The 70,871-nt window shown below is 45.9% G+C and overlaps 2 protein-coding genes across 3 annotated transcripts; one reads left to right on the top strand and one right to left on the bottom strand.

Annotated features, from left to right (window-relative positions):
* Positions 1 to 14,418: 14,418 nt before the first annotated feature.
* DDX3X (DEAD-box helicase 3 X-linked) lies at positions 14,419 to 31,602 on the bottom strand. Of its 2 annotated transcripts, XM_058825021.1 has the most exons (17): positions 31,436 to 31,602; positions 29,304 to 29,361; positions 28,280 to 28,330; positions 23,648 to 23,771; positions 22,320 to 22,463; positions 22,137 to 22,236; positions 21,465 to 21,600; positions 21,024 to 21,109; positions 20,291 to 20,389; positions 20,055 to 20,215; positions 19,736 to 19,880; positions 19,472 to 19,616; positions 18,973 to 19,154; positions 18,764 to 18,881; positions 18,192 to 18,348; positions 17,240 to 17,367; positions 14,419 to 16,940 (listed from the first exon to the last, which is right to left on the bottom strand). In XM_058825021.1, exons 1-17 carry the CDS (start codon positions 31,478 to 31,480, stop codon positions 16,858 to 16,860), a joined length of 1,962 nt encoding a protein of 653 aa, XP_058681004.1. In that variant the 5' UTR covers positions 31,481 to 31,602; the 3' UTR covers positions 14,419 to 16,857. The 2 variants fall into 2 exon arrangements, with proteins under 2 accessions (XP_058681004.1, XP_058681005.1); XM_058825022.1 differs by lacking the exons at positions 23,648 to 23,771; positions 28,280 to 28,330; positions 29,304 to 29,361; positions 31,436 to 31,602 and adding an exon at positions 23,370 to 23,539.
* A 27,048-nt stretch (positions 31,603 to 58,650) lies between these two features.
* RPL8 (ribosomal protein L8) lies at positions 58,651 to 62,215 on the top strand. The gene is made up of 6 exons (XM_058825507.1): positions 58,651 to 58,724; positions 58,879 to 59,022; positions 60,362 to 60,503; positions 60,726 to 60,944; positions 61,642 to 61,757; positions 62,016 to 62,215. Exons 2-6 carry the CDS (start codon positions 58,885 to 58,887, stop codon positions 62,172 to 62,174), a joined length of 774 nt encoding a protein of 257 aa, XP_058681490.1. The 5' UTR covers positions 58,651 to 58,724; positions 58,879 to 58,884; the 3' UTR covers positions 62,175 to 62,215.
* The last annotated feature ends 8,656 nt before the right edge of the window (positions 62,216 to 70,871 follow it).

Raw genomic sequence — 70,871 nt, 5'->3', positions numbered from 1 at the left:
TCCCAGGCTGCCTGTAGTTTTATTTTGATATATTTTTCACCCAGAGTTCATTTACAGCCCATTAGAGCCAGGCTTGGGTATTTTATGAATGTAATACAGCAGCACACAAAGAGCACTTAATGCCTTAAGTCTTTAGAAGGGTTTTTAATTTTGTAACACAACTGAATTGTTTCACCACCGGACTTCTCATGCTCCAAAGTGGGTAAGGCCTTGTGCAAACAGCTTTGCAGCATGTAAATAAAGCTTACAGTCTTGGTCTATGTGTGGTATAAAGCACCATCACTCTGCTTTTGTCATTTTGCATCAGCAGCTGCTGAGTTTTCCCCTTTGAAACCTTAGGGACGTTTTATTAATAGTGTGGGAGGAGTCCTATGCAATAAACAGGATGTGATGTATTAGCAGCACATGCAAGCATATTGCTTTATTTATTTTCCTTCTCCCTGGCTTAACAGCACCTGAGCTGAGCTGTGCTGGAAATGCAGGGTGCAATGTTCACCTGGCAATGCACCACAGCTTGCTCTGGCTGCCCACAGCAGGGAGAAGCTCTTGTGCCCTTTCTGGCTGCTGACTGCTCCTTCAGGGCCCGTTTGGAAGGCAGTGGCACAGCCCTGGCTCTGCATTCTGCAAAGCTTTTGTTTGGAAGGCAGTGGCACAGCCCTGGCTCTGCATTCTGCAAAGCAAAGCCTTTCTGAGCAGGTGGGAATGCAGCAGTGCATGCACAGAGCTGCTGCCCCATGACTGACACTGGTGATACACTGATCCCTGGTGAGATATGCACACACTCCTGGGCACTGGAACCATTAACACAGCAAAGCCGGGGCATGCTCAGAGTGTGGGGCTCCTAAATCAGGGGGAACAAACTGTGCTGTGACCTGCCAGAGCCTCCCTGCTGCAGCTGCAGCCAGCCAAGCCATGCTGGCACATGTCAGCTTTCTGCTCAGCGATCCCTCCTTCTCTCCCCTGCTCCCAAGTGTCTTCCAAGTTACCACTAGTAACTGAATATATTTACTGAATATAACCAAGGTCTCCAAGAACCTCATGCACATTTGACATTCTTGTGCTGAACAGTAACATTTATGTAATTGAGGCATGTTTTTCTACTGCTGTGTTTCAAACACAGTGAATTCAGTCAGGTTTTAATGCTGTTTTTTCCCTGAAAGGTCTACCAGGTCTTTAACAGAAGCTTTATCACCAGCATGTCACTTGAGGAAAAGCAAAAGTAGTGATTTATTCAGCCCCTATAAAACTCCTGTGTCATTAAATCTGATGTAGCTCAAATGTCTGAGAAGCGTTAAGAGGAAAATATGTCTCTATTAAGGCTCCAAGACTCTTGTCTTCCTGAATAAGTAAAAATAATTTAATACTTCTGAGACCTCCCACGCCATATCCTTCTGAGAGGAAAGGCAGGAAACAGTTCCCTATTTGGGGAGAAATAGAAATACTTCAGAGTTCCTTTATCTATCATAAGCTAGCTAAGAAGAAATTATTGGGGTTTTTTTTACTTTCTTGCTAGCTTTAATCCACTGATAAGCCTGGAAAAACTCTGTGCTCTACCTGGGGCTGACATGAAAGGCCAAGTGAGAGTTGCAGATAATGATCCCTGAATGAGAGAAGTGGCATCATTGGTGCCCAGCCATCCAGGCACAGTGCCTGGGGCTGTGTGAGACAGGGGGACACAGCAGTGGCTCCACTTGGACAAATGACACATGAAATTCAGCACTGGCTATTGTAACCTCACAAAGCAGCTTACAGAAATTTCCTCCAAACACTGTTATTTATCTGCCTGACTTGTGCTGTCACAAATACACTACAGAGGAGTTGTTGTAAGGGATGGCCTTTCTTTCCCATCAAAGGGAAAGTCGTATATTGATATTTAATGAGATTTAATCAAATGGCCTGCACAGCAAATTGGCAGCAAGCCTTTTGGCCCAAACATTTGATTCCATACCTGTGAATAGACACCATGGTCCAGTGTGAGGTTTACAGTCCAGGACGGTCACTGGAGGACTCTGCCCCTGTTAAGCTGGGCACAGACATGTCCTGTTTTAGCCTTGCCCATGGAAGGCTGCAATGCAAACACTGCAAGGCATTTCCAGGCTGCTGATGGATTTTACTTCCTTTTGTCTTTTATCTCCCAGAAGAAGCTGCAGCTCCATCTCTCAGCTGTGACAGGTCAGGGGTGATGAGGGTTCATGGATGGCCTGGGTGGAGCTGTGAGCCCCCACACCAGCAGTGCTGTGGCTCTGCAGAGGTTCCTGTGGTCACCCATCACACCATGGGCCTGTGCAGGTTCACAGCTGGCTCCATGAATATTTTAAACAACTGGAGTTTTGCCAAGTCAGAACACACTCACAAACCTAAGAGATCATCTCAGGACAAAGCCAGCCCAGGAAAAAGCCTGTTTCTAATTTGGCACAGCAGCTTGGAGCAAGAGGGTTCAGATCCCAGGGCTGCCACAGCTGGAGTCTGTTTATGGGGGAGGTTTAAAACACAGTCTCAGCTAATCCCTGAATTTCCTACAGCAAAGTGTAAAGCACTGCTTGGTTATTCCCCAGACAGGGATTTCTGCTCAGGTCTGTGACTTCTGGTTACAGTTTGTCAGCCACACTCTCAGAGCTCACAGGTGAGACCAGGAGAGAAGAAGACCTAAGAGACCACTGTGAAATGCCCTCTCTAAACTCTCATTAGCATCACTCTGAATTACACAGCTAAACCTCCCTGCTCCCATGGCTAATCCTATGGATTTGCAAGGCAATTCAGATAAGATGCTACTTCCCTAGATGCTGTACAAACATGGAGCATCACAGATGTCCTGGGACTGGGTTCCTGCTTTCCTATGAGTTTCCCCAGGTTTCCTGTTGTCCCACAAGTCCTGGCATGCACACTGTTACCCTCCAGAGGGAGGATCCCAGAGAGGTTTGCTCAGAGAGGTGCATTTCCTGCTCCTGGAAGTGTTCAAGGCCAGGCTGGATGGGGCTCTGAGCAATTTGGTCTGGTGGAAAATTCCCAGCCCATGGCAGCAAGGTTGGAACTGAGTGATCTTTAGGGTCCCACCCAACCCCAACCCTTTTATGTTCCCATTTGGGCAAAGGAGGTAAATAATGGAAAGGAGACAAAGTGGGATGAGGTAGAAAAAGATGGTCCAAGAAGGAGTTTGTGCAGGAGTTCTGTGGTGTTAAAACCAAAGCACCTGGCAACAAGGTAAGTGAGAGACAATGGAAGAGATGGAAGAAGTTTGGAGCCTGGGACCTGGGCAGTTCTCTGCCTTACACCCCTGTGTGCTCTGGGGCCTCAGATTTCCCCTGAAATTGCTTCAGTCCATCAGAACATGAACAGTTGTAACATACTGACACATGACTGCACACCAAAACAGGAAAGCTGCAAGGGAAGAGTGAAAAGTTGTATTTGAACATGCAAAATCCTTGTCCAGCTCCAACTGAATTATCCTCAGTTAAAAAGGAAGGGCTCTTGCACTGTTTAAGAGCCCAGCTCCAGAACTAATAGAATATCCAGTTTCCAATCCCCAAGCTATGAGTTATGAACAGACTGAGCAGTCTGAGCAGACAGGTCTGTCTCTGCTCCCCTGGGTAACCATCTGCTCTGTGTGACTGCAGAGTGTGAGGGGCTCCAGCCCTTGACGAGCAGCATCTTTAATCAAAAGCTCAGCTCTCAGCTAGATGAAGAGGCACTGGGCTAAATTAAAGATTAATGTTAGAAATTGAAGCATAAATTAAGCTCACTATTGGCTATATGGTGTTGAATTTGAAATTGAATTAATTTCTCATCACACAAAAGGGTCTTGAGCACTATCCCTGGGATTTTTAGGGTCTCCCACTAAAGGACAGTAGTTTTATGTTATTTAAGTCAGCCTGGCTCCTCTCTAGCCTGGTTTACTGGCACTCCACAGTACAAATATGCATCCTGCACCAGCTGGGCCCTGGAAACTTGAGCAGACAGGAGAAGGAATGTTCTGACACTGCTGCCCTCCATTCCTGCCCATCAGCAACCACCCAGCCAAGCCTGACACCTTTCTCTGCTGTACTGAAATCACCATTTCCTCACTCCCTAGCTGCTTCTTTTCCAGTTTGATCTGCAAGAACCTGAACATGTTTCTTTCCTGCCTGCTCCTTTAGTAACACTGTCATGTTATCCTGCAGGTGAGCTTCCCAGCATGCCTGAAAATGTGCTCTGAAAGTCACTGGTGACACAATGTACAAGAGCAACAGAAATCAAACCCACCAACACACTCATTTGAGCTGCTCCTTGCTCACTCTGCCATGCCCAGCACTATCCCAGGCCAGAACTCCAAGGACCCCTGAGTGATTCCAGCAGAACCAGAGTGGGAATTTCTGCTGGGAGAGAAGGAGAAGTACAGCCCACTCCAGGCTAAATCTGAGGGCAGCACCACAGCTTAAATCAGGCTGGGTCAGAGGTGTCACTTCAGAGAAACAAGGTTTTCCTCACCTCTGAGTGCAAGGAAACACAAACTTGAACTTCAAGGGGGATAATGGGAATAAAAGGCAACACCAGCCACTCCTAAGTTAAATGGCTAAATAACTCCCACTATGAGAAGGAAACAGATAATTTCTGTATGGAGAGGATCAGTTTAGTGATTTTAAAAAGAAAAATGTGGTGTGTACCTTGTGAGCAGGGGGCCTGTGAAATGCTCTGCATGGAAAACCAGGGAAGGACTCACTTCCACCACTTCAGCCCTCAGTATTTTTCTCACTTCATCTCCTGCCAGCACGAACTGATCCAGGACATTTTCCCTGCCCACAAAGCTGATCAAGCACATCCTCCTGCCAGCCTGCAAGCGTCAGCAGCAGCCAGCTTGCACCAGTGCCAGCACACACAGCTGCCATCCTCCTCCTCCCCCTGAGCGTCTCTGCTGCTTCCAGCCAGCCCCCACGGCGCACAGACCAGGACACAGACTGGGATCTGTCCCGTGACTAAAAGCAGGAACATCCAAAGCTTTGATCTCATTCCCACTCTCTGCTTTTGACGTTGGAGGGCAAAGCCTACGCTGCAATTTCCTCAGCAAGGCTGAGCTGCCTCCCCCTGGGTGTCAGACCCACTGCAGACCTCTCTGAGGGCAGCCAGAGCCAACCCCATGACTGAGCACCTGCTGCCATCAAGGCTTGAGAATGTCCCCTCCTTCAGAGAGGCCCCTTGGCACAGCAGAGGATGTCCCCTCCTTCAGAGAGGCCCCTTGGCACAGCAGGGAATGTCCCCTCCTTCAGAGAGGCCCCTTGGCACAGCAGAGGATGTCCCCTCCTTCAGAGGAGCGCTTGGCACAGCAGAGGAGGGATCACCCTCAGCTGCCCACCAGGAGCTCCCCATCAGCAGTGCTGAGAGCTGATGAAATTTCTTCCCACTAGGCATGAGCAGGAAACTTTCCTTTCAAGAAAATAGCAAAAGCAAGGGTGAATCCAGGAGTCAGGGCTTGCCCCAACCCAGAACTTGGCACTTGGCCTTGTTGAAGCTCATGAGGTTCCCATGGTCCCACTTGTCACCTTGTCACCTTCACCCTTGGGAGGCACAGCAGTAGCAGCACCCCAGGAACCTCAGTAATTCCCCTCTGTGATCCATGGCACACCATGCAATGGTCTGGAATTCCAGTTTCCAGCAAGGAAAAGATGTTCCTGCCCTCTAAGGCAAAGCTCTGAAAGGGCCAAAACCCAAGTGGAGCAAGATCTTACAATGACATTTCACTGCCTGCCTTCATGGCTTAACCCAGGGCTGCTTTAGCACATGGACTGGGGAAAAAAATCAGGGGAGGGTTTTTGGCTGGAGCTGCCTTGGGTAAAGACAGACACCAGGAAAGAAACAGAGCAGGTAAAGGAAGGCAGAAGAGAAAGGAGGACACAAAGAGCACTAAGCTGAGAAGGTGCCACTCTGAAAACCAAAGTGGAATTTACTGAAAAGGAAGGGGACAGAAATCAAGAATTCTGAAATTTTTATTTACTACCTAAATACAATTTCCTGCCTTGATAACGAACTTCCTCCTGAAAAGCAGAGTCATCCAGCATGGTTTCCAAAAAGTGCTTGGTTTGAGTGGATGCTGCAGGCTACAGACACAAGGAAACATGGAATGGTGTTTTTCCTCCTCCTGGTTACTTTGACATCCAGGACAGGAGATATGGGAAAAGGGCAACCTTTTAATAGAACAGGGTGGGGCAAAAAGGTCTAATCTCTGTAGCTGCTCCCACAGAGATGTGAAGGCTGATGCCAGACCCCCAAGGGTCCCTTTAAGAGGTGTCTTCCTGCAGTTGTTGGGTATTGAAGGGCAGCACTGCAATTTTATTCACTGGGCTTTGCAATTCTGCCACAAGCCAGCTGAGGCCTTGACCTCCTGGACACAAAGATTCTGTGATCTTTCATTTTTGGGGGGAAAAGCCAGGCCCATTGGTAGCCAAAGCCCAGTGCCCACAGGTGACACTAGCAGGGATCTTTACTGTGCCCAGTGCCCACAGATGACACTAGCAGGGTTCTTTATTGCATGAAAAGATGTGAGGGGTTGTTCACTTAACTCTGAAGTTGTTATTTAGTGTGCAAAAAGCATCACCCAGTAACACTGAGGGAAGGGGAAACCTTTTGTTGTATGAAAACCAACAAAAACCCTGAATTTGACACTGGTGTGTTTGGCAGGCCACTGAACACCTCTCCTGGCCCAGTCTCCCTAAGGAAAGTCCCTTTTTTTGCCTGGCCTTGGTGCTCTTCTCTTCCCTTTTTGCCTGGCCTTGGTGCCCTTCTGATCTCTTTTTTGCCTGGCCTTGGTGCTCTTCTCCTCCCGTGCTGGGCTGTGGGCAGGTGTCAGCAGAGTTGTGCTGCTGAGGTTTCTTCCCACTCAGCACCTGCAGGGAACTCCTTTCAAGAAAACAGTAGTGAAGGCATAGCAAGAGGCAGGATGCTTTGGAAATACTGCATCAAATGTCTCTTCTGAGCCTGGAAAAGTGCTTTGCAAGAGCATTAATAGAGATGCTGTAACACTGGTGTTGGCCTCAGCAGAATCAGCCTTGCACAGTGCACAGGAGGAGACAAATTAACCCAGAGCTTAAAGGACCACTTTTGCTCTTGAAAATCCAATAGACAGTTTCTCTACATTTCTGACACCAGGATGGGGCTATAAATCAGATCTATTTTGCAATCCACATACTGAACACATAGACTGCTGAGGCTGTACATTTGTAAATTGGTGCTAACCTTGTAAAATGAAAATATAGAACAGTACAGTGAATAGCAAAGCAAAACAGGAACCCTGCTGCTCACTGGAGCTAAAATAAGGTTTTTCTGCCAGGTGTCACCCACACACAGCCCTGAATGTGGCATTTACATACTTTTTGAACAGAGAGACATAATTCTCTCTCCCAGGATTTTTCTTGGGGAAGGTAGTGAGAAAGCTCAGAGAGAGAAGAAAACAATTCTTATCTCTACTTGTTGTTCTTGTTGTTTGGCACATGTGGAATGTGTTATAGAGATTTTTTACCAAAAGGGATTTGTTAATTAGACTCTGCTGAAAGTTGTTTGGACTGATTGACCAATTGGGTCAAAGCTGTGTCATGACTGTCTGTAAGGGGTCACAGGTTTTTCTTTAGTATAGTATAGAATTAGTATAATGTAATATAGTACAGCTTAATATTGTATTTGTTCAGCCTTCTGAATCATGGAGTCAAGACTCTTCATTCCCCACACTGGGGTCACCCTGCATCAATACCTGAACCCACAGCACCCAAGGCTGCACTGGTGACAGGCACAGCAGATGTTGAGTCACACTGTGACAAAGAAAATGGTGTCACACACTGACATGAAGTGACCACAGAGCTGGACAGCAGCTGTTCAACAAAATTGTTCTGTGGCTCTTAGAAAGTGCTGATACTTGGAAAAACATTTATAAGGTGGGGGCATTGTGAAAACTGGTTCAGAATTGTCAAAATATTACCCTTCTTTAAAAGGGTGTGTTTTGAGAATTGGATTTAGAAACTAAAACCATTTTACTGCAATTTTTAATAAAGGAAGCAGTAGAACAAAGCCCAAAGCCATCAAACAACCCAGACTTTATGTTACATCAAAGACATGCTATTTTGATCTGTATTGGCAAGGAGAAAAATTTTTAATTTTAAAGTTGAAAGATTCCATGGAAAAGGAAAAACATTTCATCCAGGTCTAATTTTAATAACACAGCATGCTCTAGTAAACAAAATTAAATATAAAATGTAAATAAAAACCAGCAGCCTCTTCCTCATTTTGGAGGTTTATCAGCCATTGCATTCTTGTAATTGTTATGCTACTAGTAAAATAATAGTAAAAAACCCTAAGCAGATGTATCTTCTCCTGAACTGATGAGAATTCAAATACCAAGTAGTTCATAAAGCAGTTTTTGAGGACTACATGCAAATTTGACAGCCATATCCATTTACAGTTCTGCCAGCTACTGCTCTGGGCTGAAATAATTCAGTGACCCAGCAGAGCAGTGTTTAAATAACCTACAGTAACAAATCTGCTGAGAAAAGCCTTGCACAGCCATATTCCTGCAGCTATTACTGATCAGATGCTGCCTGAGCAGCCCTGCAAACTGTTCCTCTAGAAGCAGGGCTGTGGGAGCAGGAACATCCAGGGAAACAACAGCATGGGAAATTTCTGACTTTGGGAAGGCAGGTGGATCTCTGAAATTACCCCAACCAAGCAGAGGTTGCAGATGGTGGGCAGAGTTTGGGGAAAAAGGAAGGGTTACCTGGTGCAGAAGGATGAGGGCAGGTGTTTGGGACTCAGAGGAAAGTGTGAGTTCCTGGGCTTAGTAGAAAGAGTCAGGGAGGACAGAAGGAAAACAAAATGGTTTCAAGCCAGGGGGACAAATGGCACAAACACACAGCAGTAAATGAGTGGGGGTCTCCAGCTCCATGGCTGGCAATTTAACACCCTACCTACACCCTGATGGATATAAAACCCAGCACAGCACAGCACAATCATAGAGAATCTGGTGACTGCAAATAGAAAACCACTCCAACAGCCAAGGTTGAGTGCATCACAAAAAAGAATTTGGGTTTTCAATTGAACCATCTGTGTGAAAACAAATTCATTGTCCTTAAACCTAATTTATAATTAATTTACATAATTCTTGATATGTTTTCTTGATAACCTAAACTGCTTTCAGATGTTTCCATTGCTGCAAGATCCATCTCCAATCCAATGTCTTCAGCACAAGAACTGAAACTGAGGTAGGGATGAACCTGTACGTGGTGTCTGCAGACTGTCCACGTGGGCTTCAGTTAAGAAAGATGATCAGACTCCTAAACCAAAACCTGTGCCAATAATATTAAAATATTCTGACTACTGGTCAGAGTACTATGATCCTTTCCTGACATGGGAGGGAGACTCCAGTTTCCAAACTAAAGGGCATGGTTTGACCTCTGGTGCATCCCAGAGTCTCCACTGAGTTCACAAGACCCTGGAGAAGTGACTGCTGTTACCAGACAGACATTCTATTGGCATACATCAACAACCAGATGTCAACAACATCAACAACAATGTGCTGGTGCTTCCAGCTTGTTAAGACATTCATAATCCTAGAGCACAGCCCAGGCCAGAAAATTCTGCAGGCACTGAGAGTTCAGCTCCATTTGCTGTGAGTTCTGGGGATGCTGTCATGGACTGCAGCTTTGAAAGCTACGACCAGTCTGTGATGGGATCCTGTCAAGGGCATTTCAAAATCACCATTAACTCCTTTAAAAACTTCAGAGTTAACAACTCAGAGTTTTATAGCAAGTGAAGCACAAGTAAATAACTCTGGTGCTAAACCAAAGAGCAGCAGCAGAAAACCCCCTAAAAGCCTGGTGACCACCACAAGGCTCATCCTGCAAGGAGAACTCTCATTCCAAGGGAGTTATTCCCAAAGGGTTATGAGTCCCAAGGCAAGGGCAGTGGCTGTGGGCTGAGTGCAGTTCCCATGCTATGAGCAGGAGCCTGGGCTGCCCCCAGAGCCCCAGGTCATGGTGAGAGGAAGCTGATGTTTGTGTGTCAGAGCCACATGGGTCACTCACTCAGAGCAGAGCTGGGCTTCCACACTAACTCGGCCACTGGCCTCTTGCTTGGCTGCTCTGTCTCCCCATTTCCTGGCAAGGCTGACCTCCTCCAAACCTGGCTGAGATTTACTCCTGAGAAGTTCTGCAGAAGCACCAGTGGTTGCAATGGGCCCATTATTTTAATTTACCATATGAAACAGGCAAGTACTTGGGTCCCTGTGGGAATTCTCATAAAGCACACTGTGATTTAACAGTAGCCTAATTACCAGATTCCTCAGCTGCTTAAGGAGCTGTGAGAAGAGGCTGCATCCTTCCTCAGACCAGCTGATACAGTCACAAAATTCAGGCAAGCTTTCAAGTACATGATCCTGCTATGTTTGTAGACTCACACAATTCAACATAATTAAGTACAGTCTTCTCACCCAGAGACTCCTGGGCATATCTTCTTCATGCATAAATGGAGAGCTGGAAAAGATCAGCAATGTGGTTCTCTGTTTCCATAAGCCAGTTCTCAGCTCTCCAATGTTTTTCTATTTCTTCAGAGAACACTTCCCTTAACCTGGATCTAATCTCTGACTAAGCTCAGCACACAAGTGGTATTTAACAAACTGCTTCCATTAAGAGTCCCAGTCCACTTAATTCCTGGCTGTTCCTTCTTTGTAAATAACCCTGAGAGATTGTTTCCCTTGCTGCACAAGAAATGTTTTCAATCACATGAGCCTCTGAGATCTCAAGTGCCATCAGAAGCAATGTTTGTTTTGACTGCAAGAAGAAACAAGTACGTAGAAACAAAAAGTAAGCAACGGAAGTTGGGCTGGAAAGAACTAGGGCAAATATTTGAGAAATGCTATCAGAAATCTCTTTTCCTCTCTTGTTAAGAGTAGAATAATCAAGGAATATGCCAGGGTGTCCTATGCTCTCATTGGGCTGTCATTTTTTAAGCTGAATGTACCTGCAAATTACTGGTTTCTAGTAGAATCTAGAAGTTCCAGGTGAGATGGCAGATGAGACTGGACATTGGTGCTGCAATTGCTGGTGGAAAAAGCTGATGTCTTTGCACTGACAGGATGAACAAGAGACAAAGAGAACAGTTGCAGCATGACGATGTGATTGACCCCAGGTAACCCAGAGCAGCAGCACAGCTGGGAGCAGATGTTTTGTGTCTTTGCCAAACCTTTTATTCTGCTTCCTTTTCAAATTTATCACTACTCCTTCTTTCCCAGTGAGTCATCAACTGAAGGAGATTATACAAACCCTTCAGCCTCTGAAAAAAGCCCTGGTAATCAGGTCCCACCTTGAAGCAACAGTTTCATTCTCTGCACTGAGTATCTAAGCACGTAAAGCCAACACTTGCTCCAAGCTGTACTTCAGCCTTTCCTGCAAAGCCTGTAGTCCCTCTGACAAACTCCAGTTTGCATGAAAGCCCAGTGGGAGCAAAGCTTTCATCACACCAAATTTGATGGCATCACTTACTGAAACTTGCACATTAATCAGGCCCAGTGCAATCTATGCTCTGAACACACTGAATGTTTATTTGAACCATGCAATTCCTTTAGCAGCAACATTTTTTGCTGACAAATCAGATGATGGTGAATTTCCCCTGAAGTGGCAGGACAAAGAACAAACCCTACCCTTGCTAGAATGCAGTTTAGAGCAGAATTTCAATTGTTTACAAAAACTCTCCGAGGAGATGCAGTGCCCTTAATAATTAAATACACAGCAGAATTTGCTTATCCTAAATTGGCAGGCCAGACTTGCAGGTCCATAGCACTGACAGCCTTTCCAGACCTTCCCTAAATAATGCCAGGAAAGAGCTAAGGACAGCTCTTCATCAGCAAAGCCCTCCCATCACTTACACTTTTCCTGGCCTTGGCTCTGCTCCAGGCCTGCCTCATTAACCACCAGCAGGTGACTTCAGCTTGTTAAGGGTCATCTTTCTGTGAGCACAGGATAATTACACAAACCACTTCCCACTTCCTGGGACTGCTTACACAACTGCTACTCATGTTGTGCACAAGGCCACTGACTCCATGAAGCAACCAGCCAAGGGCTAGCAGAACCAGACAGGATCTGTACTGCTGTTTTCTGACACAAAGTGGTAACCAAGACAGAGAGCACAGCATGAAACTGTCACTCCAACAGCCTTGGCAATCCACCCCTCAGAAACAACCCACTGACAGGCTGTGAGGTTGGTCTGAGTGCTGGTGTGACAGCTCCAGCCAGGTTCACTGAAGTTCAGAGAGCTCACAGCACAGTGGAACTCCTGACCCATCCTTTGCTCCCCTCCACCCAAGAATGAGCACCAACACCTGGGATCTGTAATTCAGTGTGGTCTGTAGTAACTGACTGCAGGCTATTTCATGAACACATTGATTAATATGAGCAACACTGAACACTGCTCTGGATGAGGATTCACAAACTTGGAAGGCTACAGACACACAGCTTTAATGAGATTTATAGGGCAACTTTAGGCTGCCACAGCCCCAGCAGCATCCTGCTTGTACAAGCTGCCTCTCCTGTGCTCAATCCTCACACCAAACAAACAGGAACCAACTCTCTCTGGTAACCCCATTGCTCTCACCACTTCCATGAACTCCACACCAGGACATCAATCCAAGTCCCACCCCTGTCACCATTAGTCTAAGTTTCAAGACCTCTCCTTATCTGCACAGGTCAGTGACCTCACTGGCAAACCAAGAGCAGGATTTACTACAACCTTCCTGCCATAACCTCTGCCACTGTTGGCACATGCACATTTATTGCCAAAGACTGACTTTACTGCACGTTTTGAACGTCCCACACAACAAAGCTTCACAAAGACAAATCAATAACCATTTTTACCATGTAACTTCACAGCCTTTTTCTTTACAATTTAGGGTATCTCACCCATCTCTTCCCAAATCTTTTATTTACTGTGGTAAAAATGTTGCTGCCCAGTATGTCAAGAACTACTGAAATACAAACCTCACCTCTGTGGGAACATGCTCTGTACTTCTCTACCCCAGTAGCTTTGGTGTCCCAAGGCTCCTCATCTCTCTGCCTTTTCCCCAGCCTAACTTCCATCTCCAGAGGTAAATGGTTTATTCCAGTCTGCAGGAACAACCCTCCTGAGGGCCAGACCTCCTCCTTTGGTTTTCACCCACTCTGTGCCCATTACTGCCTTACATCAGCCCTTCCACCAGCTCTGCAAGCCCCAGTGCAGAGCCTTGCTCACAGCCCTGTGTTCCTGGGGATTTGGCTCCCAAATGACTCCTCTGCCACTCCTGCACTCTGCCAGGGACAAACCTAAGCTAAAGCACCAAATGCAAACTTTCACACTCAAAGCTGGAGTTCCAGATCCCACGGGCCACCTCCACAGTGCACATTTCCCTTGGCACACCCATCTCCTAAGCGTGGTTCCAGTATTTCTACAGATACACACAGGGGAGGGAGAACTGCCTTAGGAAGGTATTTGAGTGCATGTTGCACATCCAGGGACATGGCATGACAACACAAAGCCCTGCATGATGAGGTTGATAATTAATGTGAGTCTAAAGCAGGTAAATTTAGTGTGGTCCAGTCAGTGTGCTCAGTGCAGCTGCTCCAGCAAGCTATCCTGGGAGTCACCTCCATCCTCTCCATTATTCTCCAAGGCCCATACACACTACTGGATTGGTGGGGTGGTTTTTATTTCCAATATGGATCCAGGACTGCAGGGGCACATCACATTTTACCAGTCCTTACCCCATGCCATTCACCTGCATCACATTTCTATGGATCAGAGGTCCCAGGCATTACTTTCTTCCCTCCCCCACCCTCTTCCTTACTCACCAGAAAATCTCAAGTTTCTACAGTCATTTCAGCACCAAACTCCAAACCCAGGCTATTCCTAAATCACTTTCTCTCAAATGGAGCAAATTTATCTCACCTCAAAGAAACTGGAAAGACCTGAATCTATTCCTTCCAGTCTACTCCCTTGGATATTCCAATATTCCACCTCATTTTGGCTTTCCAATACCTAGGAACAATGAACAAGTATGACCTCAAAACTTAAGGCTCTCTACAAGGCACTCCTGTGAAACTCAGAGGGACAACTGTGAGATGAGCAGTGAGGGGCTGAGGAACCAGGCCCAATTCCACAAGGTTTAATGAAGTTGTTACAGCCTAACTCTGTTTCCCCTAATGAACAAACCCAGGTGGTTTTTGTCTGTCCCACCTGACACTTGACAGTAGCCCTGCATTGTGGGGCACAGGCCATTTTTAGGTTATTCCAGCTACAGCCCTGAGCCTGGCTGCCATCTGCCACCACACTGACATGTGCCACACTAGAGTCACCTGCTTCCAGAGCTGCACGTGAATGAGACTGCTGGGGCTACAGAGCTCAGAAACCAGGAGTGACGCTTCACAAATGAATAGACTGTGCAGTTCAACTTTTTTATTTTAATAAAATCAAGAATATGCACAGCACATGCAGTGCTAGCATCTAAACTAATACAATAAGCAATTCTAAACCTACAGTGACTTGAAGTTCAATTTTCACATTCAGCAAGTTTAAATCCATTCTTGCATATTGGTTTGAATCCTTGTATCTGAACTGAAAATATTGCTGGCTGATAAAACTTGCTAAAATGCACAAGTCACTGATTATGCCAATACAACAAAGATAACCACATGTTTGAGGATTGCAATGTGCCAGACATTCACTGAAAAAAAAAAAACACACAACTAAACAAAACTCACGCAACAAACATCTGAGAATCTGGACACTTCACATCAGTGTTTAGAAGTGTTTCATAAATATCTTAAGACAAGTGTATCAAAACCTTGGCATGTTTAATTTTAAGTTGCCAATTTTTGTTTTACTATCAGAAAGTTATGGCTATACTGCCAATGCCGGGTCTGCTTAATTTGACTTAAGAGTTTAATATGACTTAAACATTAAAAGCTCACACTACCCCGAAATATATAATTTCACGCATACGGTGACATTCAACATTCAAGTGCCAGTGTTTTTGTACTGTCTTTTGGTCAAGTTTCTTTAAACTTTCAAAGAATCACTTTTAGGCTTACAAAAATAAATATTTGTCAAAAATGTTCAATAAATATTACACAAAACTAGCAGCAAAAAGTATCTAGAAATCTGTCGTGTGCAAATAGTTTTCTTCCCAGCTATCATTCCCATGGTCCCAAATAAGTTTTAGAATCTATTTCCTTCTCCTTAAACAAGCTGCGTTCAATCTCCAAGAGACAAAATAAGATTGGAAGTTAAGGACACGCACACAAGACATATATAAAATTCTCTGAATGTGCAATAAAAGAAGTATTTTGTAAAAAGTTATGGGCAAAATGTACAAGGGCCTAAACCTAGACTTGAAATAGCACCATAACAAATGACCTCAATACTGTCAAGTGCACCTACTTAATAAAAGTTTTAGAACAAGGCACAATACACTTGAAAAAATCTATTGCACTTTAGGAGATTTTTGCCATTTTCCTATGCCACTGTAGATTAGTTGTTAAATGCTCTGGCCGCAAAGTTAGCACAGAAATTCCAAGTGGCAGAGGCATTTTTCTGGTGGACAATACTTATCTTTGGCCAGATTTAGCATAACAGACTATAAATACAATGGAAACCTATGCAACTAAAACTGACTAAAACTGCACTTTAATAGCAGAATTGAAACCTTGTGCAGTTTATGTACATTTCCAACCTCTGTGATCTCAGGTTTGTTTGTTACTCTTCTGGAGCCATTTTACAAAGTCTACAGTAAGCCAGTTTAACATCTCCACGCAGCTTGAACAGAGTAATGTGAATCTGCATTAAAATAAAGCCTGCTGCATAATTCTTCCTGTTCATACCCTCTTGACCAAAAAACATCAACACTAGCATGCGTTATTAGACCAAAAATTCAGTCAGGCCCTTACGGAGGACCAATCACTGCCATGGTCAGCCATTCTACCATTTCAATTTCATATGGCAGGCATTTTTAAAAAGTCTAAATAGATGAATTCTCCTAAAAACTATTTCAAGTTATCAGACCTTTAAACGTTCCCTGTAATGTTCTGCCCACATTTGGCTAGCTCACATTAATGATCTGCCTAAATATTGAAAAAGGAATTGCTGTATTTACTTGCATTAACTTCAAAAACAGTGCTTTTAATGTATGCATGTATCCATACATCATCTCATCATGACTGGAATGGCTTATTAAAGGCTATCAGGTTCTAAGTACCTATCCAGGATAGAGTGAGCAAATCAGAACTTTAACTTAGTACAGTTTTGCCACATTAGAAACTAATTGCATTGATATGCTTCAAGATGTTTTATTTTTCAAATCTGCAGATACCAAAGCCCTAATGCAGGCTACCGCATAAGTTTTTCTTTGTAATATTATGGATGAATCAGTGATTCCTGTTTAAGTTGTATCACACCTGTGTGCCAAGGTTTGATTTTAGCCCAAGTTCAGTAATTTTTATTTTGTCAAAACAATTGATATCTTGAGCATTACTGAGCCAACAGGACATCAAAATAAAAGTTGTCTAAAGTTAAAGGCACAGTACATTAACAAACAAATGATCCTCAGTCACAAAATTATAAATGCAGTTTCTGGGTGGGGATGGGTGGGAGGGGAGTTAATCCTGACTACAGCAATAAGAGTCTTCAAAACCACCTTCGAGATAGGGCTACTTGTTCCTTTATTTCCATCTTGTGACCTTGAGCTCCCTTAAAAAAAATTTCAGTGGAGAATCACAGCTGGTAATGTACTGCGAGTTCTTGAAGCTACACAAGGTATAGTCTGGCTAAGTTACATGTGGTTTCCATATTAGCTTGTTTGGTGGGGTATCTGCTGCAAGCAGATCAGTTGCCCCACCAGTCCACCCCCTGGGAGTTATAGTTTCCTCCATATCCATCACTGTTGTAGAAGCCTCCATAACCACCACCTATGAAAGGCAAGAGAAAGTGATGCTTAATTAACTCTAAAGATTTGCACCTTTACAACAAGAAAACAACCCAGGTATCCGCTGTCTATTAAAGAACCCCACCCAGCAGTACTGTCAAATGCACAACATTAACACTGGAAAGCCAGGTAGCATCAAACCATCAATCAGGTAACCTGCACTAGATCCAAGCAGAATGCTGAGACTGCATGCATGGCAAGCACCAGATGACCTCTTATCCAGCATCACACCCAGTTTTACCCCAGCAAGCCCTGTGTGTGCAGCTGCCCAGCCCGTCTCACCTCCGAAGCCCCTGCTGCCGCTCCCGCCGCTGCGGCTGCTGGTGGAGCGGCTGCTGCTGGAGCTGCTGCTGCCGAAGCCGCTGCTCGTCCGGTAGTCCCTGGCTCCGAAGCCTCCGCTGAACCGACTGCTGCAGAGGGCAGGACACAAACACTGGGGTCAAACAGGGGACATTGAACAGGGGGCATTCTGAGCACTGCACACACAGAGTGATGTGCTCTGACCCTGGGGACCAGCCACAGCAGGACAACAGCCACTGCTGAGGTGAGCACATTTTACAAGCATCCCAAGGCTACCTGGAAAGATCTGATTCAGTGCAATCTCTGCCTCCAACCCTACCTCAGTGTTTAAGAAATGCATTTATGACTGTCTCTCATGATGTACACAGTAAGTATTTTATAAGCATACTGCAAAATAGAAAACAAAACTCGCACCAAACCAAGTGTGGTTGGATCATGTTCACTACATTAAGAGAAAGTGTTCTCTGATCCTACCCCTGTAAGCCAGTAAACAATGGTTTGTATTAGTGTTTCAGGTTTCCACAGAAAAACTATTTTAAAAGTGGCCTCACACCTTTATTCTCTTTTCTCTCCTGGTTTTGTCAGGAAGCACTGCACTACCTTCTCCTAAACATTAGAGCAACTGCTTAAGGTACATCTCTGGCACAGGGAGGTACGCATTTGTGTGTTTTATAGCTGCTTTTACACTTCTAAAATGGTTTCTGATAACATCACTTTATCTCAGCTGCATCTAAGCTGCTTGCTTAGAAGAGGTTTTATGTGTTAACTGCCTTATGAATAGATAGAACAAAACCAGACAGACACAATCACCTTGGCACACACCAAGCTCAGCTTATACTGCACTTATCATCCTCTAAGAGTATTTTTAGACTGAGAACAGAACTGTTTCTTAACAGACTGAATATCCATCTCTAGCCAAAGCTGTGCCTCTTACCTCTTAGATCGCCCACGGCTGCCTCCTCCTTTGTGATGCTGCTCATAGGCCATGTTCTCCAGCCAAGATGGTACTTCTTGCTTAGCCTCCACAAGGAGATCAAGCAAGTCCTTTGTAATGTTTATGTTCCTCTCATTGAAGAATGAAGTGGCAAGACCTGAAGGAGATACTCAGTTTTGGCTCCACACAATCCAAGTACACCACAGCACTTAAAACCCATTCCACGTTCCAGTTCCTTACAGCCAAGACTGAAAACACTACAATCACTTAAAGAGAAAGCTGTTGGAGACCATTACTCCATCACAGCTAGTCACAAAATCATGTTCACTCCCAGACACAGCAGACACCAGGCTTACATGTAGTAGGAGTCTTTTGATGGCACTAAGAACATTACCCAAAGGAACTGGTAAACTTTCCACAGTGGATACACAGCAGTGACCAGTTTTTGGTCACAGAAAGCAGCTCACAGGCTTCTCTCAAGTACTGATTTGAAATGTATTACTCAGCCTATATGACTGCACTTGTCAGCTTAGGTATGAAGTGCTGTCTGTGATACCCCAGGTGATACTCACCAAGGTTTCCTACACGGCCTGTACGGCCAATGCGATGGACGTACTCCTCAATGTCACTCGGCAAGTCAAAGTTTATGACATGCTTTACATTTGAGATATCCAATCCTCTTGCTGCTACCTAGGGGTTAAATGATTTAATCAAATCTCAAGACTCACTCTACAGGCCAAGAAACAGGCTCACATGCTCGAGTTTTACACATTTCACTTACTGCTGTGGCAACAAGAATGGGGCTCTTGCCAGAGCGGAACTGGTGCAGTGCTTCCTCTCTGTCCCTCTGGGAGCGATCTCCGTGGATACTTGTGCAGGCATAGCCTTCGTGGTACAGGAAGTCCTCGAGAGCATCTGCCCCCTTTTTAGTTTCCACAAACACCAGAGTCAAGGAATCTTTACCTAAAAAAAAATTAAAGTCCAGGTTAACAGAAGAAAAGCTGCATAGACAAATACAGGCTCCATAACCTGGTAATAGGCAGCTTCAATTCTCTGCCTGTTTATTCTAAAGTAGCATCACTGGGGACCTCCCTCCTTTTTTTATTAACAGACATCCTTACATCAGCTTGATACTGGCATTTAACCAGTGCAATACACTCACTGCATGTCAACAAAATACCCTTTCATTCCCCTAATCAGCAGAAATTCTTATTGCTTGAGTCATTAGATTTGCCTATTCTACAGTTTGCCTTATTTGCTTATCTGCAACTGTTCTTTACCTGTGGCATTTAGCAGGTCAAGCAGGAACGATCGTTTGTCTGGCTCTTCCACCCATACTACTTTCTGTGTGATGTTCTCAGATGTAGAACCTACTCTGCCAACAGCCAGAAAGATGTATTCATCAAGGAAGTCACGAGCAAGCATCTAGAAAGGAGGAGAGAAAAAAAATAAATCAAAATCAAATCATACTTTTTCCCTCCTTCTAAAGGCAAAATTTCTTTGGCCTTATGAGCTTTTTAAGTATTTAAAGTCTCGTTAAATACCTGGATTTCCTTGGGGAAAGTAGCACTGAACATCATGGTGTGACGAACCCCCTTTGGTGGCATAGTATCTTGTTCAACAATTCGACGAATTTGAGGCTCAAACCCCATGTCAAGCATTCTGTCAGCTTCATCAAGGACTAGGTACCTAAACAGCAGTAAAAAAAACCATCTTCAGAACACTGTCCTGTAAGCTGTGCTCTGGTGTCTGCACTGGGTTACAAATTCTCAACCAGATGTTTACATAGCCCAAAAGCTACAATCTGAGGTTCTTAACTGTATCTTGCTTTAAGTCATTTGTACATGGACAAGCAACACTTACTTGCAGAAATCCAGTCCAATCTTTCCTCTCTCCATCATATCAACCAGTCGTCCTGGAGTTGCTACAAGCAAGTGACACCCACGTTCTAAGTCACGGATCTGCTGGCCAATGTCTGCACCACCATACACAACGCAGGGGCGAACTCTGGAGCGGTATGCAAACTGCAAAGCAAAGGAAGTTAGCACCAAGAAAAATTCTAATTGAGCTATGTTATAATAATAAACTGTTAGATCTACCTTTCTGGCTTCCTCATAGATCTGCACAGCCAATTCTCTAGTGGGAGCCAAGACCAGTGAGATTGGATATTGCTTACGGCGCCCATACCTCCCATTCTCCTGAAGAAAAAAAAAAAAAAAACCTTGGCATGAGCATCCAAAACACAAAGGGAAAGAAAAAAGCTACTATAGGCAATATTTAAGAAAGGTCACCAAGTTTAAGAAAGACAAAGCATGGCTGAGAGCCAATCTGAGCACTGCCCCTGAAGACAGCTCTATCACAGTGCCCAAGGTTCAGCTGTGGGTAACTATGGCAAGAGCTGCACAACTCTGATCTCTACAACAAGCACTGCAATCTCAAACTTCAGCAGCAGAGAAGTAACAGCCACAGAGCCAGTTACTTCCTATTCTGAAATTACTATGACATAGATGTGTGACCAAGTAGCTTTTAGTAGCAAGGGAAGTGTCTTTTAAACTTATGCAACAACAAAACCATTTATTTTAAAAAAGTTGGACAGCTATGCATCCAACTCCTCAGGTAGGAAAAAAAGTAATCCACAGCTTGGATTTTTTCAAGAGAAACACCTGAAGTCTTTAACAAGCTGAGATGCTTGGCTATCATATCAAAATGATGACAAGATTCAAGATCAGCTATTGTGTTCAGTAGCACACATCAGCTCATGTGGGGAGGGAAAAACCCCAAACCTATGACATTGGTCATTGCTTTCCCAGGCGTGGGTATTTGAATACTTGCCTTCATTGCTCTCAAGGCATCACCAGGACCATCTGCATATATCTGGCTCAGTATTGGTAGAAGAAATGCAGCTGTTTTCCCAGACCCTAGTAAAACACAAGCCAGTATTAATTAAGAGTTACTGTCAACTACAGCACTAACCCTGCATCAGTAGCACATTCCCAGTAACACCTGCATTGGACTATGGCTGCTACTTGTGGCACTGGAGCACCCTCAGCAGCCCAAAACCCTGAAGCAAATGTGGTTTAAGACATGAACATGTCTCAGGACCAACACAGTAAATCTAGTCAAGACACATCTAAAGCAGATGCAAGACCAAAACTAAAATTAGTTTCCAACACACAACTATTTCTACACTGCACAGGAGGTTCTAGCTCTTACCTGCAGTAATACAAGACCCCACTTCTACTGTGACTAAGCAGCAAAGAGTCACTGACTTACCTGTCTGAGCACAGGCCATTAAATCTCTCTTTTCTTTAATAATAGGTATTGCATGTTTCTGGACTGGAGTGGGACGGGTGTAGCGTGTGAGTTCAATGTTTCCCATGATGATTTCTCCCATATCAACATCACTGAACTGTAAGATATTTAAAAGGAGTAAGATCAGAATCCTTCACTTCAAACACCATGCAGCACAACATTCAGTTTAACAAGTAATTTACTAAGTACCTCTTGTTTCAGCCCTTCATATAGAAGTTGCCTATAAAAGTTACAGAGTCACATAGATACTTAGTCCAGTTTTTAAGCAATTCTTAAGAAGCCAGCCAAGCCTGAAGTGCAGACTGCACTAGCACACACACTGTGCTTAGCCTAACACTGCCCATGCCTTAGCAGCTGCTCCCAAATCAGCACCTCCACTTCTTTACAGGTTCACTGTTTAAGGACAAGTTACAGTTAAAAACTAAGCTATGAGCGCTAATTGAAAAAGCTTACACAATTTCTTCACTTAGTTCATCATATGCAACCCTCTTCTGCAAAACAGCTTAGCTGTAGGAAGGGAAGACAATGTTTCCTTTCCTCCTTAAACTCCAGACATCAACACATCAAAGCTACCCATGCAAAACAGTCAGTACTAAATATATCAGCCGAACAGACTGTTAAAAAAATACTTACACTTTCAATATGTGGAGGACAGTTGCTGCCTGTTGCTTCAACAGGAATATCATCATATTTCTCAAAGTTAATGCCAGTATTGCTTCCTGAAAAGAGTTCCCTAAAAACAGAAGATGAAAGTATTTTTACTTGCTGGAATTATCAAAATGACCCTCCCCCATCAGTCAGTATTCCATGACTCACTGTTCTAGGCGTTCACTCGGGGGGAGAGGCTTAGACCAGTCATCCTCATCGGATTTGTCACACCAGCGGCTGTTCCCGCCGCCACGGTCAAATCTGCCGAAGCCACTCCGGTCATAGTCCCCGCCTCTGCCACGCTCCTCGTATCTAAACACAGCACGAGAATCAGACCACCCTTCCCAGCAACAGGGGGCACTGACATGCACAATCAAAGCCATAACAACGCAGCACTGTGTATTACAACTCTGTGTATTACACACACAACTGTGCAACAATTCAGAATCAGTAGGTTACCTACACTTGCTTCTTGACCTAAGCACAGAAATTAGTCCTGGCCATCAGACCAGGTCACATTTTTCTGTGTCAGACAGGAGAGTTTGTTGTGATTTCAGAGCTCAGTTTAGCTTAACATAGTGAACTTTCTACCACCAGTTTTATTTGATTAAGCATAACAAATGTAAACAGCCATCTGCCAGTGGAGCTGCAATCCAAGTTGCTCAGTCTTTGCCATTTCTTTGTGGGGAGCTCTGTTTAAACCTCCTAAGCAGCACTATTTTGTATTCCCCCCACCCTTTCCTCTGCCTCATTCTACACAGCTTTCCCATGTCCAGACAAAACCCTCCAGGGCTGCAATTTCTTCCTTTATTCCCCCACCGCACATGTGGCCAAATACCTCCATTATGTCATATAATTATTGCATAAAGAGGGAGCTCACCTGTATTACTGACTTGGAAAGAAGGTGGAAGAAGTCCTTACCTCAACTGTTTAGTTTTTGGCCTGGTAAATCATGTTTGAGAAAAGTCTGGATACAGGACTAGGTCAGCTTTACTAAGTAGTCGGTAAAGGTCACTCTCACCACACTTGTGCATACAACGCATGATGTGTGTAAGACTGCTCAAGTAAGGCAGAGAACCTGCAAGAGTCTCACCCAGTTTTATTAACTACACTTTTTAAACAATAAAAAAAATATTGAAATAAAAAAAAAAATCCATAGTGATGTATTGTGTGTGCTCCCAACAGCTCTTCACGGTTCTCCTGGAAGCAGCCACCCACCTAGCACTTCTTTGGTGAATGCTGAAATCAGCCAGGCACTACAGCTGCAGTGAGTGGCTGGTGGCAGACCACAGGGCACATTCTTCAACATGCAAATTGCCCATCCTTGAAGTCACATAGCTTTCAAGGCAAGGTTCTCTCCCTCTCTCCTCCCCTCCCAGGCTCCTCCTACCTCATGCTGCTCACACCTGGAACCCTAATTTTAACATCAAGATGCCAAGTGCAGTGCTAGAGCTGAGGCAGACTCTGTGTGCACACCCAGACCAAGAGGTACTCGCCTCCCTCCTCTGGAGCCGGTGCCGCGGTCGAAGAAGCTGGACTTGGAGTCGCGGTCGGAGCGCGCGCCGAAGCTGCTGTAGGCATCCTTGTCTCGCCTGGAGCTCCAGCCGCCGCTGTCGAAACCTGGCACACACAGGCACGTCAGCCTAACGCTGCACAGCACAAGCTTTCACAAGAAAAAACACCTCTGTCCAGGAAGCCTTCACTGAGAGATCTGTAGGACTGAATTCCTTCATGAATAGAAGATGCATGAATGCAAAACTAGTTCAGCAAGGGACTGAGCATTTCTCATCACCCATCCAAACTGAAATTTCTCCCTGCATGTACAAGTACATTGGGGTTTTTTTAAAAACCTGCACTTGCCTTAGAACAAGTATTTCAGTTGCCTACCCTGGAAAGCTGGGTAGCAGAAGAAACTTTAAGATGCTAAGTTTGCCAAGCCTCATCTATGGTCATCTTTCCAACACAAATCCTTGACTACACATTTGTGGAGGTTAACAAGGCCTCTCAGATAAATAAATGATATCAGAAATCCAAACAGAGATTAGAATGTTTTATAATAGTGCAAGTACACAAAGCAATGTGATCTGCACAGACTGTAACTAACAGCACCACACTCAGAGAAGGTATTTGGAGCTCTTCACAACAAATTACCCAGACTGTATTTTTCCACAGCACTTTTACCTTTGCCTACAGTAGGTGACTACTTATGTATGTTAACTCAAAAGAATACAAAGCACCTCAGCTTGCAAATACCAGAGTAAAAAACCCTCACTTTTATTTTGCTACCAGGGCCTATGAGGTAGCAGAAATGTGAAGCTTTAAAACCCTGCTCTGGTACTGGACTGAGAAATTATAAATTCTCTTTCAGAGGTCCAACCTCCCCAACTTTTGTGTAACATATTTTATCTCAGCTATGGGATTCCAGCAGAGAATAAGTTAAATAACAGAACAGATAAACAAATAATGTCACTCTTGTGAGCATGCTTTGCCAGCTCCACAGCACAAAACCAGTCCAGACCTATTCATGAGACAATAACAGCAACCACAGAACAAATTCATTCCAAAGAAAGGGGCTGTTCTAGGCCCAGTCTCTCTGAAAAGGTTTTGCTACCAGAATTACCCTACTTTTTTTGATGTTCTCTAAAGAGTGCCATTCACCTTACCTCTGGTTTTTTAATTAAGAATTCTAGTACCCAGAATCCAGAAATGTACTGGTCCCAAGGGAACTTTAAAAACTACTGTGATAACTGTAACTCTTTTGTCTGGGTAACTGAAACAGACAGCAAAAATAATCCATCCATGAAGTTTTAGCACACAAGATCATGGAATGCACTTCAAGACTCCCAAAGTGCTTTAAGAAGCAGTATTAGTCCTTAAAGACATTAATTTCAATAAGGTTATTTTGGCTTGTTTAAAAGATAGCTAAATACAGATTTTATTGAGTAACTTTCAGGCCACTACAACTATTTGGATATGTCATCCTGCCAAGGGATCTAACAGAACTGCCATGGGTACTGAGAGAGCCATCTTCAGGGATACAGATGTAATTTCATAACAGTGAAAAAACTCAACTGACACTATTTCACATTTTCTACAAAGCCTGAGAAGTTCAGAGTCAAAATCTTACATTCCAAATAGCCTACAAAGCAGCCTCATTCACCTAGCTCATTAGAGCAGATAAATAACTCATGTCTGAAGCTGGTACTTTGCCATAACTTTAAGGTAGCACAGCAACTTCTACACCAAAGACAGGTGTGCACATCCTGCTTCACCAATTCCAGGCCCTTCAGTCTGGCATTCCTACTCTGACTTTATTTGTGGATCAGCACAGGACACAGGACCAGGCCATACAAGTCAATTCTAAGTAAATGACAGGCATAATAGTCAGAATTTCAGGCATCAAATGGTAAATTAAAACTGGAAGTAAACGCCCTGAGAAAACCCATAACAGACCAGAGATCAACTTCTCTGAAGTGAAGAGAATGATTACAATGCTGTGGAAAGACTACCAGGAAATTCCTCAAAATGTAAATGCTTTTGGTTTTAAGTAAAAACCTGTAGAGATTCCATCCAGCACATCTTCCTCACAGCAGGGATAAGAACTCACTAAGTTAATCAACTTCCAGAGCAGCTCTGTACTCCTTGCACCTACGAACAGCATTACAGATGTCAATGCATCTCCCTCAACCAGCATTTCCATTCACATTTATTTTGTAACACTAATCACTGCCAGCTCACTTGAAAACCTGCCACATAAAGTAGCAATAGTCTTTTGGTTTTTTTTAAGATAGGAGAAACAGAATGATAGATTCCTTTAGGGAGGATAAGACCTTTAGGGTGAATTCTTAACATTTAGTTTTTGACCTACTATAGATCAGATTACAGTTTAAATATCCAGAAGCTGCTTCCAGGAAGTTTAAGAAGAAACTTAAATGACAACAAGCTTTAGTATTAGCAATTGAGCTCATGGAAGGGAGACACTTCAGGCCTGACAGCCCTGCATACTGAGCTGCCACAGAAACAGAACTGCCATTAAGTAACCTAAGAACATTATTTTTATGCAGGCTGTTATTTCCTGCAGTTCTGTACTGCCCTACTCCCCACTTACAAAGCCAATAGATTAGTATTAGTGGGACAGATCTGCAGCTAAATGGAAGATTTTCTTAAACACTACCATACAAGGTTGCTGCCTCACGTCCAAGCTTTGTCATTAAAAATTTCACAGATCATCCAAATTTCAAAATTCAGAAGTTCCAACGCAGCTGAAGAAATCTTTGAGTTATGTAAACAGAAGCAAACATCACTTGATGAAAGCACAACTGCAGAACAGACTTCAAATCATCCTACAAGATAGCTCAGCTTTACAAGCCCAGACTCATGATGCTTCCAACAGGGCGCTGAACTGGAACTTTTCTATTCAGCAATTATGAACCCTGTCACAGGGAACCAGGAAGATGCCAGTGGTACAGCACTCAGCCAGGTTTAAAGGCAATTTTTGAACATTAGGTTTACCAAGGGAAGTTGGCAGGCAAAGCTCTATTAACTGGACAAGCCACAGGTCAGATTACGGTTTCATGACCTATTTACCTTTTTGCAAGGTGAAGTCTCTAGAAAATCTTTATGTAATCACACCCACACTGCCATGTCTGATCTCTGCTCTTGCACAAGAAAGTACAATGCCAGTCTTACCCAAAACAGGTCATGGTAGAACGCAAGGTTACTGCATCTTTTACCCACAAAACTTAGGTACTAAACATCATACAAGAAATCTATGAACAGCAAATGTTCACAAGCACCTTAAAGCTGCTCCCTGCTTTCAAGAAACCTGCACAATCCTCAGATTTGGAAAATCAGTTTCTTGCAAGATTGCTCATATTTGAGGTCAGTGTGACTGGGAACAAGAGCACTGAACTGGCTGCCAACCAGTCCTCCTCCTTTTCCCAGAACATTAAGTTCTGCTAACACACTGTTCATCACTTGGTGCTTCAGGCTATACCTCTTTCACATAACAAAAACACCCCAAACAAAACCAAAGAAAAATCCCAAACAAACAACCCCAGGGAAAAAAAAAAAAAAAAAAAAAAAAAAAAAACCAAAACAAAACAAAGAAAAAAATAAAAAAAAAACCAAAACACCCACTAGTAGCTTGGACACATACAAAGGCAAGACAAAAAGCACTGTGAGACACATTATCATATAATGACTGCCCTCCCACCCACTCATAATGGAAGCCCTCCTCCTGCAGGATTGAAAAGAATCTGTGAAAATTTATTGCTTTAGAAACAGATGAGATCCAAGTCCTCTCATGCCACAAAACCTCGATTCTTTACGTTGTAGTACTGCAGGAAGTGTTTTAGCTGCTGCATTCTGGTGCATTTCAATGGGTGTTAGAGGAAATGTTTCTCTCATATCCACCCAAGCCACCAGACATGACTACACGTGCTGCAGCACCTGCCCCCTTGGGCTCTTACACTGAAAGGTCATGTTTACTTCACTGAAGTGGTCCAAGAAACGTTTCTTCTGTGTTCTGTTCTGTTTAGAGACTCAAAAAGATGGAAGGACCGTTTCTCAGCATAAACACCGATGTAAACATGTGACCAAAACAGGTCATGTACTTCTCGTTTGCCTCACCAAGAGCCTGCATTTCCTTCTGCAAGCACTCCCAGGGGCCTCCATAAAAACTGCAGGAAGCTGAACAAGGACAACACCTCTTTGTGTAAAGAGATGCATTTACAAAGTCAAACTGTGCTGTTTGTTCATATTAAACAACTGATTGTAAATTCCACAACACAGTCACTAGCAGAAAAACCAGTACCCACAAAATCTATTCAGACCAATACTCAAGATTATACAGCAAGATGGGAGACTCCATCTTGCATCAATCACAGCTAATTGTTACACAGACCCAGAAGGTATTTTATCAGTCAGATACTGAACTTGAGCTTAGGATTTAAGTGGGTGAAGGATCTAGAAAAGCACACTAAAAGCAGAAGATAAAGTTGCCATGTTTTGCAGAGGACAGTTAAGCAGTGTTTGTAATAGCATTCAAGCAGTACTATCAGAACCTGTGCAGCCTGCTCCTGGGGATGCAAGAGCCGTTCAGTGTTGCCAGTGTTTGTGATACATACCCTGTTTTGAAGCCTCCCTGTTCCGCAAGTGAGGAGGAATGTATCGGCCTTCTAGACGACAAAAGAGAGGCAGTGTTACAGGCCCGTGGGGTCAGCACATCCTCAAATGCTCATCTTGTCAACAACAGCTTCTGCTCAGTAAAAACATCTGCCTTCAAGGCCTCTTGCAGCATTTTTAACAGGAATCATTTAACACAGCACTTGGTAGCATGCTCTCAGTTGAAGTTTAAGGTTCCTGCACACCCATTTAGGCAGCTGGTTTGAGGCACAGATGTCTTGTGCTCCTCTGACTGAATCCCACACCCATTTATGGGTGTTACAGGGTCTACAACAAAACCTGCCTTCCTAGAACCCCTCAAGGCTTAGGCTGGTGCCAGATACTTGAGCAGCTCAAGATATTTACTGTGACATTCAAGTACTGGCACTCACACTACTACTACCAGTATTTTTCCTTCCCTTTAAATTCACCCATCCCCTCCATTCAGCTCAGATCAAGCCAGAAGCCACAACAAACTGCCTCTGAATAGCATTCCTCATTTACAGTCCAGAAACATCTGTCTGCTAAAGCAACACAAATGAGAAAATACCAGCCACAAGCTGAATGTGAATTCCTGGAAGATTCTCCCCTCCTAACATACTTAAGCCTTGTATATCAATATCACTTTCTATCCAGTGAATTGAGATCGCAGAGCTGACATTCCTGCTCTACACCTGGTATTTTAGGAAGACAAATCACCACATTACTACAGTCAGTGGCCTCAGATGAGAGGCAACTGAAAATCTGGGACAGGACTGGAACACTGAGTTCTCTCAAGCTAATTAAGTGCCTCAGAAATGTGCACACACACTGTACCACAACAAAATTAAGTGGTTCTATCTAAAACAGTGTTTTCAAAGCAAGCTTAACTGGCAACCTATTTCCTCATCAGCCTCTGTAAACTTTGGCTTTAGGAACTGCTTTTCACAGCTGCAAGCCCCCACTTTTTAACTGTGTTTGTAAGCTTGATAATTTGCATGTACTTACTGCTTGTAGAACTTCCTTCACTCTGAGAGTCTGAGGAATTCAAGTCTAGACCAGAAAACTAGAAGAAATAAGACAAGTATCAACATGTTGTACCATGAATTTATGCTACGATACAAAAGAACCCTTTTATTTATCAGAACAAGCTACTGCAAAAAATTTTTTATATCGTGCCAAATCAGGTCTCTTATTATTACTCAGGCTGTACCATCTTGAATGTTTTTGTTCCCACCAATAAACAGACACCCACACGGGCAGCAAGGCCAGCAGAGTCTCTCACACCCACCAAATCACTACCACAGACTTCTGCTTCACACTACCTGCAGGCTAAAGAGCCATTTTAAATAGACTGAATTTCAGCCTATTTCAGTCAACTGCATTCGGATTTGGGTCAGTGACAATTTTTGCTACAGAAACTTCAGCAGAAGTAATGTCAATTTAACTGGGCACTTTACTTGTAGAGACTCAAGGTATTTTCAGCTGCATTAACGCTACTAAGACATTAGAGTCTTCACGCTCGAGGCAACTGCTGCTCCCAAAACATTAGGTGATGTCTGTCGACATCTTCGGCAAACATAATTTTTTGGGTTGTTTTTCCAAAAAAAAACCAATAGCCTTTATAGCCTTCAGTCTCACAGTAAAGTTTTCCAAAAGACGTCAGTTCACGCAGTGCTGGTGGGGCGCTCAGAGGTGTTAAGTCAAACACAATATGGACTCGTTTCAGCAGAAAGCAACGGGAAACCGATAAAGCTCAAGAACCGAATTATTACAGTTTCCTGCATGGCAGGGATTATAAACGTGTATCTGAAAAATAAGGCGTGTTTACATAAAAATAAATTTCGTATTGTGCAGAGGTATTTTCCAATGAGCTGAATTAGTCGAAAGCAAATACTCCATTGCACTGTGCTTTCCGTCGCTCAGCTGCATGAGCATTTAAGAATTCTGTCGCGGCTGCCATCGTAACATCCTCTTTTAAAGCTACCACTTAAAATGCCATCTTTCTAGTCGATCGAATCATCAACGCAGCGCTCAAGAATGCTTCTTATTTTTAACAGCACTTTACAGGCTCTCCACTAGGTCAAGACCGCTCTCCACGATCAGCGAGAAGAGATAGATGAATTCCCTCGCAGCGGATGCCCGCGGTGGGGGCAACACCTCCCCGGCGCTGCCCGGGCCCGGTGGCGCAGCCCCGGCGCCATCTCAGTGCGGCACTGCGGGCTGGATTCCCGGCGCAGCGGGAGCGGCTGATCCGGCTGCCGGCGCCCGTCACGTGTGGCGCGGGGGGAGAGCGGGGGAGAAGGGAGAGGAAAGGGGAGGGCGGCATCGTCTCCGTGACCTACTTCGCGGATGAGGCCGAGGGCGAGCGCTGCCCCTCGGGCAGATGGGGCTCTTCCTGCCCCTGCCGCCGTGCCCGAGGGTTAGATAACCATAGATAAGCATCGATCCCGCCCAGCGCCGGGAGGGAGCGGGGGGATACAGGAATAGAAACAAAATGAAAAAAAATGGTGCGGAACAACACGACTCCAGGCCCAACTGCGTCACCGGGCTCGGCAGCACCGGAGCTTGAACAAAGGCGGCCGCCAGCGCCGCCTCCCCGGGGAAGGGGCGTCACACAAAGCGCGGTGTCGTGTGTGTCCCCCCTTCCCCCGCCCCGCACAATGGCGGCCATTGACCGCCCCTTCCTCCTCCTCCTCCTCCCCCCGCGCTGCAATTCCCGCTGCGGCCGCCAGGGGCCGCTGCCGCTCCCGGCGCTCCCACACAAAGCGGGTCCGAGCGCGGCGCGGGGGCCACGGGGCCCAAGCGGGACCGGGGCCGGGCCGGGCGGCACCGGCGGCTCCGCACCCCCGCAACACCGCCCCGGCCACGGGGACAACGCACCCCCTCGGGGGGGGCCCGGCGCGGCGCGGGGCCGCCGCACAGCGTTAACTGCGCAACGACCGAGTGCGCCACAACAGGCCGCGCAGGGGGGGAGGTGGGGGTTACCGCGGGGGGAATTGCGACACCGCCGCCGGGGAGCGAAGACCGGAGCCCCGCGCGAGGATTCCCGACCGTCCCCGCCGCCCTCTCTGCCCCAAGAGCTCCGACGCGCGCCTCCTCCGGGTAACGGAGCGGCCTTTCCGCTTCTCCTCCCTCACCTGCTGGTCTAGACCGAGGGCATTTTCCACCGCCACATGACTCATAACGAGAGATCGGTCTCGGGCTCGTCCCGCTCCGCCTCGAGAAATGGGGATCCGCTGGGCCGGGAGGTCGCTGCCGTGGGTGTCACTGGTTCCGCCACGAATCGCTGCCCTGACTGAGCCCCCCCCGCCGCGGGCCCGGCCTTTATATAGGCCCCGCCCCCCGCGCGCCCGGCGGCGCGCGCTGACCTCAGCGCGCACGGCGACCGCCCCCCCCGCCGCCCTCCCTTCCCGGGGCTATCGCGAGAACTCCGCACAGCCCAGCGCCTGGTGAGGGACGCGCTCCCGGAGCTGTCGCGAGACTTCGGGGCGCCGGGCCCGCGCCGAGTTCCCGGCGGTACCGCGAGGTTTCCCCTCCCCCCGCTCCCGCCCGGCTCTCCTCGGGAGGAGAGCGGCGGCAAATTCTCGCGAGATCACGACACACTCCCCCCCCCCACCACCACCAACATACAGCCTGCGCCGCGCTGTCCTTTTGTTCGCCGCTCTCGCGAGAGAGCACCGCGCGCGCGGCCCAGGCGCCGCTAGAAGGAGGCGGGCCCTGGGTCACGTGGGCGTGTGCCGCCGCCATCTTGTCGCTCCCCCCTCGGCGGGCAGTGGCGCAGCGCGTAATGGCGGCGCGGCGGGGAGGAGGGGTGGCTGGGCCCGGAATACACCGGCCTCTATCCTCTTCCGCCTGCCCCCAGAGCAGGCCTGGACACGCCAACCGGCGGCTCCGCAGGGCTCAGACCGTCCCCTGTGCTTACTGCCCTGTGAGCCGCTAACCCCAGCACACTGCTGGTGGGTTCCAGCAGTCACTGTACATTTTCATCAGCTCTTTCTCCCAGCCCCTCAGCCATCAAACACACTGACGTGCCAAAGGGTTGTCCGTGTTTTCCCTGTAGTATCAGTTATGCCAGCTGTCTCTGCCTTCACAAATAGCCCCACTTGGATTCATCAGGACTTTTAGACTAAGCATCAAATAGTTAACATTGAACTGTTACTAGGGGAAAAAATACACAAATAACCCCATTCCCTTCCCTCCCAGCCTGCTGACACAGAATAGTAAAACTGCCTCCTTAAATTTGGGTCAGTAAAAGCAGTGATGAACTGCTTAGGGATCAGGACACGGCCGGGCTGTGAGGGCACCGGGAAAAGCACTCGGGGTTGGGCTGCCCTTGATCCTCACACAGGAATTATTCCTCCATTTCCCTCCTCCTCCTCAGGCTCCTGCCTCTTCCCAGAAGAAAACCACAGGGAAGATCCATTCTCCAGAAGGATGATTCATCATGGGATTTAAAAACAAGACAGAACTTTTCCACAGTACTCACACATTAAACAGCCCATCTCTGCCTAGGTTTTTCCTGCCCTTAAAATTGGAGCTCTAGAGCCAAAGTCTTCCTGATGCAGAAATTAAACCCTATGAGACAGGGTTTAAACAACATTTAAGATTTAAACATCCATAAACAAGTCCTTGAATGGACAACACATGCTCCTCACAAACAAACCACTGAATTCCATGATGCTCTGGTCTTAAACAAAACATTTACCAGTTTTCTGCTTTCACCTTCCATTACAATTCTCCAGCCAGCTACAGCTCCAGAGTTAAAGATTTATGCTTGTGTTTCATCCCCAGGTGCACCTATTTATATACTCTAAAAGCTCACAGGTTTCTTCATTCAGGCTTCCTGACAGTTAAAAGGAAAAGATTTCTGTATTGTTAAGAAGCTATTACTGGATGTAGACCCAAATTTTGTTTCTTTTGAAAGCAGGTTTTAAGTAATACTTTTTATTCCTTTTCTTCTTACAACTTTGCAGGCAATTCTAAACAATTCTGTAGTTTCCTTTATATCCCTGCAAGGTCTGCAGTGTTTTACAAACAAGGGCGTTCTTTGTGATAATTCATATGCACTAGAAAATGACAATAATTAATCCTTTGCAGTTTTAGAAGTATTTAAACCCTGATCCTGCAGCCAGGGAAGTCAGTTCTTGCGGAAATCAGTTTTCCCTCTGAGTTGCCATCTGCACTAAGCAGGACTATTCTCAGTTTCACTTTTAATTCTCCCACAGCTGACTCAGACACAATTCCCTGGAGGAAGCTGAGCAGATCATGAGCACTTGAGTCAACACCAGAGTCCTCACAAGCTCTGCTCATGTTAAACTCAGCAAGATTTTGCCAATGGGCTCAACCAAAACTCCTCAAAAGCTGACACTGCCAGGTGCTTGGACACTGAGTTCTTAAATCCCAGCAAGTTCCAAAATCTGGTATTCCTTCACCTGCAGAGCCCCATCTGGCAGGGGTTCTGAAAGGCTCCACTGAAAGCCCCAAAACAGCACAAAATTCAACTTTCTGAGTCTTGAGGAGGTTGTGTTAGGAAGCCAATATCAGCCACTGCCACCAACCACGTGTGCTGTGAAGTCAGTGTGTTTATGAAGTTGTATCTGAGTTTTAGAGTGTTTTACCCAATGCAGACAGACACTGACCTTGTGTACACGAGTTTCCTTATCCGCTTTGAAACTATCAACAGGTCCTACACTGCTGAACATCTTAACAAGCAGATTTCTCACTGTACACAGCTCTGGACTCACTTCTAAGGAAAGGAGGTATTTTGTTAATGGTAAAACAGCTCAGACATCCAGAGTGTGATAAAAAAATGATCCTACTGTTGATGTAATTCTCAAGTAGCAGTAGTGAAGACCTGGTTATTGTTCTACACAGCTGCCTATGAGGCTAGGACCCCATACTGTATTTTTGTGAGTCTTTCATACTGTAAGATGGCAGGGTAATCAAAACAGAAATTTAACATTGTCGAGCCACAAATTAGCAAAGGGATTTGGAAACAATCTCTAGTCAACAGTGAATATCTCTCATTTATATCAGAGATCTGTCTTTAGCAGCATAATTTCCACATGTTTCATCAGATCAGTTCCTGAATTTCAGTGGACATTTTTCAGCATCAAAAGGCAGAATCTTATTCAGTATGTGGGGCAAAGCTGCTGCACTGAACCAAGTGGTTCCTCTCACTGGCATTGCCAGTGATTACTAAACTGTGCCTGGACAGCATTTGACAAAATTCTTACAAAATACTCCCCTGTGCTGCAGCACTTTGTTGTATCACTGCCTTTGCTGAGTGCACCTCCATCCTCAATCTTAGCACATAATGCCTTTAACTCACATGAAGAATTAAAGGCAATCTGATTAAGAGCTGCTCCTCCTTTGGCCAGTGTGCTGCCACCAAGCCTTGCTGGCTCCCCTTCCCTTGTCTCTCCATGTTCCCAGACTGGTAGGTGGAATGCACACAGTCAATTGCAGGGGGCTTAGTGAAGAGCAGATTCATGATTATTCTCCAAAGAGATGCCTGGAGTTTGTTTTCAAGCTTCAAAGAAATTCTCATCTTGTCTGAAAAACCACAACAGACTGTTTACAGAAAGCAGGGACTCTCAGCTGAGAGACAGAATCAGGAAGTTTTACAAGTTATGACTCTAGAGCAGGACACACACAAAAGATTTAGTCACTTCAAACATACACTAGTCCTTATCTGAGGCAGCACTCAAGGCTTCTCTCTCTCTCTTTTTTTTCCTTTCTTTACTGAAGTCCTGTTGTTATTTTTTGATGGTTTAGTGACAAGATCAAGTAGTCACAGGTTTCTGTGAGAACTGAGGAAGTACAAATATAGTTTTGTTCATATTTCTCGAACACGTTGTTCAAAACGAGCAGTCTTGTTATATGAGGATCAGACACAGGGGAAAGTGAAGCCATGAATTTGGACTCAGACTTTTAGGGGATGGAAGAGAGAATGTTTTTTGACTAAAATGACAAGTGGAAGAATGAATGGAGACAATGTGGCAATTCTCTGAACATTGAAAATTTCTGAGTTGGGCTCTTATTTTTTCATGTCCCTAGGTTCCTTGCTAGCTTGGATTTTAAAAACTTTAATAATTTTTATTTCTCTGCATTCAAATTTCTGCATCATCCCCACTGGACTCCAAATTGTATTGCCTCCCTCCTTCACTCTCCAAGTCTATGCTCTGCTTTGTCTTCCCAAATGCTGTTTTACATGTTCCAATTAGATTAAGGGCTTGCCTGCACAGGAAAGTTACACTACTATTAATTTGCAGTTTGCTTTAAAGAAATTAAGTTAAACCTGGGCAAAAAGCCACGTGGACTCCCTGGTATTCCTCTGCAGGAATACAAATGGCTTATTTCAGGTTAGATCAGGTCAATTAGGAGCAGGAAGAACTTGCAAAGCAATAAGTTTTCCTCCATCAGAACAAAGAGAGTCCAGCAGCTCCTTCTGCAGATTGCAAGCTCCAAATGGGAAGAAAGGCTGGGGGCATGGTCCTGATCTCTGCAGGAGCCACAATCTGCTGGACAGGGGTAGCACAACACCAAGTGACTGCTGCTCTTGCTGCCCTGGCTTGGGCTGTGGAGCAGCTCTTGCCCACTGCAGCATTTTTCTACCAGGACAGCCCAATCCACAGCACTCACAGGACAGAAGTAGGGACTGCTGCCTCTGTGCAAGGTATTTCCTTCCACTCTGTTCATGTAGCTATCAAAAACTGAGTTCTTTGCAAAAAAAATTTCAGTATGATGTTGTTCTATATGGCAAAGTCATGAGTATCCATCTACTGCCCCTCTTTGAGTGAATGCCTTGAGTCAACTATTGGTTTACAAGTAGGTTGTAAATTTACGAGTGTGCCTTTCTCTTGTAGGCGAGCCCAAAGAAGAGAAGATGAAGACAAAAGAAGAGAAACTCATAGCAGCAAGAAGAAAGGAAAGAGGCACATCAGTAAATCTTGGATTCACATTCTCATTGTGAACTGGTTTGAACTAGTAAGCTCATAATTGCCTAAATCAAAACAGGCACCCAGTCAAGATGGCTCCTACATTAATCAGCCTCAGTTATCCTTTGAAGGAGGCACTAATGTTTCTCATTTCAGTTTCTCTGAGCCTTTTCTAATTACCATTTCTAAATACCAAGTGCAACTTCTATGTTATGTAACGTAAATGTAACATTAGAGTTTTCATTGAAAGCCCTTCAGAGCCTCACTGACCAAGTACCACCTGCCAGTGCTCTCCCCTCTGTGTGCAGGGGTTTGACTTCAGCTACCAGCTGTGAGCACCTGGCAAGGTCTGACTCTTGCAAATGATATTTTGCAGTGTGGTGCAGCTGCCAGGATTGCTGGGGTTGAGAGAGTGGCCTCAGCCATCAGAGGAATGCCCAGTGTTGCTCCTTATTGAGTGAGAGGGTGACTGACAGCTCAGAAATGCCTATGGGATTCTCAGGGTCCTGAGGACACCCCCAGCTCCCCACAGCCCTGCCAGGATCTGAAAGGACAAACCATGAAGCCCATGAAGCAAAGCCAGCGCTGGTCTTTGGGAGAAAGGGGAAAGAAAGTCCTTCTTCCTATTTTCCTCCCTGTTGCTGCAGTGTTGGTTCTGTCATTTGGCAGGGAAAGGATTACCAGCAAGGGAATGGGGTGTAGGGAATGTAGGGACTTGTAATACAAAGGTTGGTGGCCTGAGTTAATGTCACCAGGTTAGCAGGTCATCAAGACCACAGGGCATTGACCTGCTGTCTCTCAGGGCATTCAGATGTGGAAAAAATGTGATTAGTCCTGACAACTGCCAGAGCTGAGACAGGTGGAGATACTGACAGTTCCAAAGAGCTACAAAAAGATACCCAAACCCTGTGCATAGTCACCTATCCAGGAATAAACTAGCACTTCAGAGCTGGCATCCCTTGTGTTCTCTATGGCATCACACAGATTCTGTATCCATTACCTGGGCACAAGCTTCATACTGCCTGGATTTTTGGTTAAATGGCTTAAGCATGCTGGCTTGGTGCCTGGTGGCTGCTCTTGTGAGTGTGAGAATAGGAATGTGTCTGAGTGAAACCTGTTTTATTTCTGGTTTTGTTTTAAATGAAATCATTTCTTCCCCTTCCTCCCTCATCCCCACCTCTCCTAATGTTTTCTACCTTGTTTATACCATCTTGGAGGAGTATTTTCTCTAGAGGAGCAAAGAGTAGTAAAGAGGAGCACCCAGAAGCATAATCTTTCAGATGGCAGCAGAAAAGGAATCTGCCATCTGAAGGGCAGGTTTTATTTCAAAATCTACTGTCAGGAGAAAAGACTCTCTTTTTCTGGATGGGTCTTCAAAGGCCACCCTGTCCCTCTGGCTGGCTTTGGTCAGCAGTGCAGGTCACACAGCTGGAGCTGTGGCCCACTCCCTTGTAAGAGGCTTAGCTCAGGCTTCAGTGTGCCTATTGCAACCTTTCCACTTAAATAATTAAAGATAAAGGGTTTTGGAGACATCTAGTCCATCACACTGCCTTAAGACTAAATATATCCATCCACTCTGGGTGATGCTCATCAGACTGGAGCTCCAGAATATCAACAGCATCCCCAAACTGGGGGAGGGCTCCCAGCCCTGACTGGCATCTCCTGAGGGGCAGGGCCCCAGGATGCTGTCACATCACCACAGGCACTGCTCCCAGCTGTGAGGAAGGAACCCCTGCTGCATGCTGAGACTGAAAAGCTGCCTGGTGAGCCAAGGGCTCCCAGCTCCTTTCAGACACCCACGGACACGGTGGAGCTGGAACCCTCCCACTGCTTTCCAAGGCAGGCAGCTCAGTGCCTGCAGTGAGATGGGAGCTGCTGCTGCCTCTCTGTGAGACAGCAGCTCCTGGTGGCTTCTCCATGCTCTAAAAGATGGAAAAATGCTGCTGTTCAGCTGTGAGCAGAGGCTGCACAGCTTGATGTATGTCACCTCACTGTGGGGTAACTTAAGTCTCCATAGTAAACAGGAAGAATAGTTTATTTCCTTCCTCTTTGCAGTTGCTTTTTATGTATTTGTATGCTGCTATTTTGACCCTATTCAGACTTTGCTTCTTGAGACTGAATTGTTTTTCGTTGTGCCTTACAGTTGATGTCTTCTGAACTTGTTGTAGAGCAGCAGTTTAGCATTTAAATGAATGTAGTGTTTATGGAATGAGCTGGACTGACAGGCATAGAAATGGAGACTTATGTCTTCACAGATTAGATGCCACAGTGGTAGGAGGAGTGAGAACTCCATGCCTACCTTGTGATCTGGAACATCTCTGGAGGCAAGAATAGGATGTAATGATGAAATCCATCAAAGTGGCTCAGGTTTCCTCTTTAATCAGTAGCCTCTAGGCTGTTTCAGCATTCATTTGTGCCAGATGTGGTGGTGGCTTTGTGATATGGACAAACCATTGCATAACAAGGAGCTGTGTTAACAACTCATTTCACATAAACTGCTGGCCTTGTGGGGGCAGAGCATTCAGGCAGGGTTCATCTCTGGCCACAGGAAAGGCTCTGCAGCCAAGCCAGTCCCCTCCAGCTCCTGATACAGCCACAGCAAGAAAAAGACACTGAAGTCATGAATCATCTCACCTAAGGTAGATATTTAAAATAGATCAGATAAGACATACCTTTAAATTGCCTACAAGGCAACAGGCTCAAGTGCATCGATAGACACAGAAGACATCTAAAAGTAGTTGAGCTGAGTTTCACCTGTGGAGTCAACCCAGTGACACACAGGTCAAAAGCCCCACTTCCCATGGTGAACCTTCAGAGCACATCTTCTGCCTTTCTGAATTTACAGCCACCTCCAAACTACCAGCTGAGAGAATTATGATGGCTAAATATTTCACCAAATGGCTACATATTTTCACTGATTTTCAGAAACAAAATTTATTACATTATTCTTTTTTAGTTTAGTGTGTAAATAGTAATTTTCTAGAACAGGAATAGCTGCTTTTTGACTTCTGCTCATGAAAAGCAAATGCTTGGATTAGGAAGCACAGATATTAATCATGGCTATAATAATGATATTCTGCAGAGGGAAATTTTTATGTTAATTCATCTGATACAGTTGAACTGTAAAGATTTATCTTGCAGATTTTTTGGCAAACAGGAACTTCAAAACAATGGCTTTTTACTCCCACAGCATTTTCTCCCCCTTCCCTCGTTTTTGTTCTTTAGCTAATAGTTCATTAATAAGGAAAAAGATTCTTTTGATACCACAGCACATCTGGTGACCCATTTCAGTGCGAGTGCATATATAACCACTTGTTTGTTTGCCCTTCTACAGGTGTTGCTGCTGTGCAGATATGGGCTGTGGTTAAATTTCATAATGGAAAATCTGACAGGCAGTTAACTAATCCATGAGTCATATTTCATAATGGCCTAAAGGTCTCTGATGTTCGACCTTCATTTGATACCCTTGCCAGCAGGCAGTTTATACATAACCCATCTGAAGAACATTCTTTATATAGCTGGCTGCATGCTGCCCTTTTATACCTGCAGGGATGGGCACTGCACTCACTGAGCTGGGGAATCTGCTGTGTCTGTGTGTGAATGGGGCTGGAGAGGCCTCACCTGGCAATGGGAGCTGAGGGAATCTCTCTGCTTGGTTTGAGCCTCCTGCAGGGCCTGGCTGAAAGGTGAGGACAGAGATGGCGAGTTGGATTTGGACTCCACTCACCCCAAGTGGACTTCTGATTGGAACAACTCCAGCAGTGCAAGTTGCAGTGGAACTTCCAGCACTAACAACTCTGCTGGTTTCACCTCTGTGTGGCTCACTTCTTCTTGAGGCAAGAGAGACAGAGTGAGACATCCTTTTGTCAGACCATCCCAAATGGGGATCCCTCCATTGCTGACAGCAGCAGAGTCCAGCCAGCATTACCAATGCTCCAAAAGGAGCACCCGAAGTGGAGAAGGCTCACCTGGAGAATCATCCCCTTTATTTTCTAGCCATAGGGTGAAAAAGCAACACAGTGCTTACAAGAGGACTATAGCATTGTTGGCTTTCAGGACTTCTCAAGTCTCAAAGGCAGCAAAGGATGTTGGCATTGCTGCTGTTTTTGAAGCTAAAATAAGGCAGACACATGACTTCAGTAACTGCATGTGAAGTTTACATACTGTGACTCATCGTAATAAAGAAACCTAAACAAAACCCCAGAGTGTCATTGAAGCTGGAATATGTTTTCCATACTAAATTCTTTTAGGTCTGCTTTGGCTTCTTTTTTACAGATGTAGAACAGTAGAGTATCTCAGGGATATTAGCTCTTTGCTGTTTCAGGATAGAAGGTTCTGGTCTTCATGAATGGACCTATATAAAACACAGGAGAAGGTTGTCTTATTTTTTTAAACCCTCTGGCACAACAATTTTAGAGCAGTGCCAAATGCTGGACAAGAGCAGCTGAGAACACAAATGGAAAGAAGAAAGCATAGAAAGAAGTGTTGCATCCCAAGGTTTAGCAGGCTGTCTCTTTAAGAAGCTCTGCCATTTCCAAATAACAATTTTATAATTGTCTGTAGGATAGCAGCAGGCACCAGGAGTGATGTATATGCAGCATGTGAGTTGCCTGCTGTATATGGAAAATGCCTAGGGAGGGATTGGCACAGTGGGAGGGGGAGCATGGCCGGGCTGGCTGTAGGCACCAGGGAGGAGGTTCATCATCCTGCTGAGTCAGCAGGACACACAGCACCTCCAACGGGGCTCTTCCCTGCTGGGTGTTCAGTGTTAGGCAGCTGAAGTTACGTGGTAGGAGCCTGTAATGACAGCTCATGTGCATGCTCATTTATGCAGGGAATTCATTTTGCATGGATGATCTGGATTACCAGCTCCAGATCTCTTCATCTGGAGTAAAGCTGGCACTGGGCTGGGCAAGGCTCACTGGGGCTGTCCCTCAGGGCTCTCCTTGCAGCCCTTCTCAAGCCAATGAAGAAGGTAAGAGAAACCCAAACAAAGGTTTCAGCTGGATTCAGGTTCATTGCAGAGGGGCAACAAACCTGAATCCAGCTGAAGCCTTTGTTTGGGCTTCAGAGTACTTTGGAATCTGAGAATGGAGCTCCTAAAAAAGGGGTCAGGAGAAGGGAAAGGATTACACTGCAGATGTATCTGCCCCACTGTCAGCAGTTCTACCCCTTCATCCACCTCTGCCTTCCACTCTCATTGGAACTGATTCTTGGCTGGTATTTCAATGGTGTGAATTCCTATTTATCAGCACATGATAATAGTTGATACTTCTTATTGTACAGGCCCATTTTATGAGTTTCTGTCTAGTCAGTCACAAAATTTCTGGCATCTAGACTATCCCAATGAGCAGGAAGAGTCAGGGTTTTTCCATCTTTGCAAATAACTTCTCAAGAAGTCATCACCAAAAGTTGCACAAACACACAGTTATCCTTGTCACACTCCAGGGCAAATGACAGCACAGCTAGAATCAGAAAATCAAGGGAGTTTTCTGCTGAGTGGTACTGATTAAAAATGAGTCAGGGCAGGATAAACCTGGCAGAATCAGTGTGGGTTAAACTCTAGACCTTTAGCCTTAGAGAACTTTCCATCTTGTTCAACTGCTCCCTGTTCCAGCAGCTCAGGCCCCAGCCTCCCAGTGCCAGCCTTACTCAAAGATTCTTGTTGCTGTCATTTTGGGTCTCAGCAAGAGGAAGGGCCCAGATATACAAATCACACTGGCAGGACAGGGCTGCTGACACAAATGCAATATAATAAAATGCAGTGAAGAGTTGTATAACTCTTGTCTGATGATCTGAGGGACTCCTCTCCCAGTCTGCCCCTCTGTACCCACTGAACTATCATCTCTATCATGACATTGGACATGATATACATAACAAATGTCTGGTTTGTATCATTGATTATGATTTGCATAACAAATTTCAGGACAGAGGAACTCTATTGTATGCCTGTTCTAAAATGTGCTGAACTCTTGCTTTGGTTGATTATTTGTCTTTTAAAAACTTTTTTTTCAAAGTCATCTTAATATCAGAAGAGAATTTTAAATTTTGTCCACATTTCCACTTTTTATTTGCAGTATTGGCTGTAAGTAAACTTTAAAATACAGAGACATCACTACCTGACATTTTTTGTCTCTTTTGAAAACAATATCTGAAACTGAAAATTAAAAAAGGAGATACACCTTTTCAGTTCTTTGTTTAGCTCCTCTGGCTTGTTTTCTGCTTTTTACAGTCCTTTCCAGGCTCTCAGTTTTACCTCCCTATTTTTTGGTTCCCTGAGCTCCTGTGGTGCCTTTGTTGCTGCAAAAGGGCAAGGTAAAGCACCAGAGAGAAAAAAAAAAGGTGAAGTACTGTGATAAAAGGACAGGCATCACCCCAGGGATTCATGTACTGAAACATCTTGAAAGTTCTTCTTAAAAACAGGCTAGTTGGAAGCTGACAGTGTCCTTTTAAGGACAGTTTATGTTAAGAAATCCTGCTTAGTCTTATGAGCAAGTTTTGGCTGAGCACAAGTGCTAATGACTTTTTGAAATGAAAACCATTTCTAAAGACAAAAATAGCTAGTACTGAAATCTCTCACAGCCATTACTTACAATTTCTGTGTGATCCCTTGTCCAGATTTATAATGGTTGCTTGCCATGCCCAGCAGAACTTACAACTTTATGGATTTGTCTTTAATGTTGTAATTAAAACCAGGATGATTTTCATGGGCCCCAAATAATTTGTAATTCTTGTGAGAGCTCTGTCTTTTAGATGGCCTTACATAAGATGCAATCTCCACTGACCTAAGCATGCATACACAGTGTTCTTAATGCTCATTGATGTTTTCATCAAGGAATTGTATACCTTTGGGGTTATTTCAACCTGATGTGTTTAAGAACAATTTTCCAGCCTTTCTTAAGAATTTATAATGCATTTAAGTTATCTTGAAGTAAAATACTCCTTTTTCTTCTGATGAGTGCCTCCAAATAGCTTGTCTCACTTAGTCCTTCTATGGGAGTTAAAGACATGCCCTTGAACAGTCCTTTCTTTCCTCCAGAGCAACATTTTCCATTTTACTGGTCACACATGCTGGGGACCCTGCAGGGACTCCCCAGCATTTCCAGAGCTGTGCAGTCTGAGGGCCAGAACCTTCTCAATTCTCCCTAATTATGGGATCATTATGCAGTATAAGCCCCAAAATCTGATCTCCTGCTAGTTCTCCATATTTGTTGGAGGGGTGGATGTTCCTTATCACACAAAGAAAAGGCCAGACTGGCATCACTCACACACTCCACAGGGCATAGTCAGGGATGAGGGGCATTTCCATGGGATGGGTGGAGAGCTGGGTCCTCAAATGTGAATTTCTTCTTACTGGAACACACAGCTGTTTTTGAAGACTGAAATCTCATTAATAGGATTCCTCTGTGAATACCTTGTCCTTTTAACTTGTGCTTAAAGCTCTTGTTGGGGAATATCTCCTGTAAGGTGTTTTGAGCCTGGAACCTGCTTGTGCCTGGTAGTATTAATAACCCCAGGCAGGGAATGTTTATGTAGCACCAAGCACCATGGCAGCACTCAGTAAATAATGAAATAAATCGAAGGCTTTGTTGCTGTTTAAATACTGTGTTTGCCTTCTGTGGATACAGACCTGGATCCTGCTCAACGACCTCATTTGGGTGAAACTGGATATTGCACCACTGTTATTCCAGCTCCTTTAATGTATGGCAACTCTACAGACAATGCACTGCCTAATGAAGAACTCAGAGTCCCACTTCTAAATGCTGCTTAAAAAAGCCACAACCCATGGAATCTGCACCAAAAATATCCATCAGGATTTGATACAATTACACCATTTATGGAGAAAAGGCAAGAAGGTATTATGTCCAAATCAACACTTGCAGCATACAAGGACCATTAGGGTACAAATTCTCTGCTCCACACCAGAATTCCAGACATGCACTGAAAATTCCAGGGCTGGGAAGTTACTCTGGCTGCTAAGGAGGGGATACCCAAGCATTTGAGAACCAACACAGAATTAGAAACATGAAGAAAACCCCCACTATTTAACTGCTTTAAAGCACTGAGCAGAGAAAAATTGGAAAGACCAGAGCCATTGCATCCTATGATCTTGGCCTTCCAGAGCACACAGGTGCAGAGGCCAAGGAGGATGGGTGAAATAGAGAGGATCCAACTTTGTGTTTCCCTCAGAACAGCCTGGAAGCTGCTCAGGAGCCCCAGCACTCAGGGCATATCTCAGAGAAGTCAATCTGCGGTCGACTGTGCCTCGCTCTCATATGTTTTTAATAGAACATTTAAAATAATTTCAAGATTGAGGCATGCACAAGTTAAACTTTGAGTAGAAGCTGAAGAACAAATAGAGCCATGCTAAATTGGTCTCTGGTACAGCCTGACAATATACTCAAGATACTACCTAATCCCAAGTGATCCCATAAAAAGTAATCTCCTACCACCAAGTCGGGCTTAAATTTGTAGGTGAGGTTACTACAGTCTCAGCCTGATTGAATTTCTTTTCCATCAGGGATTGGCAAAGCCAAGAAATTCTTTATGGCTAAATTCATCATATTTTATATGTGATATTTGTAATTCTCTATTTTGTATATAAAATGTAAGTAAATATAATCTCTATGAATGTGTAACCATGCATTTATTGAGGAATAATAACACTTATATTAATTGAAAGATTAATGCTATTTGTCCATAACTTCATTAAAGTAAGCTGCGCTGAGTTGTGGAATCCTCTGGATTTTGAGATGGGCCAAAAGATAAGAAAGGACAAAATTCAACTCCAACAACCAGTGAACAAGGAGTTAAGATACTAGAAACTGAAGCCTCTACAAATCCAGAGTTAACAGCCTCTGCCAGTTGTGGAATGGAAATTAAAGCCTGCTCCTACCACCAGGAAGTGACAGCAGCCAGGGGAAAATGGGAAGGGATAAAGGAACAGTGAAATGAGAGACAAGGGCTAAAGGACCAGCAGGGTGAAAGGTGAATTCAGCATCTTCAGGTGAAGGCTGAATGCCCTGTGAGTCCTGACAGCCACAGAAGGGGTGATGTCCAGCAGAGCACTGGTCACGGCCGTGCAGGGGGCCAGGCTGAGCTGCCCCGTGCCAGCAGTGACCTGAGCAGCCTGTGCTCAGTGTGAAAAATGTGTGGTTTATGATTGGCTTTTTGCAAATATTAAAATTAATATTATGTGTGTTGTGTTAGACAGTTATGCTATATTAATTCTCTTAAATAGTGTGTTAAATATAGTTTTAGGTTATAACAAAATGTTAAAATAGAAACTATGCTGGGTTATAAAAAAAGTTAAAATAGAAACTATACTAAATAGAAACTATTTCTTTTTTTCTAAAGAAAGGACTTGCACTGAGATAGCAACCACAGGACACCTAAATCTTTCAGAGAAAGAGAATTTATTGCTCCATTATCAGGAGAAATGAACTTCTTCCCACCTCACTTGGGCAGGACGACACCGTTAGGATTATAAGGAAGAAACTGACGATGATCAGACATAATCCTGTATTTGAATGGAATTTGTGCAACATATATGAGATGTATGAATGTGCAAGAGGTTATTGCTTTTAAGGGTTAATCCTCTGTTAACGTGGGTCCTTTTTCAGGATTATGCTGCCCAGAAAAGGTACCCGGACTGTCCATAACTCATTGTTTCTGTTGTCTCATATTGTCCTAATCCAAATTGTCGAAATTATTATTACTCTAATTATATTGCTATTTTTATACCCATTTTATTACTATTAAACTTTTAAAATTTCAAAAACAAGCGGTTGGCGTTTTCCACACGCGGGGCAGGAGCAGCACTGCTGTGCCTGGCCCTGGTGGGGCAGAGCAGAAATCGCAGTGCAGAGGGGAGAGGCAGATGCCGCTTTGCATGTCCGGGCTGGTGAGAATTCATCGGGCTCTGCTGTGTTTGAACGGGAGCCAGGTGCAGCGTACAAGTAACTCCTGTTTGCCGTGCCTGACCTAAATCCCAGTGCTGCTTTGTCAGGTTTGGAGCAACACGTGTTGTGTTTGCTCCTGTGTGCTGGGGCTGCTGCAGCCTGGGTGTTAGGCTGGGAACCCGATGATTCAGTCACAAACTATGAGGGCTGTCCGGGACACGGAGCCTTGCTGTGTATTTTGTGGTGGTCAAAGGTTTCAGTTCACATCAAGAGGATTCTTATCTGGAAAGTTTCAAAGGGCTAAATATAGACCAGGCTCACATGCTAGATGGCAGTGAGGCTCTGCAAGCAACCCCACTTCCCTGCTAACAGTGCTCCTGGGGATATCATGCCTCGTTTGGTTGTTTGTTTGTTTATTAAATAGTCGTTTTTCAGAGCCCAGCCCTGCAACTCCACAGTTTCCCATTCTTTAGCAATGGGAAATAGCAAGAATACACAGCCAGCACAAGTGCTGGAGCTGCCCCCAAATCCTTCACCCTCACTCCTGCTGGCCTGGAGCAAGACAGGAGTGTTACACAAGAGGTCTTGGGCTGGTAAGGTAAACATCTGCTATTTGAGACTGTGCCTTAAACCACCACATTGCCATGAATGACATGTTTTCAATAGCAGGAAGCCAGGAATTACTCAGTAGGAAGACTGAGTGCCAGCACTGCTGTGATTCCTGCGTGTGGCTGGGGCACAGGGAAGCCCTCCTGGTGGATATGTGTGTGATCTCCAGATCCCACTCACTGCAGATCCCATGCCCTGAGCAAATGCACTCCACCACAGATGATCCAAGGTCCTTTCCTCAGTGGAACAACAGCCTTGGTGCTGAAGGCAGAGAGGGTGAAGGTGTCATCAGTGAGAAATGAGAAGACTACAGCCAATTTAGGTTGTTGCTGTGTAAATCCACTGGGGCCCCAATCACTGCATGGGAGATTTTTCCAGGCAGTGAAGACACTTTCAAAGATCCACATTTGAACTCTAACCAAACAAGCAATTGAATAAAAAATAAGCAGTCATGAAAAAGCAAATTTCTGCTTACAGATTTCAAGAGGATGGGACAAAAGTGAATTTTTGAGAACACAGAATAGTCTACACCTATAAGCATTTTTTGGCTTTAATCAGGACAGCATTGCTGCCCTGCTGGGAAGTTTCCAGGGCCCTGAGTGCATAACAGCCCTTAGGAGCCCCATCTGGGACCCCCATCCCAGCAGCAGAATTCTGGCTCTGGAGCAAGGCAGGGAGGGCACTGCCCATCTGCTGTGCACAGCCCCCTGCTCCCACCGCTTCCTGACATGTATCTCAAAGAATAAAACCAGAACCATCCCAAAAGCAGAGACTCTATGAATGCTGTCATACTTGCAAAGCAAAATTAAAATTAGTATTGCTGCAGAATGACAGACATGGAATAATATGCCAAAAACTAATTCTTGAAAGAAAGGAAATGTGTGCCTCCAGTACCTGAATCAAGATCTCAGTGCACAATGGAACAGGCAGAGAGGCTGTATAAAATCTTTAGCTATTTAACCACTTGTGCATGTTCCTGTGGGAAGGGAAATGACAGATTAGTTTTCCTGTGGAGGATTCATTAGTATGCTGTGATTGGTGAGTCAGTATTTTTAGCTTAGTGAGCTCAAGATGTATTGTGGTTTAGGCCTCAGAAGTTACCAACTCTGGGTAACAAATTAAAAAGGAAGAAAAAAAAAAAAAGAGTGTGTTAGGAACAGAAGAGTGATTTTCCAAGCTCTTTCATGAACCATCCTCCTCACTTGTTTAGAATTAAGTGCCTATTAACTCCATTTGGGGAAGGTGGTGATTAAACTGGGTCAAATGGAAGTGATTAGCTTGGATTATCCCTGTCATGGAAAAATTCACTGGAAGATCTGAGAGGGAGGAAATTGCCACACAGATCCCAGCAAGTTCTGCTGGAAGGTGGATGGATTTGCTTTTCTCCCTGCAAAAGAGCTTTGGCTCACACAGGACCCCTCTAGATACCTCAGACTTGCTTTGAAATTAATTGTTTTAATCTTGGAAACTTCCTCAGGTCTGGTAGGGAAAGCAGTTGTCCCAGCATTGCTCCCACTTGTGCCTGTCACCCCAGGCCCGCCTGTGCTGAATTTTGGAAGCATCCCTGGAGACACTGAAGGTGCCTTTCCTTGGGGGTCTTTAGGGGAAAAAAACCCTTTCACTTCTAGGTGCTAAAAACTACTAAGGAAATGTTCAGATGGATGAGGAAGAAGAAGAAGAAGAAGAAGAAGAGGAAAGAAGAAGAGGAAAGAAGAAGAAGAAGAAAGAAGAGGAAAGAAGAAGAAGAAGAAAGAAGAAGAAGAAGAGGAAAGAAGAAGAAGAAGAAAGAAGACGAAAGAAGAAGAAGAAGAGGAAAGAAGAAGAAGAAGAAAGAAGAAGAAGAAGAAAGAAGAAGAAGAAGAGGAAAGAAGAAGAAGAAGAAGAAAGAAGAAGGAGAAGGAGGAAGAGAAGAAGAAGAAGAAGAGGAAAGAAGAAGGAGAAGGAGGAAGAGAAGAAGAAGAAGAGGAAAGAAGAAGGAGAAGGAGGAAGAGAAGAAGAAGAAGAAGAAGAGGAAGAAGAAGAAGAAGAGGAGGAGAAGGAGAAGGAGAAGAAAGTACCACCATGACTACTGAGAGGGCAAACTCTGCAAGGCCAGCAAAAGGGCCCAAAATGGAGAAAATAAACCTTGTACTTGAGTCTGGGTTGAGAACAGGGAAGACACCCTGGCAAGGCTCTCTCTCAGCACAGCCTCCTCCATTATATGAGCCTGCCACAGAGAAATATTTTGTGACTGCCACAATTACTAAGAAAACAGCATTTTAGTGCAGGGACTGAGGCACAGAGTTAAGTTTCCTGCTGCCAAGGGGTGGCGTCCTCCTGGTGACATGTCCCTGCTTGCCTGGCTGTGCTGCTGTGGTTGAAGGAGGTTTTCAGCTGGCACCATTTCATCCCCTGTGCCACAGCCCTTCCTGTCCTGTGCTGTCCCAGAGCTGCCCTAGGAGAAAGGGCTGAGTGCTCTGTGTGTGCACACAAACGTGGCTGTGCCCCAGCATCTGCCCCTGCTCACAGCTGTGTTTACTTTATGGTGCGTATGGAAGAAAAGAGGATTATTTATGATCTAATCACGATGTGTTCCCCAAGCAAAACATTTTCTGCTCTGATTTATTGCTCACTTTAGGCCTGCCCCCAAGCATTGTTCTTATATTTGGAGCCAGTCACATTTTTTTCCCATTTGGAAATGGAAATCCTAAATGTAATGGCATATTTAATGGAAAAAAACCCCTGACAGTTACTTGGAGGGAGGAGGAATTTTACTTCTCTATTTTCCCATTTCATGTTTGTTTTCTTTCTCACCTCCTTCCTTTTATTCTTTCTCTTATCTCTGAAAAAAGGAAGGAAAACCACTATTTGGAGGCAAGGTGGGAGCAATATTTTGTCCTTATTTTCAGTTGAGAGATTAGAAAAGTTCAAAAGTTTTACCCAGAAAAAGTCCACATGAAAAGTACCTGTCATTTTCTGATTAGCACTGTGATACTATTGATCAAAAGTATCCAGCCAACAAACCTGTGTAAATTAAACACGCTTGTGCACTCTATGGAGCCAGCATTTCTTGGCAACTACAAAATAAATGCTTTTTCTGTTTTAATTCAGAGAGCTTTACAAAGCTTATGCAAGTGGCCTCAGAGCTTGGGTTTCTTTTTATCTCACAAATATCAAAAAAGAGAGGTTCCCCCTCCCACCCCCCCAGCCTTCTCTTGCTAAAGAACTTCTCGGAGAACCAACAAAATCAAATTAGTTTTGTAGGCTGCACTTAGAAGATAGAGGAGAATGCAGGTCTTTAACAAAGTGAGCTTTTCTCCCATGTGTTTCTCAGGAGTTTTGATTCAATCAGTCTCAGAAGAGTTTTTACACAGTCTGAATAAAAATTCTTTTTAAATCAATTTTTAAACCTTTCTCCCTTCCTCCATTTTTAATTCCCCTCAGTAGCTCAGAATTCCTTTCTGTTTTGAGGCATGAAATCCCTTTAGCTCTATTGCCTACCCAGCAAAGGAGAAGAACAAAGCAAGAGAATGCGAGAAAGAAAACACCCCCCAAGAAAATAATTAAATTTTCTTTTTTTCAAAAACCTTATCCATCATTATGCCATAAGAAAACAACAACAACAAATTATTACCAAAACATACACTTTTTTCCCCTGTCTTGTGGGAACACAGACTTCTATCAAGCAAGAGAGAATCCTGTGCTATTGTGTTTGGTTACTAAGATGGATGCACAAACTGCCCTGGCTGTAGCCTCCAGGAATGTTGTCACCAAACAAATGTTGCCATTAAAGTGTTGGTAGGAGGTCCTTAAGGAAAGGCCAGGAGAAAAACCTTTTTTGTTTTTTTCTGGGGGGGGGTGTTGCGTAGGAAAACCAGCTAATAGCTAAATCTGGAAGTACAGCTGGGTGCTCTTAAATTAGAAATCTTTAGGAGGTCTCCCACACATCCGTGCAAGTTTGCTGAAGAGTTGTGCATTGCTGCAGATATGTTTCACCTCCTCCAGATTTTCTGTTTCTTGCTAAGCTTCTCCAAGGCTTTCAGCCTCTCTCAGTTAACTCCCCAGCGTCCCTCTGGCCAGGGTCTCACTCCTCTTCCATCTCTCCTTCCAATTCTCTCAGTTCCTTGGGATGGTTTCAATCCTGTATCTCAGCTGCTCAAGAGGACAGAAGATTGGCTCAGTGGATTTCTCCCCTTCTCCATGAGCTGCCCCTGTTGTTTATCTCATTAAGGAAAAAAATAAGCTAATCCAGATGTATGAGTAAAAAACCACTTATTTTCTTACCCATTTTCTTGCATCACTCTTCCCTGCAGGCAATTTGATTGTTATTTTACAATACAGGCAGAAGGTAATTTTCCTACATACAGTGTTGCTTGGCCCTGAATCTGGGGGATTGTCAATTCTCCCCTGCTTGCAGCTGAGAATAATTTTTCAGAAAAGATGGTCCTGCTCCAGCCTGACACAACCAGCACAGGGTTTGAGCTCTTGCAAGGACTCGTGCACCAAAGGCTGTGCTCTGCAATCCTGGATCTTAACCCCACACAATTTAGACACTTGTAAGAAATGGGATTATCTCACCAGAGAGGTGGGCAGTTTTTCCAGGATCACTGATTAGATATGAATATATAGTTAGAGATACAGGAGAGAAGTAGTTCCTCTCTTACTGATGATACACAAAGCAAATTTCTTTTAAAAATGTGAATATTTATCACAGTTACTGTGCAGGCTTTGAGACTCCCACGTTTAGTGGGAGGAAAAGAACAACAAGAAAAGAATAATAATCAATTCCTGTTCCTCAATGCCTTCCTCGCTAAGGCTAAAGTGAATCTTGGTTTGGAACTAAAATAGAGCAGAATTCTCGTGCTCATTGTTTCAGGGAAGACCCGCAGAAATCAGGTGCTTTGGGCTCAGGGCCTCTAGAGGTCACCAGAACCTAATTAATGAGCAGCGCTGAACCCGTGTGTGAGGTGCAAATTGCTTCGTTTTGATTGGGAATTTCCAGCTCTGGGTCTCCCCTGTCCCAGGAACCCGGGCTGTCATTGCCTGGAATCACAGGAATCCGGCCGAGCCATTCCTGCTGGAGCTGGGCTGGGCAGCTGGCAGCGCCCTTTGGGGACAAGGGGGGACAGTCCCCTCAATGGCTTTTTCCCTCTGCACACTGTTCCGATTTTATCCCGTGTTTCTGTGATAAATCCTGCCCTGGCACAGCCCGAGCCTCTTGTGCTCCCAGGCTAAGGCTTTGCCACACCTCGGCAAGCCCAGGGAATTCCAGAGGTGTTGCCAAAGTGTACATGGGGCTGCCAGGTGTATGACAACAGTAACTCAAAAGGGAACACGGGCTGAGCCTGCAGGTCACTTAGCAAGGGTTCTTCTACCTAAATCCTTGCCTTGCTAATTATGATCTGCACAGGAAACCCTGTGAAGAGCATGGTTCCCTTGCAGGTCACCCTGTGCTCTATTTACAGGAGAGCTGCAATTATGATGGAGTGGTTGTCATGGGACCTCCTCTGCTTCATGCAAGAGCAGAAGGGAAAGCTCAAGTAATTTCCCTGGAACTCCCTCCAGGGTTTAGGAATGAGACAGGCTAGGGAACTTGGTACAGTTGAGGGAGACTGTTTATTTCAAGACAGCAAACAGAAGCTGATCCTTTCAGGAGAAATTCCTCTGGGGAGAGCAAAGGTGTTTATTTTGGGAGCAGTCAGTGGAATGGAGGCCTGTGGTGTCTCTGGAGAGGGATTTTTCTCTCTGGAAATCCAGGAGTGCTGAGTGGCCTGTACCCTGCCAGGATGCTGAGGGTGCTATGGAGGGGCTGCTGCATGGGGGTCCCCACAAAGGGCTCCTTGGCTTTTAGGTACAGAACACTGCAAGTCCGGGATTGCTTTCTTGGACCCCAAGGAGTTTTTCTGGATGCAGAGCAGGAGATGAGGCTTTGGCCCTTTTGCTGCTGTGTGTGGCCCCTCCCTGGCCATGTGGCAGCAGGTGACTCCCCTGAGCCTGCTCTGGAGCAGCAGCAATAGGATCTCCCCGAGGGTGTTTGCAGGGATTAGCAGGTGTGTTATTTTTGCAGACTGGAGCTGTGACGCTGCAGGTTGGCAGCAGGCCACGTGTCAGTTCCTAATCCCAGGCAAAGCCCCCAAGAGGTCACTAAAACCATAAACAGAGGTAAGTGCCCACCTAAAGGAGGTCAGAATTATATTCCTAGTAGCATACCATTCCCAGAGAGGAAACACTTCAGCCATTCTTTATTTCCTCCCCTTTCAAAGATGCACAGAGTTAAGGACTTCCTTCCTCAGTTCCCTTTCAAGGCAGGGTCCTAGAGAAGCCTTGCTGTTTCTTCCCCTTTTCCAAACATCAATCTCATCAAAATTTCTTGGTGGCTGCCATCTGTTGCAAGCAGAACACCACCCCTTTTGCTATTTACAGTGCAATTAACCTTCAGCAAATTAGCTTGTGACTGTCATGAAAGGATTAATTAAAGCAACACACCCTTGACTTGTTCCCACTGTGCATTTATGCGGGTGCACCCACGGCTCTGCCAAAGCCCTTCCAGAATCAGGGGAGTTGTTTTTATCCTTTCTCTATTATCCCAACAAATCTGCCAGCCAGGGGAGATGCTTGAAGGATGGGCTCCAGCATTGGAAGTGGCTGTGGAGACAGAAGGCCTGGCCTTGCCCAGCAGTGCCAGTGCTTCGAGTGTCACTGCCCTGGAATCAGGATGTGGGGCCATGACTCAGCCAGCTCAGCTCGCAGTTGCAGTTGAAGCAGCCAAAGGATGAAGCTGCTTCCAAAATATCAGGCTGTGACATGCTGCAGCCGTGCTTTGGAAGCACACCCTATTTTGCCTAGCACCATCAGATTCCATCTGGATTCCTGTGCCTGGGAGGCACGGGAGGCCAGGGCTTCCTGAGAGCCCCAGCCCCTGATCTGTGCAGATGTGCAGGATGTGTCTGGGTCAGCAGACAGCCCTGTGCTTGCTCCAGGCTTGGAGAATCCTCAGGGAGATAAGCAAACTCTCCCAGCTCCAGCACAGCCTGAGTGCTGGTGGAAAATGGCCTTTGGCCAGAGAATTCCAGCACGGTGGCCCTGCCTCTGCTCCTCTTCCCACCAGCTGGAACTCCTGGCAGAGAGGCAGGGAGACTGGTAAAGGCTGTCATGTCTTAAAGCAAAGCAGCTTCTTGTTGTTTAATCCCAGATGGCAACTAAGTACCAGCAGCTGCTCACTCACTCCCACCTCCCCTTCTGTGGGATGGGGAGGGGAATTGACAAAAGGCAAAACTCATGGGTTGAGATAAGAACAGTTCAATACTTGAAATAAAGTAAAAAATAATAACAATAATAATAGGAAAAAGAGAGATGAATAAAGCCCACGAGAGACAAGTGATGCACAGTGCAGCTGCTCACCCCCCTGACCACTGCCCAGCCTGTCCCTGAGCACTGGTCAGCCCCAGTTCATGTGGACACCTCACTCTGTGGTGAGGAATGTCCCTTTGCCCAGCCTGGGGCAGCTGTCCTGGCCATGCTCCCTCACAGCTCCTCACGGCAGAGCACGAGGCACTGCAAAGTCCTGGATTCAGAGTAAGCACTGCTTAACACTCTGATGGTTTAGGTGTTGCTGTGAACGTTGTTCTCATGCTGAATCCAAAACACAGCCCTGTGCCAGCTACTGGGAAGAAAATTAACTCTATTCCAGCCAAAAGCAGGATACAGCTGCCAGAGAGGATGTCCTGGAGGCAAAAATCTCAGGGCTGAAAGTTGCAGGGGAGCAGCTGCTGCCCAGCAGTGCAGGTGGTGGCAGTGCCAGGAACACCTGCATTGCTTTGTTCTGCTGTCAGCAGCCCCTGGCTCACGCTGTCCTGCCCAGTATGGGCTTGTCCTGCTGGAGCCTGGCACCGCCACCTCCTCCACATGCTGGGAAATGTCCCACAGATTGGATCTGGGAGGTGGCATCAGCCCAGGGCCTGGGGGCCTCCTTTCAAACCACAGCATCACCTCCACTCCTCAAAGTTAAAGAGAATTGTGATCTCTGGTAGCGCCCCACACTCGCATTTCTTTGTCACTGAGATTCTCAGGGCACAACACAGCCACACTGTTCTGACAGCCTGGGCAGTATTTTGTAATTACCATCCAATGTAAACCACTTGCTTGCATTTCTTTGGCTCCATTAATTCTGAAAGCACAGCTAAAGTAAATAATTAACTTTGTTTTAAGCTCAGTCTGTGCTTTGGATGGGCCAGGTAATACAATGTTGTTATTCCTTGATGATGAAAGTGTTAATTAATGTTGTCTCTTATAAAAGAAGAAATCAGGTATAAAATTACCTCATCATTAATGCAGTTCTGCCATCTCTTTGCATTTCTTCTCTGATTTCTGAATGCCATCTAGGCTAGAAAACTTGGAGGCTTTCAGGGTTTTGCATTCATGTGTGCATCCTAAGGAATCTGGAATGCATAGAGACCTAGATGCATACTGTTCCCAGCCTCCTCCTGGTTTTCTCTGATGGAAAAGTACTCAAGAGTCAGCTTGGATGATCCCAGCCCTGGGGCCCTGGGCAGCAGCACGCTCTGATCCTGAGGTGTGCATAAACACAGCCTGTGGTGACACAAACAGGTGACAACCACTCAGCACTACTGGGAGGAAAGGCTGGAATAGCCTCTGATGTGATGATGATGAACTCAGAACTCTTCACACTCTTCTGGAACACACATTTCTGCCCATATTCAGGGCAGCCAAAAGCTGGCAGGGAGGAGTTAGGGATGATCCCAGCTCCAGCCTTACCCTCTGTGCTGCAGCAGTACCTGGGCAGGGAGGCAGCTGCCCAAGCCCACAGCAGAATCAAGAGGCTGCAGCTTCATAGATGATTACAGCACTGCACTACATATTAAATAACAATAAAATTAAAACAAAGCACAGTTGATAGAGGATAATGAAACTGATGAGTGTAATAAATCATTACACAACTACCTCTTACATGATTACAAAGTCCTTACTAAGGACATGAAAGAGGAGTGACCAATGTAATTTGCTGGGTTTATGGGCATTATTTGGAAATTCAGGCTCCTATCGAGTTCCTTAGAGATCTGTCTCTTGTCTTATTTAGTAGCAAAAGCTAACCAGACTTCTGCTGCCACAGGAACCAGAAATCAAAGTCTTGAGATGTTCCCACTGAGCATGAACACAAACTCAGTGTACACCCAAGTGAGTGGCACTTTGCCACGGTGCACTGAGCTGTCACATGGGGCCAGCTGTCACACTCTCTGTGTGAGGGACAGTGACCTCCAGCAGATGGGCAGGGTGGGCTCCTGGCCATGCTAATCCTTTTACCTGGGCTGAATCTGACAAGGATCCCAGCTCTGAGCCCTTGGCATCAAGGGGTTGTGCATCCTGCAGGAGGGTGAGTTCCACCAGCCCCAGCAAGACTGTGGTGGGAAATCTCACCTGTCCAGATGTGGTGCATGTGTAGGTTTTTCTGCTGCAGGAGAGGAACAATGGCATGTGTGGGGCTGATGAGCTGTTCCTAATTTCCAATGAGTCAAATAAAGTTAAATAATCCATCTTCAGTGAATTGGGTCACTGGCAGTGACCTGTTCTGGAAAAGTGGCCTCTGATGCAGAAAATCTGGTGCTAAGGCACTTTTCATTTCCCCTTCCAGGCGAAGCACAAGTTGATTAGGAGCACTAAGATGATTACCTCTGCTTTGCTCTATCTCTCAATTATGCCCTAATTAATATTGATTAAAATCTGGCAAAGGCAGCTCAAAGCACCTGCTGGGGTTTTATCCTCAGTTACTTCTTCACCCAAAACCTACAGCTCTTAAACTGCACAATGCAGTGTGACTATTACAGATCCAGCTGTACCTGAGGTGGCTGGAGCCTCCTCCCACAAACTGCACCTCTGGTCCAGCTCTTCAGGGAAGGATTTGGCATGGCAGCTCTTAGCTGGGGGTCTCTGGTTGTTAATGTGAGATCCCAGGACAGCAGGCTTGGGATCTCGTAGTTTTAGGTTTACACTAAATGTGTCTCCCCCTGTGGGTGCTGGTGAGGCCACACCGAGTTCTGTGTCCAGTTCTGAGCCCCTCAGTTAAGAGGGGCATTGAGGGGCAGGAGAGAGCCCAGAGAAGGGAACAGAGCTGAAGCACAAGTCCTGTGAGGAGAGGCAGAGGGAGCTGGGAATGTTTAGGCTGGAGAAAAGGAGGCTCAGGGGTGACCCTTATTGCTCTCTGCAGCTCCCTGGCAGGAGGGTGTAGCCAGGTGGGGACTGGTCTCTTCTCCCAGGTAACCAGGGATGGAGGAGAGGATCCATCAGGGGAGGTTTAGGATGGACAGCAGGAAGGATTTCTTCACAGGAAAAATGATTAGACATTAGAATGGGCTGCCCAGGGAGGTGGTGCAGTCACTGCCCCTGGAGGTGTGTAAGGAAAGGCAGGATGTGGCACTCAGTGCCATGGGCTGGGTGACACCATGATGATCCTGGATGTGGCACTCAGGGCCATGGGCTGGGTGACACCGTGCTGATCCTGGATGTGGCACTCAGGGCCATGGGCTGGGTGACACCGTGCTGATCCTGGCTGTGGCACTCAGGGCCATGAGCTGGGTGACATGGTGATGGTCAGTCACAGGTTGGACTCAGAGATCTTTTCCAGCATAATCCAATCTGTGATTGTGTGAGGAAAGCCCTGGAGGAGTGGAGCCCCCTCTGCCCCGCTTCCTCCCTGGCCCCTCGCAGTGCTTGGAGGAGCATTTTAAGACACAGAGAAACGGGTCCTGGAACACCAGGATGGGCACTGCCCCAGTGTGAAAAATGCGTATTTTATGAATGGCTTTTTGCAAATATTAAAATGAATATTATATGTGTTGTGTGAGAAAGTAATGCTGTATTAATTCTCTTAAGTAGTGTGTTAAATATAGTTTTAGGTTATAGCATAATGTTAAAATAGAAACTATGCTATGTAGGATACTTTTTTAAAGAGAGGACTCGCACCAAGGTAGCAGCCACAGGACACCTAAATCTTTCAGAGAAAGAGAATTCATTGCTCTCTTAACGAGTTCTTCTTGCCTTGCTCAGCTCTGAAGACACCGTCAGAATAAAGAGGAAGAAATTGACACTGACCGGACAGAATCCTGTGTTTGAATAGAATTTATGCATCATGTATGAGATGTATGAATGTGCAACAGGCTATTGTTTTTAAGGGTTAATCCTCTGTTAACATTTGTCCTTTTTCGGGTTTATGCTGCCCAGAGATACCCGGACTGTCCATAACTCTTTGTTTTTATTGTCTCGTATTGTCCTAAATCCTAATTGTCCAAATTTTTATTACTCTATATTGCTATTTTTATAACCATTTTATTACTATTAAACTCTTAAAATTTTAAAAACAAGTGATTGGAATTTTTCACACTCAGGATGGGAACTGCCCTGGCTCCAGCCTGGATCGGGACCCGCGGGTCTGGAGCGAGGGGGAACAGCCCCGGTCCCCGCGGGGCCTGCCGTGGAACCACGCTGCTCGGAGACAGCAATCCCTGCTAGGGAGTATTTTTAACCATCTATTTTCTACTTATATTCATATAATGTACAGGTTTTGTTTATATTCTCCACTGAAACGCATCCTGGAGTGTCTCAGGCAGGGCTTTGTTTGCCGCTGCTTTTAACGCTGTAAAATCACGGTGTGGGAACTGCGACAACTCCGCGCGCAACGTTTTTGTTTGTGTTCCTTTGTGCAGTAAATAAACTGACGGCTGCACCCGAACTCCAGCCCCTTGCAGCGGCTGACCCTTCCTGTCGGGATCCCGGAGCGCTCCCGTTTGTCCGTGCCCGCTCCCGAGAGCTCCCGTACCCGCTGTTCCCTGCGCCCGCCCCCTCCCGGGGCTCTCCCGCTGTCCCGGAGGATCTGAGGGAACGCCGGAGCTCCGCCCCTTCCCGCGTGACGTCACGGCGCCGGAAGGGTCTCGGCGCGCCCGTGACGTCAGCCCTTCCTTCTTTCCCCGGGAGGCCGGAGTGAGGTAGGAGCGGAGCGGGGCGGCCGCGGTCCCGATCCGGATCCGCCGCCATCCGCGCCCGGGCGGCCGCGGGAAGGGGCAGGGCGGGGATGGGGCACGGCCGGGGCGCCGCTGAGCGGGCCGCGGGTGTCGCTGAGCTGTCCCCGTGTCCCCGCAGGGCGCCATGGGCCGCGTCATCCGCGGGCAGAGGAAAGGCGCGGGCTCCGTGTTCCGTGCCCACGTGAAGCACAGGAAGGGCCCGGCCAAGCTCCGCGCCGTGGACTTCGCCGAGCGGCACGGCTACATCAAGGGCATCGTCAAGGTACGGGCGGGCCCCGCGCCGCTGCTCGGGGGCTTCGGGCACCGGGAGCCGAGCCCCGCTCCCCCTGCGCTGCCGGCACTGCCGCGGCCCTCTGGCCGGGCCTTATCCCGTCTGGTCCCGATCCAGCGTTCTCTGCTTTAAATAGATCATATTCCCTGTAAAGTTAAAGTCTTCCAGGTTTATGAGAACATCTCAACAGAGGGGGCATCCTTGGTCAGCAATAGGGTTTCTGCTGGAGCTTTGCTAAGAGTAGCAGTTCCAGCAGAGTGGTTTTATGTTGCCTAAGAATTCCCTGTACTTCAGGTAATGTGGCTAGGGAGTTTCCCATGTAGTTAATTGCATATTTAAAAAAAAAATCAAATATTTGTAAATGCCAAGTGATAGCCATAATTTTAGTCTTGAGCAGTAGGAGCAAGGCAGAACCTGTATTTGGGTGTGTGATAGTGGTTCAGGGGTGCTGTAGGAACTTTTTCTTGGGTGTCAGGGACTGTGGAGTGCCAGCAGTGCTACTGGCTGCATGGATGCTCTGAGCAGCCCTCCAGTGTTTTACAGCATGGTCATGTTCTGTTGTAGAGAGAATTTTCTTCACTCTCACCCAGCTGAGGTGATGGTAGAAGGTGGGTAACAGGTTTGACTTGAGCTTGGTCCTACACAGGAGATTTGGCCAACAGGGCTGAAAAAACGTTGGCAATGGACACCAACAGTTTGTGAGCTGTCCTAAAAACCAAACACATCTTAGAGATGCGTCAGAGTCATTTGTCTGTAGTCTGTAAATGCATGGTTGGGTATTTTAATCCTGGTGTGCATCAGGAGCAGAGTGCACATGTGTTTTCAAGTGTGAAAGAAACAATAAGTTGTGTTTCCTTACTTAGGACATTCAAAACCTTTGTTTTAGCTGATTTTTAGAAATGCTTCAATCCCAAGGAAACATAGGGAGAAGTCTCTGCCTGTGCCCAGCTCTGTCTTGCCCAAAGGTGGTGGGGCAAAGTGAAAGTGGATTTCTTACATGGAGAGACTGGATTCCTGCAGAATGTCAGGAATAAAGCTGTTCAGACAGGATTAGCTCCAAGCAGCACACTTACCCAGGCATTGTCCTGTGATCAGTGAATGGTTTGGGCTGGAAGGGACCTTAAAGCCCATCCAGTTCCAGCCCCCTGCCATGGACAGGGACACCTTCCACTGTCCCAGCTTGCTGCAAGGCCCGTCCAGCCTGGCTGGGAACACTTCCAGGGATCCAGGGGCACCCACAGCTCCTCTGGGCAGCCTGTGCCAGGGCCTCCCAGCCTCACAGGGAGGCAGGGGCCGTGTCCTGCCCTAGAGCAGCTCTGCATTCCCACAGGACATCATCCACGACCCGGGGCGGGGCGCGCCGCTGGCCAAGATCGCCTTCCGCGACCCGTACCGCTTCAAGAAGCGCACGGAGCTCTTCATCGCCGCCGAGGGCATCCACACCGGCCAGTTCGTCTACTGCGGCAAGAAAGGTGGGCAGGGCTGGGCTGGGGCTGGGGCTGGGGTTCGGGCTGGGGCTGGGCTGGGGCAGGGCTGGGCTGGGCTGGGCTGAGCCGGGCAGGCTGTCCCAGCTCCTGGAGTTTGGGATGACAGGGTGCAGGACCCTGCTGCCGCAGCCCTCCCGTGTTCAGCAGGGCTGTAACCCCACCCCAGAGCCCCCAGTGAAGCTGTGGCTGCTCTCCTGCTCTCTGCAGCCCAGCTGAACATCGGCAATGTCCTGCCCGTGGGCACCATGCCCGAGGGCACCATCGTGTGCTGCCTGGAGGAGAAGCCAGGGGACCGCGGGAAGCTGGCGCGCGCCTCCGGCAACTACGCCACCGTCATCTCCCACAACCCCGAGACCAAGAAAACCAGAGTGAAGCTGCCCTCAGGCTCCAAGAAAGTCATTTCTTCTGCAAACAGAGCTGTTGTGGGTAAGGAGCCATCACTGTGAACTTGTCACTGGGTGCTTGTCACTGAATCTTCCCAGCAAGGTCCCACTTTTAGTAACCACCTTGAAAATAGTGTCATGTGCAGGCTGGACAGTGTGCTCAGGTGCCTGGCTTGTATTTTACACCTGCATTACTTCAGCATGTTGCTAACCTAAATTTGGAGGTTTGGGGAAGGACTTAACATGGGAAATGGCATTTTGATTTCCTGCTTCTGGTGCACTGAAGGAGCCTGTTGGTGGTGTAAGGCGGGTGGAGTGTTCTGGGAGGTCTGACAAGGAATGACAAAGCCACTGCCAAGAAGCAGAGGCTGCACCAGGTTTGTTGTGCACCTGACTGACAGCTGAGATGGCTGCTGGTGACACTTGCCTGCCTCTGCATGGAAGACACCAAAATGAGTAATCTGGTGTGTTAATCCAGTAAAATTGACTCAGTAAATCATGAAACAAGTAGGTATTTAAACCTCAAAGTTCTTCGCAGTCCCCTGAGCTCTTTCAATTCATAATTCAATTGAAAAGCTTAATGTTGCTCAGGAAATCATTGCAGTAAAAGTGGCAGTGCTTTAGGAAGAGAGCTCAGTCCGTGTGTGCTGGATCAGAAAGAAGGCTGTAGCTCAGCTGATGCCAGTGTTGGTGCTGGCTTTCCCTGGCGCTGGTGTGACCATTGCTGTCCCTCCCTGCAGGAATCGTGGCTGGGGGAGGCCGCATTGACAAGCCCATCCTGAAGGCCGGCCGTGCCTACCACAAGTACAAGGCCAAGAGGAACTGCTGGCCACGAGTCCGTGGTGTGGCCATGAACGTGAGTCTGGCTGCAGCCATCCCTGTCCCCTCTGACAGTTCAGGGAAGCTTTGGGGAATATTGGGAGGAACCTGGCATGCATCTGGGAGGGAAACTTCCCACATAGATGTGCAGCCACGGGGTGAGTTAGCAGCGCTCGATGGTGACTGCACCACGTGAGGAGTGAAGTAGTTACTTCTTTGTCCCCTTGACCCTGTTGATTTCTGTTGAGCACCAGTTTCTGTGGTTACATTGCTGTCTTGCTTCTCCCCCGGGCAGCCTGTGGAACATCCGTTTGGAGGAGGCAACCACCAGCACATCGGGAAGCCCTCGACCATCCGCAGGGACGCTCCGGCGGGACGCAAGGTGGGGCTGATCGCCGCGCGCCGCACCGGCCGCCTGCGCGGCACCAAGACCGTGCAGGAGAAGGAGAACTGAGCTCCCCCCCTGGGGGCCACTCAATAAACCTGTACAACACAGCCCGTGTGCAGTCCCTGGTGTCTCTGCTGCTGCAGAGGGGGTAAAGCTGGGATCGTGTTCGGCACGGGAAGCTGTGAGTGCAGATTCGGGGTTTTTCCCCTTGCCTTGCAGAGCAGGGATTCTCTCAGCCAGCGCTTGCAGTCTGTAAGCTGCTCCTGCAGGCTGGAGTAACACTGCTGTGGATGCTCTGGTGCCCTGGTGTGGTGTTCATGTTGGCCTGGTTCTGTGGAAGCTGAGGCCTGACAAAGCAATCAGGTAATCTGTGGTTAAACTTGGGAATCTGGCTGAAAGGATGCTCAATTTCCTAAATTCATAACCTCTAACAGAATTAGGACACAAAAAAAACACAAGCACATACTGCTGTTCTTAAGGTGAAGAAAAAAGGGAAGTTTATTTTCTGACTCTTAACATTTATAGTTTTCTGAAAGTGACAGTGGATTGGAGAGTGACAGTGCTACTTCTCTAATGACACTGGACAAACCAACAGTCCATCAAATTTGTCTTCTATAAAGGAATGCAAAACAATGAGTTATTTACATAAAGTGTGTGAGAAAGTTTGCTATCAAAGCGACAATAATGGTTTTCCATTTTCATCTTTTGGGGCAGGGGAAGCTTGAGTTGCAAATTTGGGAAATATTTCGGCTGCTCTCACTGCAAGGTTTGAGCTTCCTTTTGGATCTGTGAGGCTCAAGCCAAATAAAAGGTGCCAAAAATTCGAGGTGTCACACAGACTGCCCCTCATCAGTTTTTGGGAATGGGAGACAACTTTAAACATCTCCCCTTAGCAGGTTGGGGAGCATGATGGGCTATTCCAAGGTCCTGCAGTAACATGGGCAGTAGCATCAATGTCCCCTTGGAAGCTGTGTTCTCCTAAGAACAGCTGTCCTGTGAAAAGCCAGCTTCTGTAATGCAATGAGAAAAGTAGTGGGGTTTAGTGCAAGATTGCTTTTACAGCTTTGCTGAGCTGGCCTTAGGAGGGAGAAATCACTGAAGGCAGACGGGGCTCAGCTTCATGTCTGAGCACACCCAGAGCCAGGGCTCCTGTTGACCTCAGCAGCTCTGGCTGTGCTGGAGGGGTCTGAGCCAAGGACCGGATTTCCCTGTATGGGAATGACTTGCATTGATGGGAACCCAGTAGAATGCAAAATGGGAAAAGTCATTTCTACACCCACACACAAATCCAGTGCTGCGGCTGCCCATGTGTGTCAGGAGGGAAAGGTGATTTTAAAATCCCAAACCACACCCTGGAGAAAGGCATCAGAGCCCATCAGGAAGAAAAAGCAAAGCAAGGGGGAGTTTTGTTTATATTGCTCCAGTTCCATCAAGGTCTGAAGTTCACATCTGTTCTTGCCATGAGCTCAGAAGCTCTTGGGTTCCTGTGCTCTCCTGACAGGGCCCACAGTCAGTGAAACACTCCTCCCAAACACCATCAGAAGAGCAGCTGAAGTATTGAATGTTCCACAACATTAAATGCACCTAAAGGACTCACAGAAAATCAAGGTTCCCAATCACATTTGGGCCTCTTGATGCTGCATAGTTTTTTGGGAAGAGGGAGATGGATACTGACCCTTGTCTGCCTCTGCTGCTGTTCCAGGTTCTGGCACTGCCCACCAGTGTTCACAGCCACAGGGTCAGTGCACCAAGCCCATGAGTAGGGAGTAATTAATACAAATTATTAAAAATAAATAAGTACCATATTACAGGGTTTAATGCCGCTCCAAACACATTTAATGTAAACACATAGGATGCAATGCCAGAAGTCTCTAAATTCACACAGTAGTATGAAGACTGCAAAGATTGTTCTCCCTTCACCAAACTCCAGTTGCAGCCACTATTCCAGTGCAGTCTCCTGTTGCCAACATGAACGTGGAACTCAGAAAAGCCACTGTGATCCTGGCAAGTGACCAGAAGACTCAAAATGCTCCTGCAGTCCCAACACCTCCAGTGCTAAAAGTCTGTGAAAAGAAACATGAGAGAATAGGGAGTAAGATAAAACAAACAATGAAAGGCTCTAAAGAAACCAACCTTCAATGAAAAATTTACGTAAATTGAAATATATTTTCTAAACCAAAGGTCTAATTTAAGTTGTAGAATTGAGGTGAACTTCAGCAGTTTACACAGCAGAGGAAGTTAAGACAATTAACAATGCAATAAGAATTTTAAAAATACCAATAAAAATATGCAGGTGAGTTTATCAAGCTTAACCTCAGGCTGGGAGGATCTGTGAAAGCCCTGAGCAGAAAATGAGAATGGGGCTGAAGTTGGGCCAGTCCCTGTGCTCTGTGGGCTGAGCACCAGGCTCAGGCTGGGCTGCGCAGGGCAGAGCTCCCTCCAAATCTGCACTGCAGGAATGAGAAATGAACCAGGCAGGGACAGGGCAGAGCCCCAGGAGCTGCTGAGCACAGGAAAGCACAAACCTGGCCCTGAGGTGGGAGGGGCTCGACCGAGGCAGCTCCAACACAAAACCACTTTCAAATGTAAATGAAAATAAAAAGTAGAAAGCACACGGCTCCTTCTGTGGTCCTGCCCTTCTACCCCCACTGCCATTGTATGGAATCATGGGCTGGTTTGGGGCTGAAAGGACCTGGAAGATCATCTAGTTCCAACCCCCCTGCTGTGGGAGTAATTATGTAATGTGTTGTAATTATGCTTTAATTGTGTATCATAATCAGCAACCTCCTGCTCAAAGCAACTGTTGTAGCATCATGACAGAATACCCAGTCGATTTGCTTGTATGGTTTATATCCAGGGTACTTCACTTCACGGAGGAGCATCTTAATTCTCAGCCCCAATAATGCACAGAAGACATGAGCTACTATAGATACAGTCAAATCTAAAAACCAAAGCCATGCTCATTAGTAAAACGATAATAATAATAATTATATTATTAAACCTCCTCACATAAAGATTAGCACAGTTACAGAAATCTTGAAATGAAGCAAACTGTTTTAAAGAAAGATGTTAAGTGTTCCCGCAGAATTCTCAGAGGTTATTTCCAGTATATGGCTTTGTCTGCTGAAAGAAAAAAAATTTAAAAAATAAAAAGATAGGTACCAGTGAAGCACTAAAGCCTCCATTTAGAAGGGCTTCAGATTCCCATCTACTGAAAGAGCAAACAGCATTTTCTTTACACTTTTTTAAGGGTGTGTTGAGAAGCACCAAGTGCTACCTAAACATGGGCAGGTATCACAACTTCCTTCCTGGTAAGAGAACCCTCACTGACATCACTGTCCCTGCCAACACCCCCTGGAAGCAGGAGGGAGGGTCACTTCACCCCGAGGTTGTGGGAATCCACAAAATCAGAGGGTTTTGGGAAAGCTGCAAAAGGCCTCAGAGACAGTAAAACTGTGATTAGAGCTAAGCAGTAACCATGAGATAGGTCAGCATAAAAATTATTTAAAAAGTAGAAAGCAAGGACAAATAAAACAATGGTCTGTGTATTAACACTTGTCTCAACTCCCTAAGCGACAGAAAAGTTTATCTAGCAAGATATTAGGAAGGTTGAAGCTTAATAATGGAGTTCTGTGCGTTGTGTTTTAAGGTTCACAAGCAGGTATGGTATTCAAAATAAGCAGCATTGTTTTAACCAAAGGTACGTGTGCTTATAGTGCTTAGATAGCGCTACTGTCAATGTGCTTTTGCTTTGTGTGATTGGTCAAAAAACTTACAAAGTGAGTTGTAACATAAAGTTCTTGGTCTGCTGCCTGGGATGTGAGCTGATGGCATCTCCCCATTGTCATGATGCTGGAAAATAAAACAGCTCAAGGCAGTTCCACAGCATTCCCATCCCATTTGTGATTTGTACATGGACCCCAGCCGGCGATAGAGGTCCCTGCCCCAGGGCTTTCCACAGCTCCACTCCCAGCCCCACTGCCCAGCCCTGAGAAATCAAAGGGGAGCAGCTCTGCAGGACCCACAGCCTGCTACACACTGGGGCAGGCAGGGAACAACTGCAGAGGGAGATGCAAGGAAACAGTGTGAGGTGAAAAAAGGCCGGAGCAAACCCATGCAGGGAGTTTCTGCAAAAAGAAGAGAGGGAAGCAAGCTCCAGCAGCAAGATCATGATCCTGACTGTTGTGCTGAAGTTACCAGGTAAGTTATCTATCAAATACAAGGGAAATGCTTCAGGCTGTGTTTTCGGCTAATGTAAAAACCACAGGAGCCCAAATTCTAAAAGGTTGCAGGGAGTCAGATGATCAATAAATCTTTACAGCCTCCACAGAGGTTAAATTAAAAAATGGCTTTTTTTGTCCTGTGACATTAACAAATTCTCAGAGAGAAATGTGAGAACAGAAACATTTGTGGGAGTTGTTTAACATTTTTGCTGTTTTTATCAAAAGATTTCTTCTCCCAGTTTACAGCAACCCCCTACCCCCACTGATCTGTTGGGATACATCCAGAGTGTACCCAAAATTCTCAGTTTTGCCACCATGTTGCTGTCCAGAGAATTCACACTCACATCCACTAAGATGGGCGACATTGACTGAACAGCCAAGGACAAACTCAGGTGTTACAGAATCACAGGAGTGTCAGGGTTGGAGGGACCCCTGGGGCCTGCCCAGTCCATCCCCCTGCCAGGGCAGGGTCACCTGGAGCAGGTGACACAGGAGTGCATCCAGGTGGGTCTGGAATGTCTCCAGAGGGAGACTCCACAGCTGTTCCAGAGCTCTGCCACCTTCACTGTAAAGAAGTTCTTCCTCATGCCAAGCTGGAACCTTTTGTGTCACCTGCTTCCATAATGTCCTTTTTAAATTGTTTTTTTATTTCACGTTAGTACCACAAATTCCCAGAAATTTGCCACTGTTCTCCACTTCCATTTGCACATCTTCAAGAGCAAACTTTGGGAACCAGATGTTTCCAGTAGCTCTGCATTGGACCTACCTCACATTCCTTTGGGAGATGGCCCTTGGCTCTGGCAGAGCAAAGCAAGGGGCAGGTGGCAGGCCCAGGGTCACAGCAGCTCCCCAGCACTGCACCAGCTCCTCTGGGCCTGGAATGTGACAGGAATGTGGCACAGGAGCTGCCACTCCCAGAGCCTCTGGCCCTCATAGGCACGAAGGCGATGCCAGGAGCATTCCCAGCTCATCTCCAGCCACCACAGCACCATCAAACCACTCTGTGGGTGCACAGGAGGGGCAGAGGCAGCAGCAAACTTGGCTCAGCTCCAGTTTTATTTATTCCCTGTCTTCATCACAGCCAGTCTCCTCCACCAACAACTTGGTTATATTGTATTTTAATAAATTCAACACAAGAGGCCTCCACTAGCCCATTCTTCAATTAAGTCCACATTTTATTTATGGTTTGCTGTTGGTACTTCAATCAGATTTATATATACATAATCTAAAACCTACATCAAAACCATGTTGACTGCTCTGAAGACCGAGAGAAGTGACACGATTGAAGTTTTCTTCCACAGCTCTATGGTAAGTCTACATTCCCACAGCAGTTTTTGGTTCAGGTTGCAGAAGTGTTCAGAATGCCAATGCCAGGTCTCTCTCAGACTCGGAGTGGGAGGGTTACAGTTCTCGTTCAGCATTTCAGTCTTACACACAACCACAGTAGCAATCAGTAACATTTTTTTGTTCTAGATTAACACCTGGGTTGATCTGCAGAATCCTGGCTTTTCACATCCCCACATCTCCCTTTCTAAACCCTCACCAACACAGCTGGAAAACCAAGTCCCTCCCTGCGACTGCTGCGTGATTTTAACATTAATTGTGAGAGGATTTGATGCTACTTCACACGGGAGGAGAAATGTTTGAGAGTCCTCACGGTGCCCCCTGAAAAACGCCAGTTCCTTCACCTGGATGCAAACACAGGTACCCCGAACAATTCCATTTATCCCCAGGGAGGCAGCACTGCAGTGCCTGCCCAGCAAACAGCCCCACCAGGTATTTGTGCACCTCACCTGGCCCGGGGCAGCTCCCGCACGGCCGGAGCCGCTCCCAGCAGTGAACAAGAGGTAGAAAGGATTCACAGAGCAGCTTGTGAAGGCCCTCGCTCAGCCCCCTCCCTGCCTTTATCTGCTCAGAGGATTACACTTGGTACAGATCTTAGAGAAGAAGAAGAGTAGAAAATGCTTTACATGCTACTTAGTCTGAAGTTGCTGCTCTGTGGCTCAGGACAGGTCTCACACAAAGGCTCAGCAGGGTGTGTGGGGCCAGGCAAAGCACAGCTCCAGCTCCCCAGGGATTTCACACAGCACGACCTCTCCCTTCAGCAAAATATTCCCATTTCTGCTGCTTCACCTGTCCTCAGTCATGCACAGCAGGCAGACAGAATTGGTGAGTATCAGTAAGTCCTGAAGAACTAATCTTCACTTTTCTAGGCTTTGGAATTTGCTTCCAGAAGACCTTCTGAGGACTTTAAAGCACCTACCAGATATTTAAATACAATCAAGTATATTAAGTGTCCAACCTTCTTTTCCAGAGTAGATTCCAGCAAAACCTACTGCTTTTATTCGCCTGTAGAATTGTTCAATATAGAAAATGAAGGGAAAAAATACCCCTAACAACAACCAACCAAAGAAAACCAGTAAGCTACATGCTATTAGAATTCCAGACTGCCATCAGTAGCACAAAGCTTTCCTACCCCACATAAATGAGAAGTTTTAAGAGATGACAAAGCCCACCTGGTCAAGGCTGTGGCTGCTGCTACTGCACTGTGAAAGGCTCCAGGCTGCCTGGCAAATTTGGGGGTTTTTTCTTGCAGCAGCAAACAGCAGGACTGCAGGTGTGGGTAAAAACAGTAGGTAAACAACCATCATGGCAAGTGAAGGGATTTGATTCCAAGAAAATACAAAAATACTGAATATAAAAATGATCCTTGCAACCCAGAGTGAAAAACTCTGTAAGAAAGAACCACAATAAATGATGGACAGGAATTTAAGAGTGAGGGACAAGAAGCATTTTTCAATAAATAAAGCTACAAAAAAGGCCAATAATACCTTTAAAAGCTGCACCTACAGAGGTATCACTACAGCAAAGGAACAGAACTGCTCACTTAATGGCTCAGGTGAAACCACACTTGGAAAGCATTCATCCAGCCCTGGGCATTGTATGAAAACAGGGACAGTGCAACACCACAGCAGAAATGTGGATCAGGGAACAGCTTAGAGGGGAAAACCAAACATTGAAACATTTTGCTCTGGTGTGGATTAAAAGGGGACATCACTGCAAATGCAGACTGTGCAGCTCACACCACTTTGGGTAAAATACACCAACTTACTGGAACAGCAGTTGCAAATTAAGAACAAAATTTAACATTATCAGACACTTTGAATACTATAGAAACAGAGAAGGGAATGATCTTATTTCCCTGCACTGGATGTTTTGCTATGGTCAGATTGTGGATGAAGTCATGGAACCTTTTTCCTCTTGTTTCTTTACTCAAGGTTATCTAATGGTTAAAAACTAGAAGACTTTTTTTTGCACATTATTTTGACCACTGAACAATGACCCTGTCATTTCAGAATTGTGCTGCTGTGATTTAAGGCTATATTAAATTCTTCCAAGGAAACAGCCTGTAGGTCAGTTTTATTATCAAAAAGTGGCTTCAAGGAGTTCTAAAGCTAAAAAATACAGAGTTGGGTATTTAAAAATCTGATTAAAAGTTAGCCCTTATTCAGGAGTGTTTTTCTCCTTCAGAAACTGATTCCCCCCGTGCTTGTTTTGATTTGTCTGCAAACAAGAGCTCTGTCTTGTGTGCCACCCACTGACTGAGATGGCCTGACCCCAACACATCACCAACTTCCACTCTTACAGTGCTGAGATCAACTGAACTGGCACAAATGCTGCTGAAATCCATGGATCCACCACAACTTGTGTTAGAAAATCAGAGTGCAGGATGGAGAGGTCTGAATTTAATGCTGGAATCTCTTGTCAGCAACCTTCCAGACACAGCCTAGCCTGACAGACACTGCAGGGTGGGGCTGTGCATTGCTCTTGTGAATAATGAACAGGAATGGTTACTGGACACTTAAAGCCCAGGGGAGACTTTTATCCCTTAGGAATAAAAGGAAATTCGTGGTAAGAACCTTAGGAAGTTCCAGTGTGAAAAGGGACAGTGCTGAGGCTGGGGTAAAGCCCTTCCTGCAGTCTGGAACAAGGAGGGCTGTGCTGACATGGCACCCACTGGGCAGGGACAGGGACAGCCTGGAATGGCACAGGGGGCACCCACAGCTCACTGTGAGCCCAGCTGCCAGCCAGGAGAGAATTCAGAGCTCTAAAGAGAGGTTTGGAGTCACCTTTCCCACCACACACCTGCAAGGAGAGCAGGAATGCTGCAGGAGGAAGCAGCTGGGATCCTCCACTCTGCCACTGCAGCACCAGGTTTGGTGCAGCTCCTGGTTTGTGCCAGACACTTCCCACTGCTCCCAGAAAGCCTCTTCTGGCTGGCTCTAGGCAGGGCAGCTGCAACTTCACTCCCAAACCTTTTGGCTGGGGGAAAGTGGTGTCATGAACATGATGGAGGGCATGAAAAATGAAAAGACAAAGAGCCAAAATCACTGTGGTCTGATTATGCTGTGCTGGAGCAGAGCCACAAATGGGAAAATCCCACACCTGTCCTAAGAAATGTGAGGTTGGCATCAGCATCTCACCCTCCCAAAAATAATGGTGTGTCTTTTGTCATGGGGGAGAGAATTTGCTTTCAATG

This window comes from Ammospiza caudacuta, chromosome 2, assembly GCF_027887145.1.
Source record: "Ammospiza caudacuta isolate bAmmCau1 chromosome 2, bAmmCau1.pri, whole genome shotgun sequence".
Classification (NCBI taxonomy): Eukaryota; Metazoa; Chordata; class Aves; order Passeriformes; family Passerellidae; genus Ammospiza; species Ammospiza caudacuta.
This window is presented reverse-complemented; position numbering and strand designations above follow the sequence as displayed.

Bases quoted from the DNA above. Each gene is read 5' to 3' on its own strand.
- DDX3X (XM_058825021.1), bottom strand. From the start codon at position 31,480: ATGAGTCATGTGGCGGTGGAAAATGCCCTCGGTCTAGACCAGCAG. The intron at 28,331-29,303 runs GTAAGTACATGC...TTTGTCGTCTAG, and splicing joins TGAAGGAAGTTCTACAAGCA to AAGGCCGATACATTCCTCCT. The intron at 18,882-18,972 runs GTAAGTGAAATG...TTTAACCCCTAG, and splicing joins CCATTCTTGTTGCCACAGCA to GTAGCAGCAAGAGGATTGGA.
- RPL8 (XM_058825507.1), top strand. From the start codon at position 58,885: ATGGGCCGCGTCATCCGCGGGCAGAGGAAAGGCGCGGGCTCCGTGTTC. The intron at 59,023-60,361 runs GTACGGGCGGGC...GCATTCCCACAG, and splicing joins ACATCAAGGGCATCGTCAAG to GACATCATCCACGACCCGGG. The intron at 60,945-61,641 runs GTAAGGAGCCAT...CCCTCCCTGCAG, and splicing joins TGCAAACAGAGCTGTTGTGG to GAATCGTGGCTGGGGGAGGC.